This window comes from Mustelus asterias, unplaced genomic scaffold (genome assembly GCF_964213995.1).
Source record: "Mustelus asterias unplaced genomic scaffold, sMusAst1.hap1.1 HAP1_SCAFFOLD_1190, whole genome shotgun sequence".
NCBI lineage: Eukaryota > Metazoa > Chordata > Chondrichthyes > Carcharhiniformes > Triakidae > Mustelus > Mustelus asterias.
Genome location: NW_027591135.1, coordinates 1 through 70,000, shown reverse-complemented (window position 1 = coordinate 70,000; position 70,000 = coordinate 1). Strand labels below are relative to the sequence as shown.

Sequence of the window (70,000 nt, the reverse complement as noted above, 5' to 3'; positions counted from 1 at the left end):
TAGACCATTCTTTTGTATCCCTCCATTCCCACTCCGTTCATATGGCTGTCTAGGTAAGTCTTAAACGTTCCCAGTGTGTCCGCCTCCACCACCTTGCCTGGCAGCGCATTCCAGGCCCCCACCACCCTCTGTGTAAAATATGTCCGTCTGATATCTGTGTTAAACCTCCCCCCCTTCACCTTGAACCTATGACCCCTCGTGAATGTCACCACCGACCCGGGGAAAAGCTTCCCACCGTTCACCCTATCTATGCCTTTCATAATTTTATACACCTCTATTAAGTCTCCCCTCATCCTCCGTCTTTCCAGGGAGAACAACCCCAGTTTACCCAATCTCTCCTCATAACTAAGCCCCTCCATACCAGGTAACATCCTGGTAAACCTCCTCTGTACTCTCTCCAAAGCCTCCACGTCCTTCTGGTAGTGTGGCGACCAGAACTGGACGCAGTATTCCAGATGCGGCCGAACCAACGTTCTATACATCTGCAACATCAGACCCCAACTTTTATACTCTATACCCCGTCCTATAAAGGCAAGCATGCCATATGCCTTCTTCACCACCTTCTCCACCTGTGACGTCACTTTCAAGGATCTGTGGACTTGCACACCCAGGTCCCTCTGCGTATCTACACCCTTTATGGTTCTGCCATTTATCGTATAGCTCCTCCCTACATTATTTCTACCAAAATGCATCACTTCGCATTTATCAGGATTGAACTCCATCTGCCATTTCTTTGCCCAAATTTCCAGCCTATCTATATCCTTCTGTAGCTTCTGACAATGCTCCTCACTATCTGCAAGTCCTGCCAATTTTGTGTCGTCCGCAAACTTACTGATCACCCCAGTTACACCTTCTTCCAGATCATTTATATAAATCACAAACAGCAGAGGTCCCAATACAGAGCCCTGCGGAACACCACTAGTCACAGGCCTCCAGCTGGAAAAAGACCCTTCCACTACCACCCTCTGTCTTCTGGTTCTGGACCCCTGGTTCTGGACTCCCCCACCATCAGGAACATCCTCCCTGCATCTACTCTGTCTAAGTCCTTTTAGAATTTCACATGTTTCAATGAGATTCCCCCCTCATTCTTCTAAACTCCAGCAATCGCAATCCTGACCAACTCAATCTCTCCTCACAAGTTAGTCCCGCCATCCCATGGATCAGTGTAGAATCGAAATGGTCCCTTCGGGATGTTGAAAGGGGAGGGGAAGATGTGTCCAGTGGTGGCGTCGTGTCATTGAGCCATTGATCCATTGAACACAGGGGCTGGTGGGGTGGACGGTGAGGTCAAGGGGACCCTATCCTGGTTCTGGGAGAGAAGGAAAGGGATGAGCCCTGAAGTGCGGAAAATGGGACATTCACAATCGAGGATCCAGTCAGCCACAATGCAGGAAATTCCTGATTGAGGGAAAAGATATGGAAGGTGACATCATCAGAACAGATGCAATGGAGACAGAGACTGGGAGTCCTTACTGAAAGTGGGACGTGAGGAATTATAGTTGAGGGGATACAGTTCTGGGCGCCACACTATAGGAAGGATGTGAACGCATTGGAGAGAGAGCAGGGATGAGAAACTTCAGTTGTGAGGATAGATTGGAGAGGTTGGGACTGTTCTCCTTGGAGAGGAGAAAGTTAAGAGGAGATTTGATAGAGATGTTCAAAATCATGAGGGGGTCTGGACAGAGCAGACAGGGAGAAACTGTTCCCACTCAGAGATCGAGAACGAGAGGGACACGGATTTAAAGAGATTTGCAAAAGAAGCAAATGTGATGCGAGGAAAACCTTTCTCACACAGTGCGTAGTTGGGGTCTGGAATGCGCTGCCTGGGAGTGTGATGGAGGCAGCTTCAATCGAGGCATTCGAGAGGGCGTTAGCTGATTATTTGAACAGAAACAATGTGCAGTGGGTAACGGGAAGGAACGGCAGGGGAATGGCACTGGGAGAGCTGGAGCAGACACGATGGGCCAAATGGCCTCCGTCTGCACCATAACAATTCTGCAATTCTGTGATATGGTTAATAGCCAGTACACAGAAATGGAGAGGTTGAAGAAGCAAAGGGAAGAGTCAGATGTAAGGATAGGGTTAATGAACTAGCTACGAGTTCAGAGCAGTATTGTAATGCGGAGACTGAATGGGTGCAATACTTGCTAATTACATCGATACTCGATAATTGCTGGATTGAAGACAACAATAAACATTGAAATAGATCTGTTAATCACAGCAAACTGACCAAAGCCAGACAGGTAATCATAGTGGGACAGGAAGAAGTCCTTATATGGCTAAACCAATGGAAGACAGCTTGGCAAGATGCTAACCAAAGTTGATCATACACTCAATCAACCAATCCTCATCCAGAATAAGAATGTGCTTGAGCTGTAGCCCCTGGAAGTTGCAAACAGGAGTTTGACAGAAGGAAAACAGGAAATAGATATCTACAGGCAACGTTGCAGAAGGTTCACAAGGTACATGTGAAAGGATGTCATCCAAGCAGCAAGGCCTCGGTCAAAGGTCACTCCTAAATGACCCGCAGTGATCTCAGGTTGACTTGTGATTGTTTCAAATTCTCATTCAGAGCAAAACACTGCGGGAATCGGAAATAAAAACAGGAAACGCTGGAAAAACTCAGCAGGTCTGGCAGCATCTGTGGAGGGAGAAATGGGGCTAATGTTTCAAGTCCGTGTGAGTCTTCTTGAAGAAATGTTAACTCTGTGAAGTGGTCACGGCCCAGGGGGAGAGAAGAGGAGGTGTGGCAGGGTTGGCATTTTGCCAGAGGCTTTGACAAACAAACAACAGCATTTCCGCTCTGATGACATTAACACTGGGTTCACAAGTTCGGAGACAGGTTGGAGTGAGCAAGAGAGGCAGAGGCATTGAGATATCTCACTGACATTTCCCAATGATAAAATCTAGCAAGGAAGATGTAACGAGCATTCTGAAGATAAGATCATAGAATCATACAGCGCAGAAGAGGCCCTTCAGCCCATCGAGTCTGCACCGACACATTAGAAACACCTGAACTCCCATCTAATCCCATCTGCCAGCACTTGGCCCATAGCCCTGAATGTTATGACATGCCAAGTGCTCATCCAAGTACTTTTTAAAGGATGTGAGACACCCGCCTCCACCACCCTCCCAGGCAGCGCATTCCAGACCATCACCACCCTCTGGTTTTCCTCACATTCCCCCTAAACCTCCTGCCCCTCACCCTGAACCTATGTCCCCTCGTGACTGACCCTTCAACTAAGGTGAACAGCTGCTCCCTATCCACCCTGTCCATGCCCCTCATAATCTTGTACACCTCGATTAGGTCGCCCCTCAGTCTTCTCTGCTCCAGAGAAAACAACCCAAGCCTACCCAACCTCTCTCTTCACAACTTCAATGCTCCATCCCTGGCAGCATGCTGGTGAATCTCCTCTGCACCCCCTCCAGTGCAATCACATCCTTCCTATAATGTGGTGACCAGAACTGCACACAGTGCTCCAGCTGTGGCCTCACCAAGGTTCTATACAACTCCATCATGACTTCCCTGCTTTTGTAATCTATACCTCGATTGATAAAGGCAAGTGTCCCAGATGCCTTTTTCACCACCCGACTAACATGCCTTTCCGCTTTCAGAGATCTGTGGACAAACATGCCAAGGTTCCTTTGTTCCACAGAACTTCCTGGTGTCATATCGTTCATTGAACACTTCCCTGTCAAAGATGGAAGGCAGGAAACATTAAAAGACAAAAAGCGGATGGTCAGGGGCAGATAAAGAGACCGAGAAACGAGAAAAGGGGAAACAAAAGAGAACTCCGTTCTTTTGAAATCTTGACCTAGGATTGGCCTCAACTCTGCAGGGATCTCAGTGCAACATCCCAATGGAAGGACAGTACCTCTGACAGTGTGGCACATTGCTGAGGTGGCAGTCTGGGTATGTTCACATTCTTTGTGCAGGAACCTACAGGAAAGAGCAGGCACTCCCAATGCTGAGCTTTCCCAGTGGTAATGAGGGTGTGCGAGGGTGTTCTTCCTCAGCCTGGATGCCAAGGCCCAGGATGTCTATGAATGGAAACTGGCCTGTGCAGTACAGGCTCCGCCATTCGCGAGGTTTAATTTCTGTCTTGGTTTCATACGGTGAAATGGTGGTAGGTTACCCCCCATCAATAGGGGCAAGCAACATCCAATGTGCAGATAGGTGGCCACTGGAAACTGTCATCGAATCCCTACAGTGCAGGAGGAGGCCATTCAGCCCATCGAGGCTGCACCAACTCTCCAACAGAGTATTTTTCCAGTCCATCAGCCACCCTATCCCTGTGTCCCCATATATTTATCCCACTAATCCCCCTAACCTACACATCTTGGACACTGAGGGGCAATTTAGCATGGTCAATCCACCCAACCTGCACAGCTTTGAAGCGTGGGAGGAATCCGGAGCACCCGGAGGAAACCCATGCAGACAAGGGGAGAACAGGCAAACTCCACACAGTCAGTCACCCGAGGCTGGAATCGAACCCGTGTCCCTGGCGCTGTGAGGCAGCAGTGCTAACCACTGTGCCACCAGGAGTGAGATAACTGATTGATGTTCCCTTCCCTAGCCCGATGGCACACAGGTTAGAGGTCATGCCCCTCAGGCTGTGCTGGTCGTGTTAAGAAGCTCAGTTTGGGGGATATTGGATTAAACACCCTCCCCCACACACACCCCCCCCCACCCACACACCCCCACCTCCCCAACACAACCCCCCCCACCCCCAACTCCCCACCCTCCCATACAATCCCCCCCCACTCCCCCACACAACCCCCCACACCCATCTCCCCACCCCCCACACAACTCCCCCACCCCCATCTCCCCACCCCCCCACCCCCCCAATCCCTCCCACACACCCTTACCACCCCCCCCCCCCCCCCACACCACCCACACACCCTCCCTATCTGTGACTCGGGTCAGCGGACAGTGGGAGCAGATCCTCCATATTTACTCCATTCAGAATTTTGAATCCCACTATCACATTTCCACTAAAAAGTCCTTCATCTGAGGAGGATACTCCTAGATGGACAAGGGGCCAAAGATACATGGGAACACCACACCTGGAAGTTCATCTCCAAGTCTCTCACCATCCTGACTTGGAAACATATCAGCTGTTCCTTCACTGTCATTGGGTCAAAATCCTGGAAATCCTTCCTGCATTGTGCTGTGGGTTTACCTACACCACAGGGAATGCAATTTAAGTTTAAGTTTATTTATTACTGTCACAAGTACATTAACACCGCAATGAAGTTACTGTGAAAATCCCCTAGTTGCCACACTCCGGCGCCTGTTTGGGTACACTGAGGGGGAATTTAGCACAGCCAATGCACCTGACCAGACTGTGGGAGGAAACTGGAACACCCGGAGGAAACCCACACAGACACGGGGAGAATGTGCAAACTCCGCACAGACAGTGACCCAAATCGGGAATTGAATCCGGGTCCCTGGCGCTGTGAGGCAGCAATGCTAACCACTGTGCCACCGTGCCGCCCTGCACAGCTGTTTGAGAAGGTGGCTCACCACCACCTTCTCAGGGTGAGGGGGTGGGAGACCCCCATCTTTGGCCAGGTTCCAGTAAATCTCGTTGGCGCACACGCACTCGAAGGCTTTGACATCCTTCCTAACGTGTTGCACTCAGAACTAGAAGCACCGCTCCGGCCGAGAGTCAACCCGTGACTTATAACCTTCAATGCAGCCTCCTTCTCTGTACTCTGAGCTCCATTCCCCTAGTTACAAAGTCAAGGATCCTGAATGATCCTTTCAAAAAAAAAAGCTGCCTTCTCAAACTAGTGTGTCACCTTGAAAGGTTTTGGGGATGTAACCCCTCACACCCTCTCCTGCATCCGTTTCAAATTATCTCCTTTATTTTGTCTTTCCTTATTCTTTTGACCAAAATGCATCAGTTTGCTCTGGTCTGCATTTATTTCTGGGTTAGGTATCTGGCCTTTCACCTGTCCACGCCCTCGCGTGAACTCTCCGGCCAGGCTCCTCCCTGGGGCGAGGAATCTGGTCTCCGTACGCTGACCTCACCGTCCCCCGCGATCCCGCCCTGAATCATCGCGCTGCAAACAGAACTAAAGCTGCTCGGCCCCCGGCAACGACTTTGGGATTTCCGAGGATGTTTCAGACGAGCGTTTTGTGAATCAGCAGGCCGGGCAGAGGTGTTATTTTTAGAAAGGTTGGGAAGATTTGGAATTTACTTTCGGAATGATTGCTCCCTGCTGACCTCCTTTCAGCAACAACAATAACAAAAAAAAAACCTTAACATTCCCCTCACCTCTCCCCCAGTGACCTCCAGGAAGGTGAAAGGTCAAACAGAAGCACCTCTGCTGTTCACTGGGAAGTCACCCTTGGTCATGTGATCTCCGGGAGCATGCTCACTGAGGTGAAGGTCCGACTCTATTCTCTCCTGGATGACCCCTCGTACACGTCAAGTACAAAGCAAACACGTTTCCTTCCCTTGGTGGCTGCAACTCCCAGAGCAGGCTCAGAATTCGTAAGACTCTGCTGCCCTCTGAAAGCTATTGTTTGTATGGTCGAAAGCTTCAAGTTTTTTAGGTGTCCAGATCACCAACAACCTGTCCTGGTCCCCCCCAGGCCGACACTATAGTTAAGAAAGTCCAACAAATTTCTCAGAAGACTAAGGAAATTTGGCATGTCAGCTACGACTCACCAACTTTTACAGATGCATCATAGAAAGCATTCTTTCTGGTTGTATCACAGCTTGGTATGGCTCCTGTTCTGTCCAAGACCGCAAGGAACTACAAAAGGTTGTGAATGTAGCCCAGTCCATCCCACAAACCAGCCTCCCATCCATTGACTCCGTCTACACTTCCCGCTGCCTCGGAAAAGCAGCCAGCATAATCAAGGACCCCCCACACACACCCCGGACATTCTCTCTTCCACCTTCTTCTGTCAGGAAAATGATACAAAAGTCTGAGGTCACGTACCAACCGACTCAAGAACAGCTTCTTCCCTGCTGCTGTCAGACTTTGAATGGACTTACCTTGCACTAAGCTGATCTTTCTCTACACCCTAGCTATGACTGTAACACCACATTCTGCACCCTCTCCTTTCTTTCTCTATGAACAGTATGCTTTGTCTGTATAGCGTGCAAGAAACAATACTTTTCACTGTATGTTAATACATGTGACAATAATAAATCAAATCAAATCAACTATGATTTCTTCCTCCCTGGTTTTCTGGTGAACGTGTTGATTCCTGTGGCCCTCCCAGATTCTCCAATACGTGACTTAAAGCAGCCACTAGATTGATGGGATGGTGCACTTGGCAGTCAATGCAACTGTTTTTAGTCATTTATGGGATGCGGGCATCGCTGCCTAGGCCAGCATTTATTGCCCATCCATAATTGCCCCATGACAAGGTGGTGGTGCCTTCGTGAACCGCTGCAGTCGCTGGGTGGCGCGGTGGCACAGTGGTTAGCATTGCTGTCTCACAGCGCCAGGGACCCAGGTTTGATTCCGGCCTTGGGTGACTGAGGGGGTGGAGTTTGCACGTTCTTCGCATATCTGCGTGGGTTTTCTCCGGGTGCTCCAGTTTCCTCCCACACTCCAAAGATGTGCGGGTTAGGTGGATTGGCCATGCTAAATTGTCCTTAGTGTCAGGGGGACTAGCAGGGTAAGTACATTGGGTTACGGGGACAAAGCCCAGGTGGGATTGTTGCCAGTGCAGACCTGATGGGCCGAATGGCCTCTTTCCGCACAGAGGTGATTCTATGTGGTGTAGGTACACCCACAGTGATGTTAGGGAGGGAGTTCCAGGATTTGACCCAGCGACAGTGAAGGAATATAGTTCTGAAGCTGAAATTTTAAAAACTGACATTGATTTATCTTTAATAAAAGAAAAATAATCTGGATGCTGGAAAAGAAAAGCAGAAAATGCTGGAAATACTCAGCAAGTCTGGCAGCGTCTGCGGAGGGAGTTAATGTGAGTAAATTTTACCGTCCCAGCCGCCAGGAGAATCGGAGTGGGAGAGGGGCGGACCATAGAAAGATCCATTGACCTCGGGTGGGACTTTCTGGTTTCGGGGCGAGCGAGGCTGGAAAATCCCAACAGTGTTTTAAATCCAAAGACCCTTCTACAGACAGATACATTTTAATGACTGTGTCTAATGCAGGTAAATGGAGTTAAGACACAGGGTGATCAGGAGCTAACTGCAGGAAATGTGTGAGGGACTGAATGTCTTCCCCCTGTTCCTATGTTCCTCTCCTAGGCCTGAGCAGACGAACAGCACACACAAACTGATGATCAAACCTTCCAGTTGGTCACTGAGAAAATGCAAGACTGAACGCCTGGGATGACCCAGCCTTAATTAATGAAACTTCCAACACTGACATTGGTACCATCAACTTCTGGAATACAACAGCACCCCAAACCCAAACCTGGGGCGGCACGGTGGCACAGTGGTCAGCACTGCTGCCTCACAGTGCCAGGGACCCGGGTTCCGGCCTTTGGTCACGGTCTGTGTGGAGTCTGCATGTTCTCCCCCTTGTATACATGGGTTTCCTCCAGGTGCTCCGGTTTCCTCCCATGCTAAATTGCCCCTTAGTGATCAAAGATGTGTAGGTTAGGTGGATTGGCCATGCTAAATTGCCCTTTAGTGTCCAAAGATGTGTAGGTTAGGTGGATTGGCCATGCTAAATTGCCCTTTAGTGTCCAAAGATGTGTAGGTTAGGTGGATTGGCCATGCTAATTTGCCCCTTAGTGTCCAAAGATGTGTGGGTTAGTTGGATTGGCCATGCTAAATTGCCCTTTAGTGTCCAAAGATGTGCAGGTTAGATGGATTGGCCATGCTAAATTGCCCTTTAGTGTCCAAAGATGTGTGGGTTAGGTGGATTAGCCATGCTAAATTGCCCTTTAGTGTCCAAAGATGTGCTGGTTAGGTGGATTGGCCATGCTAAATTGCCCCTTAGTGTCCAAAGATGTGCAGGTTAGGTGGATTGGCCATGCTAAATTGTCCCTTAGTGTCCAAAGATGTGTGGGTTAGGTGGATTGGCCATGCTAAATTGCCCTTGGTGTCCAAAGGCAGCTTAGGGTGATTAATGGGGTAAATGCGTGAGGTTGCGTGGATAGGGTGGGGAGAATGGTGGGGGTGAGCCTGGATAAGATGCTCTGTCAGAGGTTTGTTGTGGACCTGATGGGCTGAATAACCTCCTTCTGCACTGTAGGGATACTATGAAAGCTTGATAAGTATGTGAGGGAGAAAAGAATAGAAGGGAATAGTGATGGGGTTTAGAAGGAGTGGTGTGGAGGAAGCTCACCTGGATATTGGCGCAGAACATCTGGTCCAAGAGGCCCATCTCTGTGAAATTTATGCAATGTGTGCCAATCACAGGCCGGGCCTGAGAAATGAGGTTGTCAGGGTTCTGTGCAAGGATGAAATACTGTCGGGATTTATATTTGAATCAGTTGAGATTTCCTCAGACAAAATGGGACACTTCCTTTTGCTTGGCACCGTCCCAATCGTGCGATGTTCCTTCTCCTGTAACAGATAGGAAACAGCCTGAGATAAATCATCAGAACCATTTATTCATGAGAGGGAATGTTTTCAGTTTAGTCGGCACTTTTCATGTAACATTCTGACGGAATTGTAGCTCTGATAATCTGTATAATTTTCCATTTCATTCTATTATTTTCCTATTCCATTAGGAACACTGCAAACACGAGGCACGGCTTATATAGGCAGCAGGAGAGATGTTAACTAGGGCCACATCTGCATGTCCAGGTAAACGTAAACAATTCCCATAAAGCAGTGAATTCACCCAAAAACTTCCTTCTCTCCCTCTACATATTTTATTTCTTTCCTCTTCCATAGAACCATAGAATCCCAACAGTGCAGAAAGAGACCATTCAGCCCATCGGGTCTTCACCAACACTCCGAAACAGCATCGCACCCAGACTCCCCCTCTGCCCTATCCCCATAGGCCCATGCATCCAGTATGGCCAAACCAGCACGTCTTTCGGACTGCGGGAAGTAAACCGGAGCACCCGGAGGAAACCCACGCAGACACGGGGAGATATGCATAGCTAATCCACCTAACCTGCACATCTGTGGACACTAAGGGACAATTTAGCATGGCCAATCCACCAAACCTGCACATCTTTGGACACTAAGGGACAATTTAGCATGGCCAATACACCAAACCTGCACATCTTTGGACACTAAGGGACAATTTAGCATGGCCAATACACCTAACCTCCTTTAAGATGCTCCTTAAAGCCAAACTCACTGGTCACACCCGGTACCCACCCAAAAGCTAACTTCCTTGCCACTTGTCTGTCTGCCACCCATGAGAGTTTCCTGTACAGAACTGTGCTGCTCCAATGTTGAAACTCTGTAATGGAGAGGATACACAGTTGTTAGCACTGCTGCCTCACAGCGCCTGGGACCCAGATTCGATTCTTGGCTTGGGTCACTGTCTGTGTGGAGTTTGCACATTCTTCCCGTGTCTGCGTGGGTTTCCTCCGGGTGCTCCAGTTTCCTCCCACAGTCCAAAGATGTGCGTGTTAGGTGGATTGTCCATGCTAAATTGCCCCTTAGTGTCAGGGGGACTAGCTAGGGTAAATGCATGGGGTTATGGGGAATGGGGCCTGGGTGGGATCGTGATTGGTGCAGCCTCGATGGGCTGAATGGCCTCCTTCTGCACTGTAAGATTCTATGGAAAGCCCAGCTGAGGTGTACAAGTCAGGGGGGATAGCAGAGAGCCCCTGTGGGAGACAGAACATAACAACACAGCATTCACTGTAAACATATAGAGGAGGAGGAAACAGGGACTCTTCAACTTCAACAGCCACATCTCTCCAAACAAAGCGTTACTGAAACAAAAGCCTCCTCTTAGTTCATATTTTGGATGGTTTGCCGGCAGTACATAGCTCACCTGCTGTGAGACGCATGCTGATTGCCTGCAGGATCTGCTGACAATAACAGGAAATGGCTGGCCTTGACCCAGAGCGGGAAAAGCTTTGATGTCTGGTAACAATCCAATTGTCAGGCTGGATGAGCATCTGACACTCCTGCCTGTCACACTCATTTACCTCAGCAGGCAGAGGCAGCCACTCACTTCCTGCCACTGTTTTCCACAAACCTCTCCCCCCCCCCCCCCCCCCATGGGCCTCGTGCATTCATGTCAAAGCCACTTGGAGCTTGTCCAATCTGCCTGTAGTCTCCACCGAAAAAAAACAAAATCGGAAGTGCTTGTGGTTATTTAGATTCGGGGTGGTGGGAGGCTGGCTCACTCCTGTCCTCTCATTCCCCTCTCACATGGAATCCAGACCTCAGCTGCTTGACAAAGGCCTAACACTAATCACAGGCCCCCTGCCCCATAACACCATCTCGCAAAGGCTCCTTTCTCTTTCTCGGCATTTTTATTTTGTCTCCTTTCTCCTCACTATCCCCCACATATAGATATGGTGGCACAGTGATTAGCACTGCTGCCTCACAGTGCCTCACAGTGCCAGGGACCCAGGTCCAATTCCGGCCTTGGGTCATTGTCTGTGTGGAATCTGCACGTTCTCCCCATGTCTGCGTGGGTTTCCTCCGGGTACTCCGGTTTCCTCCCACAGTCTGAAAGACATGCTGGTTAGGTGGATTGGCCATGCTAAATTGCCCCTTAGAATCCAAAAGATGTGCAGGTTAGATGGATTGGCCATGCTAAATTGCCACTTAGTGTCCAAAAGATGTGCAGGTTAGGTGGATTAGTCATGCTAAATTGCCCCTTAGTGCCAAGGGCAATGCACTCACCTATCAGTCCCATGCTTTTGAGTTCAAATCCTACTCCAGATTTGACAGAAACCTGTGATTACACTCCACTGAGGGAGTGCTGCACTGTCTGAGGTGCTGTCTTTCAGATGGGATGTTAGACCAAGGCCACACACCAACACAGTGCTGTGTTGGGATCTTGCAGGGTGTTTATGAGCTTTGATTTGATTTATTATGCAGGAATGTACCTACCCTGTGCCTGAAACATCTCCGCCTGTGAAGATCACCCATTGTTGTGCACCAGTTCTTACTGTCAGTCTTTAGTTTCATTTCACCCTGGCTAGATTCCTTCTTATCCCATTGAAACGAGCCTTCTGCCAACTTAGGAACATTCCTCACTCTTCTTCATTCTTGATTTGATTTGGTTTGATTGATAATTGTCGCATGTATTGGTATACAGTGAAAAGTATTGTTTCTTGCACGCTATACGGACAAAGCATACCGTTCATAGAGTACGCTAGGGGAGAAGGAAATGAGAGGGTGCAGAATACAGTGTTACAGTTGTAGCTAGGGTGGAGAAAAATGCGAGGTAGATCCATTCAAAAGCTGCCATGTTTCCTACATTTCAAAGTGATTGCACTTCAAGAAGTTTTTCATTGGCCGTAAAGCACTTTGAGAGGGTGCGGTGGTTGTGAAAGGCGCTATAGCAATGCAAATTTTTTTCTTTTCTTTTGCTGATTGAAAAATCAGTGAGGAGAGAATAGTCCCCCGACAGGAGCGGAGCGCCTCGGCGCTGATGATTCCCGGCTGGCGAGGAGGGGGTTAAAACCCTCTTCCAGCGAGCGGCACAGACGGTGCCCACTCCAGCTCGCAAAGGCTTTGTCTGCGTCGCTGCCGCTCACGTTGTGGGTCTCGCTCACCCATGATAACCAAAATAACTGGATCGTCCGGAGCTGCCAGCTCAACACCTGCCCACCCGGGGAGAATGTCTGGCCACTTTGACAGGCACCAACGCCCGCCCCCCCCCCCCCCCCCCCCCACACCGCCCCCACCCCCACCACCTCCCCCCCCTCCCCCCACCGACCCGTCCAGAAAGCTGGAGGTGATGTGGTCAGACACACAGTGAGAGACCCAGACAATCGTTAGGCTGCTCCCAGTGAGAAGTGACGTGCCGGGGGAGGAGGGAGGGGAGGTGGGGGGGGGGGGGGGGGGGGGGTGGCAGTGTGTATGTCTGTGTGTATGTGTGCATGTGTGTGGAGAGGGTGTGGGGGAGGGAGTTGGGCTGTGTGTGTGTATGTGTGTGTGTGTGTGTGTGTGTGTGTTTGGAGAGGGTTTGGGGGGGGGGGTTGGGGGGGAGGAGTTGGGCAGTGTGTGTGTGTGTTTGGGGGGGGCGGGGGTGTGGTGGTGTGGGGGGGCCCTGTCCATCATTCCTTGCTGCTTGGCTCCAGATCCAATTTCCTGCCCTATTGCTGGGAGCTCAGGACATTTTCTGCGACATTTTAACCTGGAGCCTCCTTCCTGCGGGAGAGCTGGATCCACCCAGTGTGGCTGCAATCCTGACTCTTTGAGGTGATTCAGGGAGAAAATTCTGTGCAACTTCCAATGCTGGTAATTAAACAGGAGCCTCACTGCCACTAAAAAGATGAAACGGGCATTCGGCCTCTGATATTCGGGTAAGCGTTCTCCAAGGCGGCCTTCGCGACACACGACAGCGCAGAGTCGCTGAGCAGAAACTGATAGCCAAGTTCCGCACACACAAGGACGGCCTCAACCGGGATATTAGGTTCATGTCACAATATTTGTAACTCCCACAGTTGCGTGGACCTGCAGAGTTTCACTGGCTGTCTTGTCTGGAGACAATACACATCTTTTTAGCCTGTCTTGATGCTCTCTCCACTCCCATTGTTTTGTTTCTTAAAGACTGGATTAGTTGTAAGTATTCGCATTCCAACCATTATTCATGTAAATTGAGTCTGTGTCTTTATAAATTCTGTTTGTGAACAGAATTCCCACTCACCTGAAGAAGGGGCTTAGAGCCTCGAAAGCTTGTGTGGCTTTTGCTACCAAATAAACCTGTTGGACTTTAACCTGGTGTTGTTAAACTTCTTACTGTAAAAAGAAATAACCAGGTGATCCGGTCATTATAACACATTGCTGTTTACGGGAGCTTGCCGTGAGCATGTATGAGGTGACATCGATTTGACTGGGGCAGCACGGTGGCACAGTGGTTAGCACTGCTGTCTCACAGCAACAGGGACCCGGGTTCGATTCCGGGTGACTGTCTGTGTAGAGTTTGAATGTTCTCCCCTAGTCTGTGTGGGCTTCCCCCGGTGATGGTCTATTTGGTCGAATAGACATTTGATGATCACTGGAATACATGCTTGGGAAGATGTAGTCAGTACTCAAAGAGCTGACGCCCAATGCATGGTGACATGAAGCCGGGCAAAGTATTAAAAAGGAAGAGGGTGGTACGACATTGCAACTGAGAGGGAGGTAACTGAACGGGACTGATTTATACCACACTGATAGAAAAAGCCTATTCTGATTTCCATTTTAAGTTGATTTATTATTGTCACAAGTAGGCTTACATTAACACTACAATGAAGTTACTGTGAAAATCCCCTAGTCGACACACTCTGGTTCCTGCTCAGGTACACAGAGGGAGAATTTCCCATGGCCAGTGCATCTAACCCGCACATCTTTGGACTGTGGAGGAAACCGGAGCACCCGGAGGAAACGCATGCAGACACGGGGAGAACGTGCAGACTCCGCACAGACAGTGTGGGAATCGAACCGGGTCCCTGGTGCTGTGAGGCAGCAGTGCTAACCACTGTGCCACCGTGCCACCCAACAAAACAAAGTTTCTCAATCTTTTGGCTAAGGTCAAGTGTCAGATCGATCCAAGATGGAGTGTAATAGTGCCTTATCCCGTCAGCTTGGATCTTGTTTGTCTCTCTTGTGGGGACCAGGAATTGGATTCAATTGGAATTTGGTTTTTGAAGCAAGCAAGGAGAGGGATTGGGGTTTGCCCGATCCACTCTGAGCATTGGCTTTGTAACTTCAAGAATGGAATAAAAAAATTAAAAGAGGAAATAAAGCACAATCAATTGACTGTAAGATTGTAACCCGGCGTGGAGTCTTCCTCTTGATAAGAGAGCCCATCAGAGTGCTACTCAGCACAGCTTCTGATCCTAACACACAAACCCATCATGCACAAACCCATTTTGTCTCATTCAGGGAATCAAACAGGTGGCTAACACTTCATAGCAGGTCAAAATGCCGTGTTAACAAAGGAGGGGCAGATTAACCAGAGCGTCTGCACTGGGGCATTATGCGAATTTCCCCGACCATACATTCTGTAAACTTTTAATCAGTGGCGTGAGGCGATCAATAAATGCACTCGGAGGCACTGAGGCAGAGGTGGATTCTGGGCTTGTACAAACCTTGGGTGTTTCAATTTGGAAAGTTTGTGGGGTAATAGAGAGAAAGGTTTCTCTTTATCTGAGGAGCGCTCTGTAGCTCTAATTTATATTTGAACTGCCGGCGAAAATGCCCAGAGTAGATCTTAAAAAGTGTTTTTTTTTTATCTCGCTATCTATCTCAACGTGCTGCACTGATTGCCTTTTGTGTGGTAGCAGCCTGCACCTGCTAACCAGCTGTCAGACACAGAGAGAGAGAGAGAGGACTCACTCTCCCCCCTTTCCACCCACAGACAATGGGGAAATTATTGGGAACTGGAAGTTAATCACGCCTTCACTGACACGGCAGGCTGGTGGAAAGAAGGGAGCAGGAATCAGCTCAAAATTATTTTGCTAATGAATCGTGAAGTTGTGCTTAATTCGGCTGAAAGGTCACATTCATGCATGTGTAGAAGGGGAACGTGTTTGTGTAGGTGATGGGGGTGTGTGTGTGTGGGGGCTGGTACAAAATAAGCAAGTTGTAATTATCAAGCAGGAACATTCAGGGAGGTTGCTGCTTGCTCCTTCCTGAAACTTTATTTATTTGTGTCACAAATAGGTTTACATTAACACTGCAATGAAATTACTGTGAAAATCCCCTAGTCGCCACACTCTGGCGCCTGTTCGGGTACACTGAGGGAGAATTTAGCACGGCCTATGCACCTAACCAGCATGTCTTTCGGACTGTGGGAGGAAACTCATGCAGATACGTCGAGAACGTTCAGACTCCGCACAGTGATCCAAGTCGGGAATCGAACCTAGGTCCCTGGCGTTGTGAGGCAGCAGTGCTAACCATGTGCCACCGTGCCACCCCCATTTGGCACTCATTTAAACTGAAAAGCCTCCCGCAGATTAGTGTGTTGGCGAGCTTCCCAAGCAGTGAAGTTGCAGCCTTTGCTCCTCGTTTTGTGTTCAGTTACACAATCTCAGTTAGGACAGGGGTGTGTGAATGGGTGCCTCAATGTGAGGCCACCCTGAATCCACTGCAACTATTCCTCTCTCTCTGAGTCACAAGTTCTGGGTCCCATAAGACACAGGAGCAGAAGGAGGCCATTCGGCCCTTCGAACCTGCTCCGCCAATTCAATGAGATCATGACTGATCTGATGTGATAATCCTCAACTCCACTTTCCCGCCTTATCCCCGTAACCCTCGATTCCCTTACTGATTAAAAATCTCCCTGTCTCAGTCTTGAACAGACTTAACAACCCAACCTCTACAGCTCTCAGAATTCCACAGATTCACTATTATGAAATCATAGAATCCCAGCAGTGCAGAAAGAGGCCATTCAGCCCATCGAGCCAGCAGCAACAACAATCCCACCCACGCCCTATCCCTGTAGCCCCACATATTTACACCTCTAATCCCCCTGACACAAAGGAACACTCCTGACTTGTGCCTTATGGGATAGCATAGTGGAACAGCAGTTAGCACTGCTGCCTCACAGCGCCAGGGACCTGGGTTCAATTCCAACCTTGGGTGACTGTGTGTGGAGTTTGCACGTTCTCCCCATGTCTGCGTGAGTTTCCTCCGGCTGCTCCGGTTTCCTCCCACACTCCGAAGATATGGATTAACCATGGTAAATTGTTCTTTAGTGTCTAAAGATGTGCAGGTTAGGTGGATTGGCCATGCTAAATTGCCCCTTAGTGTCCAATGATGTGCAGGTTAGGTGGATTGGCCATGCTAAATTCTCACTCAGTGTACCCAGTCAGATGCTGGAGTGTGGTGACTAGGGGATTTTCACAGTAACTTCATTGCAGTGTCAATGTAAGCCTACTTGTGACACTAATAAATAAACTTAAAACCTAACGGCGATGCTAAAATGTCAAGCCGTGAGGTTCCAGATTGTGATGAATACAGTTCTGCCAGTGCATCGTACCTTATAGATATTCGGGTTTGAGCTGTTGGATTTGTTCAGAATCTATTCAATTGGAAATTAGGGGTCAATTGTAAATTTCAGTACAATTACAATACAACTACAATTGATAGCTTTTCTTGTTAGCTATGGGCATAGCCAGCAGATCAAGCATGATCTCAAACCCAACAGTGGAACAGGTACAAAGGACTGAATGGCCTACTCCTGTTTCAATGTGGGCAATCGCCACAAGCAAGAGTCCAGAGGAGGTTCATGAGAATGATCCCAGGAATGAAAAGCTTGACGGATGAGCAGCTTTTGAGGACTCTGGGTCTGTACTCGATGGGAGTTTAGAAGGATGAGGGGGGGGGATCTCATTGAAACTTACAGAATAATAAAAGGCCTAGGTAGAGTGGACGTGGGGAAGAAGTTTCCATTAGTAGGAGAGACTCGGATCCGAGGGCACAGCCTCAGAGTAAAGGGACAACCCTTTAGAACCGAGATGAGGAAGAATTTCTTCAGCCAGAGAGTGGTGAATCTGTGGAATTCATTGCCACAGAAGGCTCTGGAGGCCAGGTCATTGAGTGCATTTAAGACAGAGATAGATAGGTTCTTGATTGGTAAAGGGTTCATGGGTTACGAAGGAGAATGGGGTTAAAAAATGTATCAATCATGATTGAATGGCGGAGCAGACTCGATGGGCCAAATGACCTAATTCTGCTCCTATATCTGATGGTCTTTTCAGAATGAGACTGTGGACATGGAAACATACCCCAGAAGGGATGAGGTCTTTGGGATAGGCAGAATCACAACGGATTTCTTAATCTATTGCCTGCACCGAGCTGTTTTACTGCACAACACTGCAGCATGTTTAATACAATTGTTCAAAAAAATAAGTTGGCAATGCAGTCTGTAACATAAGGATGACAAAATACTGGTTGATGCATATTGGAGCTCTGCTGCAAGGTTATAAAAACCACAGCCAGGTTGCCTAGACCACGGGTTCAAGAGGGGGAATAGTTTGAGGGTGAGGGGCAGGAGATTCAGAGGGGATTTGAGAATTTATTTTCACTCAGAGGGTGGTGGGAATCGGGAATGCGCTGCCTGGGAAGGTAGTGGAGGTCGGAAACCTAACAACCTTTAAAAAATATTTGGATGAACACTTGAAATATCGTAACGTTCAAAGATATGGGACAAGTGCTGGAATATGGATTAGTGTGAATTTAGTGGTAGTTACTGTCAGTACAGATTCCATGGGCTGAAGGGCCTTTTCTGTGCTGTCTGACTCTGGGACACGCCCTTTGGGGCAGTACAGTGGTCAGCACTGCTGCCTCACAGCACCAGGGACCCGGGTTCGATTCCAGCTTCAGGTGACTGTGTGGAGTCTGCACATTCTCCCTGTGTCTGCGTGGGTTTCCTCCGGGCACTCCAGTTTCCTCCCACAGTCCAAAGATGTGTGGGTTGGATGGATTGGCTGAGCTCTATTGTCGCTTAGTATTAGGGAGATTAGCAGGGTAAATGCATGGAGTTACAGGGATAGGACCTGGGTGGGATTGTGGTCGGTACAGACTCGATGGGATGAATGGCCTCTTTCTTCACTGTAGGGATTCTATGATTCCTCCATTCTGACAGAGTGGAGAATGCTACCAACTAAGCCAAATTGACAAGTTCTCGAATTAAGAGTCGAATAAAGTTAATCCTTTATCATTTCCCCACACTACCCCATCCCTAAAAGTATTGAGCCATAATGGGATATAACTACATTGACAGCCATAATTGCCAAGCCCCCAAAGTGTGCAATGGGTGGTAATAGTAATAGCTTACCCCAACCCAATGTCCTTACACACGCACATGTGCAGCTGCGGTTATAGGATATTAGCAAAAAACACTAAAGGAGCAGCAACCCAGGTTGATTTTACTCTGCTCAGAATTGCTTTTAAAGTTTAAGTTTATTTATTAGTGTCACAAGCTTACATTAACACTGCAATGAAGTTACTGTGAAAATCCCCTAGTCGCCACACTGCTCAGGTACACTGAGGGAGAATTTAGCACGGCCAATGCACCTAACCAGCACGTGGGAGAAAACCCATGCAGACACGGGGAGAACGTGCAGACTCCACACACAGTGACCCAAGCCGGGAATCGAACCCTGGCCCCTGGCGCTGTGAGGCAGCAGTGCTAACCCACTGTGCCACTGAGATCAGTTGGGTTCATTTTGCTCAGTGGAAATTGAATGCAGTCTCTGGCTCCACATCAAAGCGCTGACCGGTGTGTTGTAAAGGGAAGAAATCGAGTCACGGCATCAAAACTCCCAATCCTGGTGTCTGTTCCTCAGATACCTTCCAATGCTCAGAGAAGCTCAATCTCACCTTGGTGTTGTCTTTATAGAACCGGTTAGCACAGGTCAGCATGCTATGGGGGGGCATGATGGCAGAGTGGTAATGCCACAGGACTAGAAATCAGAAGCCCAGGCTCCTACACTGAGGCACGGGTTCAAATCCCACCATGGCAGCAACTGGTGGAATTAAAATTCAATGAATGTAATTTCGAGTTGCAATAATGGTGACCAGCAGACCATTGTCGATTGTCGGAAAAACCCATCTCGTTCACTAATGTCCTTTAAGGAAGGAAATCTGCCGTCCTTACCCGGTCTGGCCTACATGTGACTCCAGGGCCACAGCAATTGGTTGAATCAACTGTCCTCTGAAACCTCACAGCCACCGCCGCCCCCCAGGGGCATTTAGGGGTGAGTAACAAATGCTGGCCCCGTCAACACCACCCACATCTCGTGAAAGGATACAAACTCTGAGAGGTTAAGCGTAACAAGAGCCAACAATATGATGATAGAATCATAGAACCCCTACAGTGCAGAAGGAGGTCATTTGGCCCATCGATCCTGCACTGACAACAATCTCACCCAGGCCCTATCCCCGTTACCCCACTTTTTACCCTAATGAGGGAAAAAAATGGTAGAACAGGTCACTAAAGTTTATTTATTTATTAGTCACATTAACACAGCAATGAAGTTACTGTGAAAATCCCCTAGTTGCCACACTCCGGCGCCTGTTCGGGTACACTAAGGGAGATTTTAGCACAGCCAATGCACCCTAACCAGCACGTCTTTTGGGCTGTGGGACGAAACCAGAGCACCTGGAGGAAACCCACGCAGACACGGGGAGAACGTACAGACTCCAGACAGACAGTGGCCCAAGCCAGGAATTAAACCTGGGTCCCTGGTGCTGTGAGACAGCATTGCTAACCACTGTGAAATAGTGCCTTGGCTCAATGGTTACCTAACTTGGAATGATACCAAGGTATGTAACATCAGAATAGCTGAATCCCCAGTCTGTGCTGGGTTGTTGGTAACTGCACGGGTATTTCACATATAAGCAAAACAAGCCGGCAAAGAAACCTGGCCTTTAATGCTCTTTGATGGACATCATTGGAAAACACAGCAGTGTGGAAGGGATCAGGGTCAGATAAAGTGCCTTCTGACAGTCTAAGAGCATAACACTTACTGCTTTAGACTGCTAGAGTGTAGAGAAGTAGTGGATTGTACCACAGCTGGGAGATTTGCACACCAATGAGAGGAGAGACATCTACGAGAAAAGAATGGACCAGGAATTGAACTGGGCCTTCTGCATGACTTAATGCCACACCTCGTTACTGTTTACCTATTAAAAGATTGGGGGGCCAACACTGAACATTGAAGATAGGACACTCACTACCACATGGAGTGGCAGAGATGAATTGTCGAGATGCATTTAAATGGGAAGAGGCAGAAAGGAAATTGTTGGGTGGATTAGCCATGGTAAGTTGCCCCTTAGTGTCAGGGAAATTAGCAGGGTAAATATGTGGGGTTACAGGGATAGGGCCTGTTGTTGGTGCAGGTTCAATGGGCCAAATGGCCTCCTTCTGCACTGTAGGGATTCTAGGAACAGAAGTATGTAGTGATAAGGTGAGATTTAGAAGACTGTGGGGGATCTTATTCTTAACCGGGCTTGACAGGGTAGAGACAGGAAGGCTGTTTTTCCTGGGTAGGGTCTAGAACCAGGACACACAGTCTCAAGAGTAATGGGCAGGCTATTTCAGGCTGAGATGCAGAAGGTGGTGAATCTTTGGAATTCTCTGCGCCAGAGGGCTGTGGAGGCTCAAATGTTCCAGACTGAGATTACACCGTCACAGACCAGTTGGGACAATCAGCCTGTTTCCTTCCCTGCGAATTCTATATAAGAGTGGCGTGGCACATTAATGGCATTGCACTCATTTACATTGTTAGGCTCTAATGACGCACTTGCAATCTCAAACATCAGAGGAATGTGTGAAGGAAGGAAGAGTCACCCCAGACCATCTCCTGTACTCATTAATGAAGAGTAAGAAAGATCACCTGGCGCAGGTTACATTGGCATCAAAGACCAACTCAAGAGTTGCAGGAGCTATGTACAATTCCTAAAAACTGGAATGGGTTTTATTTTGCACCTCCCCGCCAATCATATGCTTTTCCTACACTCTCGAGTAGTATACACAGTGGCATAGTGGTTAGCACTGCTGCCTCACAGCACCACGGACCCAGGTTTGATTCCCGACTTGGGTCACTGTGTGGAGTCTGCACATTCTCCCCGTGTCTGCATGGGTTTCCTCTGGGTGCTACAGTTTCCTCCCACAGACCGAAAGACGTGCGGGTTCGGTGCATTGGCTCTGCTAAATTCTTCCTCCGTGTACCCAAACAGGCGCTGGAGCGTGGCGACTAGGGGATTTTCACAGTAACTTCATTGCAGTGTTAATGTAAGCTGACTTGTGACAATAATAAATAGACTTTAAAACTTTATAATTTTGACTTCTCTCTCCTTCAGCGGAAAGATAAATAATTTGGCCCTCAATTGCATCTCGAGTGAGGTTAAAGCAGAGATTTAATAAAACATTGTACACACATTATAAAGACCAGGCTCTTGGCTCTGCCACTCAGTCAGACCGTCACTGATTCGCACGCCAACTTCACAAACTTGTTACGATCCAGATCCTCCAACCAAACAAACAGCCTGCTGCGTGGAGAGCTCCAGATTGCTGCTACCAAACGTGTGAAAAGGGTTTCTTGATATCTCTCCTGAATGGAGCGGCTCCAATATTAAAATGATGCCCCCAGCCCACACCCCTCCTCCCCGTTCTGGATTCTCCCACCAGAGTAAACATTTTCTCAGTATTTAACAATTATAAATGGACAATTCTTCACTTAAGCCCACTTCTTTCCTCCTATTCACACCAAAACACTTTGTTTAAATCTCCAAATAAGCCTCTTTTACCAGTGGATATTTTTTTTATTCATTCGTGGGACATGGGCATTGTTGGCTAGGCCAGCGTTTATTGCCCATCTCTATTTGTCCTTGGAGGGCAGTTGAGAGTCAACCACATTGCTGTGGCTCTGGAGTCACATGTAGGCCAGACCGGGCAAGGACGGCAGATTTCCTTCCCTAAAGGACATCAGTGAACCAGATGGGTTTTTACGACAATGGTTTCATGGTCATCAGTAAATTTGTAATTCCAGACATTTTTTACTGATTCAAGTGCCACCATCTGCCGTGGTGGGATTCGAACCCGCCTCCAATATACCTGGGCTCATAATACATTAATGATTTAGATGAAGAAATTGAATGCAATATCGCCACGTTTGCAGATGACACTGAATTGGGTGGCAGTGTGTGCTGTGAGGAGGATGCTAAGAGGCTGCAGAGTGACTTAGACAGGCTGGCTGAGTGGGCAAATACTTGGTAAATGCAACATAATGTGGATAAATGTGAGGTTATCCACTTTGGAGGCAAAAACAGGAAGAAAGATTACTATCTGAATGGTAACGTGACCTGGGTGTCATGGTGGAACAGTCGCAGAAGGTTGGCGTGCAGGTACAGCAGGCGGTGAGGAAAGCTAATGGCATGCTGGCCCTCATAGCAAGAGGATTTGAATATAGGAACAGGGATGTCTTGCTGTAGTTATACTGGGCCTTGGTGAGGCCACACTTTGAGAATTGTGCGCAGTTTTGGTCTCCTAATCTGAGGAAGGACATTCTTGCTATTGTGGGAGTCCAGCAAAGGTTCACCAGACTAATTCCTGGAATGGCAGGACTGACATATGAAGAGACAGAATCAACTGGGCTTGTACACACTGGAATTTAGAAGAATGAGAGGGGATCTCATAGAAACATATAAAATCCTGATGGGACTGGACAGGCTAGATTAGATGAGGGAAGAATGTTCCTGATGTTGGGGAAGTCCAGAACTAGGGGCCACAGTCTAAGAATAAGGGGTAAGCCATTCAGGACTGAGATGAGGAAGAACTTCTTCACTCAGAGAGTTGTGAACCTGTGGAATTCTCTACCACAGAAAGCTGTTGGGGCCAGTTGGTTAGATGTGTTCAAGAGGGAGCTGGACGTGGCCCTTGCAGCTAAAGAGATCAAGGGCTATAGAGAGAAAGTAGGGAGTGGGATACTGAAAGCGCATGATCAGCCATGATCATATTGTATGATGAGCAGGCTCTAAGGGCCGAATGGCCTCCTCCTGCACCTATTTTCTATGTCTCTATGTCTATGTCCCCAAACATTAGCTGAGTTTCTGGATTAATAGTCTAGCGATAATACCTCCAAAGCCATCACCTCCCCATGTGGACAATGCCTTCAGAAACATAAGGGACACTTGTCTGATCGCCTCACCGGGCATTAGAATGTATAATACTGGCAAACCGGAATAGGGGAGGAGGAAAGGATTTAAATAATAAGCAGATTTGCAAGGGATCCCAAGAAATTAGGACACCTCTTAAGTTTATGTCTTTGAAAATTCATGAATAAGTTTGAATAGCCCATGCACCGTATGCAAAGCGTATGGACCCATGGCTCAGTGTCAATAAGTGTAGGCACCGCGATAACAATGTTAAACACAGCATGACTGGGACAGTTACAAACAAGGCACAAGTTCCACAAGACAGTGCTGATTTTCACAAGGTTCATGTGGCATTTCCAGCTTCTTGCTGTACGCCTTCATAATTTTATTCAACACCTCACTGAACTACATTCTGTTTCGTATGCACATCATTTACAGAATGTTACCGGTGTGAAGTTGTACTGATCGTACAAGGAAAACCACATTTTGGTGGACACCAACTCCGCAGGCACTCTCTCAGAATCTGTGTGCAGATTTAATAGTTGGTACATTTAGTACTGTTGACAGTCACAATGATAAGACAATTGGATCCCCTCCCTACCCCAGTGTAGCCACAATTTAACTGCCGGTTGTAGAAAAAAAGGGAGTTTAAAAAAAAGCTATTCCTCCAATTAACTAGAACATATGACAAGCTAATGACGGCGGATCAAACGTGACTTTCCTTGGCATTCAAGTCATGTCAGTACACCTAAAATGGCAGCCAATATCAGGACTTGCAATGGGATATAATGACCGGTACTCCATTTTGGTGTTGTCTTCCAAATCTAACCCTGCCAGCCAAAAGGATAACATAGTACGGAATTTAACTGGACTCTGTCCGGTGGCTGCTTTCACTGTATGCACAACCTCAGGGTGAAGACGCCAATGTTCGCTCCAGCCCGGGGCGATGGGCCAGACTTCTTTAGGTCGCTCTATAACAGCGCAGGAGGGTGGGACTGGAAGTCATTCTTGTGTTACTGCGGTTTGGACCGCTGCCATAGTTTGCTCGTCAGGGATCCGAGGGAGAGGCCAGAGGATTTCTGCTGTGATCGGTCAGTTATTCGCTGCTGTTCTTCCTGGGGTTGGGAAAGGGAAACCAGAAGTAGAGGTTAGTACCGTCTTTTGAAGCGATATAACTCGACTAACTCTGCTCAAAACGTTTCAGACAGACTTTTATGAGAAAAAGCAGGCCGAGAGATACCTTGTACTTCTATATGGTGCTTTCAAGAAAGCAATATGTCCTGAAGCACTTCACAAGAGCACTGAACAAAATTTAAATCTTCAGCAATGTAAAGAGGTTTCAACACAGGTGACAATTGTGTGGCCAAAAAGTTAGGTTTTGAGTATATTAAAGCGGGGAGCCAGGGGGAGCAAGAGGCGGGGGCCTGAGGGCATGATATTGACCAGGACAGAGAGAAAGAAGTCTCCCGCTCTTCCTCCAATCATGCAATAGCATCTTTTATGTCCACCAGAGAGAACAGACAAGGTCTTGGTTTAAAATACCATGGACAGCATCTTTTGACAGAGCAGCACTCCTTCATTCGAGTGCCAGCCTGGATTATGTGCTCATAGAATCCCTACTATAGAATAATAGAATCCCTACAATGCAGGAGGAGGCCATTCAGCCCATCAAGTCTGCACTGACACTCTGACAGAGGATCTTACCCAGGCCCCTTTTCCCATAACCCCACGTATTTGCAGCACTAAACCCTTTCCCTACACATCTAAGGGGCAATTTAGCGTGGCCAATCCACCTAACCTGCACATCTTTGGAGTGTGGGAGGAAGCTGGAGCACCTGGAGGAAACCCACGCAGACACGGGGAGAACGTGCAGACTCCGCACACAGTGACCCAAGACCGGAATTGAACCCGGGTCCCTGGCGGTGAGTGAGCAGCACTAACCACTGTGCCGCCTGCTCTTTAGATTACTGACTCAAAAGGGAGTGTTTAATGCACTGAGCCATGGTTGACACCCATCCAAGGAGCAGAATGAATATGTGTGTGTGTTTTAGTTGAAAAAGAGAGCTGCCAACCACACCAAAGTTGGAATCAGTCATGTGTAAATTTTGTAATGGTTAATTTAGTGGTTTTGACAAGGCATCCAGGCAACACATTATTGCAACAAATAAAAGCATATGTTTACAATGATCAAAATGAATTTAAGGCACTCATTTACGTATTATTTGCAGAATGCAAGTGTAGCAGATTACACATGAACAAACTATTGACAAGAACCTATTGAATAGCCAAACTACTGCATCATTTCAAATAAAGGCATCTACTCAAACTGTACTATTTGCAAATGTGTTAAGATACTTTACAAAATATTAGTGGTTATTTTACATATAATTTACAGTAATTAAAGCCAATTAAAAGTTAAATATTTGATTAAAATGTAAAAATTTATGTGGTATTAGTAGTTTGGCTATTTCATAGCAACTTGGAAACTATTTTTTTTGTGCATTGGTAACCTTTGACACTTTTGGGGTGGCACAGTGGTTAGCACTGCTGCCTCACAGCGCCAGGGACCTGGGTTTGATTCCTGGCTTGGGTCACTGTCTGTGTGGAGTTTGCACGTTCTCCCCGTGTCTGCGTGGGTTTCCTCCGGGTGCTCCGGTTTCCTCCCACAGTCCGAAAGACGTGCTGGTTAGGGTGCATTGGCCGTGCTAAATTCTCCCTCGGTGTACCCGAACAGGCGCCGGAGTGTGGCGACGAGGGGATTTTCACAGTAACTTCATTGCAGTGTTAATGTAGTGACATTAATAAATAAACTTAAACTTACATGGGGCAAAGGATAGGAAGTTCATTTTGAGTTAATGTCTGCTGTCGGAAATGCGTGCCAAATGCAAAGGTTTTTAAAAGATAACATGTAGAAGCTGACACTGGTACAACCCAAAACCTTTTTCTTAAAGCTCATTTTCTCAAAAAAACTGACTTTTGCCGCTATTAAACAGTACCTTCAAAACTGTTGTCTGGCTTAAATAGTGTGGATGCTTGCTTCCAAGATTAGAATGAATACTTTAAGAGGTAAAGTCTATCTTAGGAATCAGGCATTTAAAAGCCAAAGAATGGTTGAATGATTTCTTCCAGCGATAGCGGAGTGACAAGGGAGGCCCCAGTTTCAGTCTCTGCTCATTGTTAAATCAGTTAATCTCAGTTGGGTGGACGCAGGGACGATACAAATGACTTCACTATCCCGAGGTAAGAAAGGGGTATGCGGTTACAGCTTCTGATCACTATCCAACAGCCTTTGATTGTAGTTGGCGTGTGTGTGTGTGCGCGCATGCGGGTGGGTGTGGGAAAATTGGCTCGAGTTTGACTGTGATACTTCCGTGGTCAATCAGCTGAGCTCAAATACAGATTACCTCCATGAGGATAATGAGCCTCTATGAACTTCCAGTGGGGATGAATGGGTGGCACGGTGGTTAGCACAGCTGCCTCACAGCGCCAGGGACCCGGGTTCAATTCCGGCCTCGGGTGACTGTCTGTGCGGAGTCTGCATGGGTTTCCTCCGGTTTCCTCCCACACTCCAAAGATGTGTAGGTTAGGTTGGCTGGCCATGCTGAATTGCCCCCAAGTGTCAGGGGGATTAGCAGAGTAAATATATGGGGTTACGGGGATAGGGGCTGAGTGGGATTGTAGTCGGTGCAGGCTTGATGGGCTGAATGGCCTCTTTCTGCAATGTAGGGATTCAGTAATTCCATGAAGAAAATCTGTTCAAAGCAACCCTGTGGTACATCACAATGCCACCAATAGGCACAGCGGGGGACACCCAGGTAATGATAAGGGTAACCGCAGAGGCATCGGAGAGAAATTGAACACTGATCCAATGCGTGGAGAGGAAAATCAACATCCAAGTCCACGAGGGGCACTCCTCTGTATCTCTCGACAATTGAGAGCAACACTGATAGCTGTATAACCTCTCAACCGGGGAGAATTCTCACGGGGCCACAAAGAGATGACTAAACAGATGATGTGTTTGGAGTGACAGATGATTAACAACAAAGGTGAGTGAGCACCATCGATTGCCCAGGTAGCAAACTGACAATATTACAGAGAAGAACTTGCTCACTATTGCAGTGGAACAGCACTGAGATCGCTTCACATGCTGACATCAACTTTCGAATTCTTACCTGTGCTAACAGCTCCTGTCTCTTTTTAAACGCTTCAATTGGATCATCTTCGAGAGCATAGTTCTCCAGTACAGACCGGATATCATCAACCCCACTCATCGCAATTGCTGCAATGCAAAGCACAAAGGAAAGTGAGGCAGGGCTGACACAATCACTCAAACTTCACAGAAATGTCACACTAGCTGTAGAATGCCAGCTTGAAATCCACTATGGAACTAAACAGGATTGGGAAAACTGGCTCCAAGACATTATCTGTTGGTTTTATGGGTAAATACACACAGTTTGGATGGCATATCTCAGAGTCTATCAAAGTCCCAGTTTGACCTGTGTTCATACAGTCAGTCTGATCAGAGGGGAACCACAATTGGTCGCAGTGAGGTGGAAAACAATAGCCAGATCAGGCCTCCCAATCCAATGGACCCTGTTATATGAATGTCGGATGCGGTTAAATCAGATTGGGTGCAATAATCTCCCAGATCAGGTTAATTCAGATCATGTGTGGTTAGAACAAAGAACAAAGTGCAGCACAGGAACGGGCCCTTCGGCCCTCCAAGCCTGTGCTGATCATGATGCTCAAACTAAACTGCTCTTACTTGGTGTCCGTATCCCTCTACTCCCTCCCTATTCAGGTACCCATCCAGGTGCCTCTTAAATGTTGCTAAAGTGCCTGCTTCTACCAACTTCTTTACACTCTCTCCAAAGCTTCCATGTCGTTTTGGTAATGTGGTGACCAGAACTGCACGCAATGCTCCAAATGCAGCCTAACCAAGCTGCAGCATGGTTTGCCAACTCTTGTACTCAATGGTTCTAATGTGAAGGATGCTGACTTGAGCATGTTGTAAAAGACTGGTTATGGATCCATACCCCAGCGTGTGTGTCAGTGCCTGGAGGATCATTATTGGAAGGGGATGAGGAGAAAATGGGTTCAGTTTGTGTTTGCTACGAAGGTGCTGAATGAGCTTATTGCAGATAATGGAGAAAGTGGAGTGGTTCCTTGGAACAACACCTGGAATCTCTCTCCTTGTCATGAACGTTGGGACAACTGCTCTCGAGGACATTGGTCAACTTACAGCCAGTTTCAATTCTGTATTCATCAAACTGAGAGAACAGGCTTACCCAGCTAGAAAGACAGCTGGGGAATAATGTGGGAGAAAAGAAATGTAAGAACAAATTTGCATTTGTATAGCACCCTTGTGGCCAATACATCCTAAAGTACTATATGACTATAGTCACTACTGTTGTGCAGGCAGACAAAGCACTCAATTTGCACACAGCAAGATCCCACATACTACAATGACCAGATAATCTGGGTTTTTAAAAAATTCATTCACGGGACATGGGCGCTGCTGGCATTATTGCCCATCCCCAGTTGCCCGAGGGCACTTAAGAGTCAACCACACTGCTGTGACTGTGGAGTCACATGTAGGCCAGACCGGGTAAGGATGGCACATTTCCTTCCCTAAAGGGACATTAGTGAATCAGACGGGTTTTTTCCGTCAATCGACAATGGTTTCATGGTCATCAGTAGATTCTTAATTCCAGATATTTTTTTACTGAATTCAAATTGCACCATCTGCCGTGGCGGGATTCGAACCCAGGACCCCAGAATGTTAGCTGAGTTTCTGGATTAGTAGTTTAGCAATAATACCACAGGGCCATCGCCATTCCATTGAAGGTGGAATGTTGCTGGAGCCCTGCTCTATCTTGGGATCTCCACAAACAACCGGATGCCACCTGTGCCGAACACTTCGGAAAACAGGTTAAATGTGCATTTTCAGAAAAATGATAAATGAAACTTCAGAGTTACGACACCTTCCGGACCTGCACCGGATGCCCTTTTATTTCAGTCATGAAGAAAGAACCAAGGTTACAACCAGTATATAATCATCTGCAACAATGCTTAGAAGCCCTGCCCAAGACATTAACTCTCTTTACATAACAGCCTTGCAGTCTAAATTCTTGCTTCATTTCCAGCGACTCTCACTTTGGGCAGGGATGGCCTCAGATTCTCAGCTCTACTTACCAGCATTAGGGCAGTCACAAGGTTAAAAGAAAATGTTATGTTTTGGCATGTTGAAACCACCAAAGACAAGTTAAAGTTTATCTATTCGTCACAAGTAGGCTTACATTAACACTGCAATGAAGTTACTGTGAAAATCCCCTCGTCGCCACACTCCGGCGCCTGTTCGGGTACACTGAGGGAGAATTTAGCATGGCCAATGCACCTAACCAGCACGCCTTTCGGACTGAGAGGAAACCGGAGCACCCAGAGGAAACCCACGCAGACCTGGGGAGAACGTGCAGACTCCGCACAGACAGTGATCCAAACCGGGAATCAAACCCAGGCCCTTGGCACTGTGAGGCAGTGGTGTTTGGGGACCTCCCTCTCCCACTGTCCAGCATTCAGTCACGGAGATAGGGCAATTTCTCTGTTGCGATGAATTCTGGGTAAAGCGGTCTCCATTCCACAGAAGCCATTTCTTGCACAAAACCTGCAGCCGCCTTGTGCTCAACCCAGGTGTCTTGTTGCAAAAAGACTTGGCACACTGAAGGCAGACTGCAGTCCATCAGAATTTGTCACGTCTGTGATTTCAGAATACCTCAAAAGGTATGTTGCATCATGCATCTTGTTTGAGTCTCTCGCTAAGGGCCTGGTTTTTTTTGGGGGGGGGGGGGGAGTGTTACTGTTCCCATTCAGTTTTGTGGAAATTTGCCCTGTTGATTACTTTAAACAAGTATTTTTTTTAAATCCACTTCTTTAAATTGGACATCAGATACAAACTTAATCCATCTGAGAGCGGAATCCACCATCAATAATGTATATTTCCTGCATGAAACTTTAAAGAAAAGCATCATCTATCCAATGCCAATTAAAGTTGCAAATGAAGATGTGTTTTTATTTCACCTGGTACACGGTCTCGGGGTGTAAAGGCTCCACAGGTGCTGACCAGCTAAGCAGCCTTCCTTCCAGCTTAAGCCAAGACATTAACAGGCTACTTCAGGAGGGCGGCTCAGTCCAATCCTGTGTCAACACTGGCACACGACATGGGAGTCATGATGTGGAGATGCCGGCGTTGGACTGGGGTAAACACAGTAAGGAGTCTCACAGCACCAGGTTAAAGTCCAACAGGTTTATTTGGTAGCAAAGAAGATAAAATAAGAGAAGATCTCCAAGAAGACGAAAGCTAGTGGCTTTCCTGTTGGACTTTAACCTGGTGTGAGACTTCTTACTGTGTTTACACTACATGGGAGGCAGAGATAGTTAACCCATTTTGTTTTCTGCTTCCCATTCTCGTGGCATTCAGACCAATTGTAAGATCCCGGTAACAGCATAGAAACTAAAAGCAGGAGGAGGCCATTCGGCCCTTCAAGCCTGCTCCGCCAGTCATTTTGATCATAGAACATAGAACATTACAGCGCAGTACAGGCCCTTCGGCGCTCGATGTTGCGCCGACCTGTGAAACCAATCTAAAGCCCATCTAACCTACACTATTCCAATATCATCCATATGTTTATCCAATGACCATTTAAATGCCCTTAATGTTGACGAGTCCACTACCGCTGCAGGCAGGGCATTCCACGCCCTTACTACTCTCTGAGTAAAGAACCTACCTCTGACATCTGTCCTATATCTATCACCCCTCAATTTAAAGCTATGTCCCCTCGTGCTAGCTATCACCATCCGAGGAAAATGGCTCTCACTGTCCACCCTGTCTAATCCTCTGATCATCTTGTATGCCTCTATTAAGTCACCTCTTAACCTTCTTCTCTCTAACGAAAACAGCCTCAAGTCCCTCAGCCTTTCCTCATAAGACCTTCCCACCATACCAGGCAACATCCTGGTAAATCTCCTCTGCACCCTTTCCAATGCTTCCACATCCTTCCTATAATGCGGCAACCAGAACTGTACACAATACTCCAAGTGCAGCCGCACCAGAGTTTTGTACAGCTGCAACATGACCTCATGGCTCCGAAACTCAATCCTTCTCCCAATAAAAGCTAACACACCGTATGCCTTCTTAACAACCCTATCAATCTGGGTGCTAACTTTCAGGGATCTATGCACATGGACACCGAGATCTCTCTGTTCATCCACACTACATGGGAGTCATGATGTGGAGAATCCCAAGGCATTTTATTCATACGTTAGGAACAAAAGGGTTGTCAGGGAAAAAATCGGACCTCTCAGGGACAAAAGTGGGGAATTATGCTTGGAGCCCAAAGAAGTAGGGGAGATCCTAAATGAATACTTTGCGTCGGTATTCACAAAGGAGAGGGATGTGTTGACTGGGAGTGCCTCGGAGGGGAGTGTTGAACCGTTGGAGAAAATCTCCATTACAAAGGAGGAAGTGTTAGGTTTGTTAGAGAATTTAAAGACTGACAAATCCCCAGGGCCTGATGGAATCTATCCAAGGCTGCTCAGGGAGACGAGAGGTGAAATCGTTGGGCCTCTGACGCAAATCTTTGTCTCGTCACTGGACGCAGGTGAGGTCCCAGAGGATTGGAGGATAGCTAATGTGGTCCCGTTATTTAAGAAGGGTAGGAAGGATAACCCGGGTAATTATAGGCCGGTGAGCTTGACGTCCGTGGTGGGGAAGTTGTTGGAGAAGATTCTTAGAGATAGGATGTATGCGCATTTAGAAAGGAATAAACTCATTAACGATAGTCAGCATGGTTTTGTGAGAAGGAGGTCATGCGTCACTAACCTGGTGGAGGTTTTTGAAGAAGTGACCAAAATGGTTGACGAGGGAAGGGCCGTGGATGTCGTCTATATGGACTTTAGTAAAGTGTTTGACAAAATCCCTCATGGTAGGCTGGTGAAAAAGGTTGGATCTCATGGGATAAAGGGGGAGGTGGCTAGATGGGTGGAGAACTGGCTTGGTCACAGAAGACAGAGGGTGGTAGTGGAAGGGTCTTTTTCCGGCTGGAGGCCTGTGACTAGTGGTGTTCCGCAGGGCTCTGTATTGGGACCTCTGCTGTTTGTGATTTATATAAATGATCTGGAAGAAGGTGTAACTGGGGTGATCAGTAAGTTTGCGGACGACACAAAATTGGCAGGACTTGCAGATAGTGAGGAGCATTGTCAGAAGCTACAGAAGGATATAGATAGGCTGGAAATTTGGGCAAAGAAATGGCAGATGGAGTTCAATCCTGATAAATGCGAAGTGATGCATTTTGGTAGAAATAATGTAGGGAGGAGCTATACGATAAATGGCAGAACCATAAAGGGTGTAGATACGCAGAGGGACCTGGGTGTGCAAGTCCACAGATCCTTGAAAGTGACGTCACAGGTGGAGAAGGTGGTGAAGAAGGCATATGGCATGCTTGCCTTTATAGGACGGGGCATAGAGTATAAAAGTTGGGGTCTGATGTTGCAGATGTATAGAACATTGGTTCGGCCGCATTTGGAATACTGCGTCCAGTTCTGGTCGCCACACTACCAGGACGTGGAGGCTTTGGAGAGAGTACAGAGGAGGTTTACCAGGATGTTACCTGGTATGGAGGGGCTTAGTTATGAGGAGAGATTGGGTAAACTGGGGTTGTTCTCCCTGGAAAGACGGAGGATGAGGGGAGACTTAATAGAGGTGTATAAAATTATGAAAGGCATAGATAGGGTGAACGGTGGGAAGCTTTTCCCCAGGTCGGTGGTGACGTTCACGAGGGGTCATAGGTTCAAGGTGAAGGTTTAACACAGATATCAGACGGACATATTTTACACAGAGGGTGGTGGGGGCCTGGAATGCGCTGCCAGGCAAGGTGGTGGAGGCGGACACACTGGGAACGTTTAAGACTTATCTAGACAGCCATATGAACGGAGTGGGAATGGAGGGATACAAAAGAATGGTCTAGTTTGGACCAGGGAGCGGCGTGGGCTTGGAGGGCCGAAGGGCCTGTTCCTGTGCTGTATTGTTCTTTGTTCTTGTTGTACCAAGTATCTTACCATTAGCCCAGTACTCTGTATTCCTGTTACTCCTTCCAAAGTGAATCACCTCACACTTTTCCGCATTAAACTCCATTTGCCACCTCTCAGCCCAGCTCTGCAGCTTATCTATGTCCCTCTGTAACCTGCAACATCCTTCTGTACTGTCCACAACTCCACCGACTTTAGTATCATCCGCAAATTTACTAACCCATCCTCTATGCCCTCATCCAGGTCATCTATAAAAATGACAAACAGCAGTGGCCCCAAAACACATCCTTGCGGTACACCACTCGTAACTGAACTCCAGGATGATCATTTCCCATCAACCACCACCCTCTGTCTTCTTACAGCGAGCCAATTTCTGATCCAAACCGCAAAAACTCCCTCAATCCCATGCCTCCGTATTTTCTGCAATAGCCTACCGTGGGGAACCTTATCAAACGCTTTACTGAAATCTATATACACCACATCAACTGCTTTACCCTCATCCACCTCTGTGGTCATAGAAATCATAGAATCATAGAAACCCTACAGTGCAGAAGGAGGCCATTCGGCCCATCGAGTCTGCACCGACCACAATCCCACCCAGGCCCTACCCCCACATATTTTTACCCACTAATCCCTCTAACCTACGCATCTCAGGACTCTAAGGGGCAATTTTTAACCTGGCCAATCAACCTAACCTGCACATCTTTGGACTGTGGGAGGAAACCGGAGCACCCGGAGGAAACCCACGCAGACACGAGGAGAATGTGCAAACTCCACACAGACAGTGACCCGAGCCGGGAATCGAACCCAGGACCCTGGAGCTGTGAAGCAGCAGTGCTAACCACTGTGCTACCGTGCCGCCTTATTACACCTGATCAAAGAACTCAATAAAAGGTTTGTGAGGCACGACCTACCTTTCATGGCTGATCATCAAATTCAGTATCCTGATCCTGCCTTCCCCCAGTATCGCTTGATCTCTTTAGCCATAGGAACAACAGCACAGGTGGGGAAAGTGAACCCAGAATCCTCTGACCCACCTAGCTCAGTGTTACATTTCACACCTTAGTTTAACCTCCAACTCACAACCTCTCGGAATCAGATATCAAATTCAAACCACAATCCTGTGCTGCAGCAGAAAATCTGGTTGCAACTTCAGTGCAGTACTGAGGGAGTGCGGCATTATCCTCCAGTACTGAGGGAGTGCGGCATTATCTTCCAGTACTGAGGGAGTGCGGCATTATCTTCCAGTACTGAGGGAGTGCGGCATTATCTTCCAGTACTGAGGGAGTGCAGCATTATCCTCCAGTACTGAGGGAGTGCGGCATTATCTTCCAGTACTGAGGGAGTGCGGCATTATCTTCCAGTACTGACGGAGTGCGGCATTATCTTCCCGTACTGAGGGAGTGTGGCATTATCTTCCAGTACTGAGGGAGTGCGGCATTATCTTCCAGTACTGACGGAGTGCGGCATTATCTTCCAGTACTGAGGGAGTGCAGCATTATCTTCCAGTACTGAGGGAGTGCAGCATTATCTTCCAGTACTGAGGGAGTGCGGCATTATCTTCCAGTACTGAGGGAGTGCAGCATTATCTTCCAGTACTGAGGGAGTGCGGCATTATCTTCCAGTACTGACGGGGTGCGGCATTATCTTCCAGTACTGAGGAAGTGTAGCATTATTTTCCAGTACTGAGGGAGTGTAGCATTATCTTCCAGTACTGAGGGAGTGTAGCATTATCTTCCAGTACTGAGGGAGTGTAGCATTATCTTCCAGTACTGAGGGAGTGTAGCATTATTTTCCAGTACTGAGGGAGTGTAGCATTATCCTCCAGTACTGAGGGGGTGCGGCATTATCTTCCAGTACTGAGGGGGTGCGGCATTATCTTCCAGTACTGAGGGGGTGCAGCATTATCTTCCAGTACTGAGGGAGTGCGGCATTATCTTCCAGTACTGACGGGGTGCGGCATTATCTTCCAGTACTGAGGAAGTGTAGCATTATTTTCCAGTACTGAGGGAGTGTAGCATTATCTTCCAGTACTGAGGGAGTGTAGCATTATCTTCCAGTACTGAGGGAGTGTAGCATTATCTTCCAGTACTGAGGGAGTGTAGCATTATCTTCCAGTACTGAGGGAGTGCAGCATTATCTTCCAGTACTGAGGGAGTGCGGCATTATCTTCCAGTACTGACGGGGTGCGGCATTATCTTCCAGTACTGAGGAAGTGTAGCATTATTTTCCAGTACTGAGGGAGTGTAGCATTATCTTCCAGTACTGAGGGAGTGTAGCATTATCTTCCAGTACTGAGGGAGTGTAGCATTATCTTCCAGTACTGAGGGAGTGTAGCATTATTTTCCAGTACTGAGGGAGTGTAGCATTATCTTCCAGTACTGAGGGGGTGCGGCATTATCTTCCAGTACTGAGGGGGTGCGGCATTATCTTCCAGTACTGAGGATTATCATCTTCCAGACGCCTTCTTAAATTGAGGCACATTCTGCCTGCTGCTCAGAAGGTTGTAAAAGATTCCAAGGCTTGAAGGGGGAAGAGTTTTCCCACCATCTTGGCCAACATTTATCCCTCAACCAAGACCATCTGAAACAGATGAACCTGTCACTTACCCCTGGAATGTTACTGTGGCCAATATTCACTGGCACACTTGTCTGTACAGTAACAGCAAGACACCTTACTGTCTGGAAGCTGCATCAAGATCACACCCATCGACCGACAAGTTTGCCATCCAAGTAACATGGTCGAGATCGCTGACAGTGTCAGAGTGAAATTTTAAATGACTCTCCCAGTAATTAAATAAGATTGAAGCGACACTTACACCTCCGTTACTTCAGGAAAGTATTCCAGTGGGAACTCAGTCCACCCGAGGTGCTAAGCAGCACAGAGTAGAGAGGTTCTAGCTTTGAGGCTTTCTTCCAGATCTCAGTCAATATGCTATTGATTTGAAGGCCAAGAGGCAATGTGAGAGCGGCTAGCCAATTTGCTCTGCCGTACGACACTAGCTTACAGGCTGAGGTTTGGAGAACGGCAGAGTGGGTAACAAAATCCGCACTTGTCCCACTCTTGGCCCTCTGATTCTGGGTTCCAAACATCCTGCATCACCAGAACTAACGATCAAGCAGATGCAGCATGGATTCATGAAGGGAAAGTCGTGTTTGACGAATTTACTGGATTTTTATGAATATGTAACGAGTGCAGTTGAGAGAGGGGAACCGGTGGATGTGGTGTTTTTGGATTTCCAGAAGGCGTTCGATAAGGTGCCTCACAAAAGGTTGCTGCAGAAGATTAGGGTACACTGAGTTGGGGGTAAAGTGTTAGCGTGGATTGAGGATTGGCTATCTAACAGGAAGCAGAGAGTTGGAATAAATGGGTGCTTTTCTGGTTGGCAGTTGGTGACTAGTGGCGTGCCACAGGGGTCGGTGCTGGGGCCTCAACTGTTTACCATATACATAGACGATCTGGAGGAGGGGACCGAGTGTAGGGTAACAAAGTTTGCGGATGATACAAAGATGAGTGGGAAAGCGAATTACGTGGAGGATGCGGAAAGTCTGCAGAGAGATTTGGACAGGCTAAGTGAGTGGGCGAGGATCTGGCAGATGGAGTATAACGTTGACAAGTGTGAGATTATACACTTTGGAAGGAATAATAGTAAAATGGACTATTATTTAAATGGTGAAAAATTACAACATGCTACTGTGCAGAGGGACCTGGGGGTCCTTGTGCATGAATCGCAAAAACTCAGTCTGCAGGTGCAGCAGGTGATCAAGGCGGCAAATGGAATGTTGGCCTTTATCACGAAGGGGATAGAGTATAAAAGCAGGGAGGTCTTGCTGCAATTGTACAAGGTACCGGTGAGGTCGCAACTGGAGTACTGTGTACAATTTTGGTCCCTTATTTGCGGAAGGATGTATTGGCCTTGGAGGGAGTACAGAGAAGGTTCACCAGGTTGATTCCGGAGATGAGGGGGTTAGCTTATGAGGAGAGATGGAGTAGATTGGGCCTGTACTCGTTGGAGTTTAGAAGGCTGAGGGGAGATCTTATAGAGACATATAAGATAATGAAGGGGCTAGACAGGGTAGAGGCAGAGAGATTCTTTCCACTTAGAAAGGAAACAAGAACGAGAGGACACAGCCTCAAAATAAGGGGGAGTCAGTTTAGGACAGAGTTGAGGAGGAACTTCTTCTCTCAAAGGGTAGTGAATCTCTGGAATTCTCTGCCCATTGAAGCAGTGGAGGCTACCTCGTTAAATATGTTTAAGTCACAGGTAGATAGATTTCTGATCGATAAGGGAATTAAGGGTTATGGGGAGCGGGCGGGTAAGTGGAACTAAACCACTATCAGATCAGCCATGATCTTATTGAATGGCGGGGCAGGCTCGAGGGGCTAGATGGCCTACTCCTGCTCCTATTTCTTATGTTCTTATGTAACTGCAATTCATTTCCATCCTTGCTGCCACATTCTTTTCAAATTTTACCTGAACACAGGCACGATCAGTAATGAAGCTACTCAGGGTGGGGGTGGTGAGTGTTTGTGTGTGCAACAGCGTGGGTGCAAGAGTGTGTGCGTGAGAGAGGGAGAGAGCGAACGCGTGCGTGCGCGCGAGAGTGCGTGCGTGCGCGCGAGAGTGCGTGCGTGCACGCAAGAGAGCGAGCGAGCGGCGCGCGTGGATGGCGCGCACGGGAGAGCGAGCGTGCGCGCGCGAGACAGCGAGTGTCAGATCGCGCAAGACAGCGAGCGTCTGTGTGGGAGAGAAGGCATGTTCGTGCCTGAGCCTGTGCCCGCGAGCCTGTGAGGGCGAGCCTGTGAGGGCGAGCCTGTGCCCGCGAGGGCGAGCTTGTGCCCGCGGGCCTGTGAGGGCGAGCCTGTGCCCGCGGGCCTGTGAGGGCGAGCCTGTGAGGGCGAGCCTGTGAGGGCGGGCCTGTGAGGGCGGGCCTGTGAGGGCGGGCCTGTGAGGGCGAGCCTCTGTGTGCGAGCCTGTGAGGGCGAGCCTGTGAGGGCGAGCCTGAGAGGGCGAGCCTGAGAGGGCGAGCCTGTGAGGGCGAGCCTGTGCCTGCGAGCCTGTGAGGGCGGGCCTGTGAGGGCGAGCCTGTGAGGGCGAGCCTGTGAGGGCGGGCCTGTGAGGGCGAGCCTGTGAGGGCGAGCCTGTGAGGGCGAGCCTGTGAGGGCGAGCCTGTGAGGGCGAGCCTGTGAGGGCGAGCCTGTGAGCGCGAGCCTGTGAGCGCGAGCCTGTGAGCGCGAGCCTGTGAGCGCGGGCCTGTGAGCGCGAGCCTGTGAGCGCGGGCCTGTGAGCGCGGGCCTGTGACCGCGGGCCTGTGAGGGCGAGCCTGTGAGGGCGACCCTGTGAGGGCGAGCCTGTGCCCGTGAGCCTGTGAGCGCGAGCCTGTGCCCGCGGGCCTGTGAGCGCGAGCCTGTGAGGGCGAGCCTGTGAGGGCGAGCCTGTGAGCGCAAGCCTGTGAGCGCGGGCCTGTGAGGGCAGGCCTGTGCCCGCGAGCCTGTGAGGGCGAGCCTGTGAGCGCGAGCCTGTGCCCGTGAGCGCGAGCCTGTGCCCGCGGGCGCGAGCCCGTGAGGGCGAGCCTGTGAGGGCGGGCCTGTGCCCGCGGGCCTGTGAGGGCGAGCCTGTGCCCGCAGGCCTGTGAGGGCGAGCCTGTGAGGGCGAGCCTGTGAGGGCGAGCCTGTGAGGGCGAGCCTGTGAGGGCGAGCCTGTGAGGGCGAGCCTGTGAGGGCGAGCCTGTGAGGGCGAGCCTGTGAGGGCGAGCCTGTGAGGGCGAGCCTGTGAGGGCGAGCCTGTGAGGGCGAGCCTGTGAGGGCGAGCCTGTGAGGGCGAGCCTGTGAGGGCGAGCCTGTGAGGGCGAGCCTGTGTGCGTGAGCCTGTGCCCGCGGGCCTGTGAGGGCGAACCTGTGAGGGCGAGCCTGTGAGGGCGTGCCTGTGCCCGTGAGCCTGTGAGCGCGAGCGCAAGTGCTCTAAGTTAATGAAGCAAGAATCAGATCTCTTCCAATTTACTAACACGTGAGACTGAGCGTATCTGCTTAGTTGCTGGGAGCCTCATTAAGTGATGTGGGTTTTGCATTCTGTAAATCCATCGATCTCCCCGTCAGAAAGTGATTAATTTTGGTTTCTACTCAGTTTCTCAATCCAAATAAAGGCACTACATTTTCAAGCCAGCCCTTGTACGCGCAAACTCATCTTGTCACTGCTGAAGACAGTACATGGCTTCGCCTCCACAGCCTCTCCTGTCCCATTAACTTTTCCCCTAGACAGAACGTCTCATTCACATTGTAGCAATCAGGCCCTCTCCCCATCACAAAGCAGACTCAGCAACAAGAGGGAAAGGGGCATTGCACACACATGGTGAGCACAATCTCAAAGCAATGATGTGCTTTACCCGTCAGGCTGGGGGCCTGCTGATGTCAAATATTTCAATGACTGGGAAAGCACACTGCGGCCCAAATCACTCATCGGAGAGGTTCGTCTGCCCACAGGCATCCTCCAGCCGCCCCATAGGTCTGCACAGCAGAGAAGCACTAGTGCCTATTTGGTTCTGACCCTTCCAGTGAGAAGCACCTTCTGAAAGGCTGCTTGTGCTGGGTTTTTCCACACACAAAGACCACCGGCTAATTCGCATTATGGGGTTGTTTCTCCGATGGTCCTCTTCCCACCGAAGGCGATATTTTGATAGGGAGAGGCACACGGGTCTCTCGCTCTGGCTCCCTGATGTTAAATTTAATGCGAATACAGACCCACATAATTTAGCCCAGCACAATGCAAACTTAAACACACACCGGATCCTCTTCAAACCTTCAGTGTCACAGCTTCTCTTTAGCCTCCGTGACCTTCTTACTCTGGCCCATTCAAAGGAACAACAAATATTTAACTCGTTCATCACTAAAGGAGCCATTTGGCATTGTTCCCACTGTGGACCCTGGTCCAAGAGAGATGCCAGATGGCACCACTGCAGCTGCCTGCAGAGACATGATCTATAGTGAGTGGCATTACAATGGCAGTGCGAGGTGAATGAGTTAATCTACATCAATAGTGAAAAGGGGAGGAAAAAAATACATTAATATAACACAAAGGCCAAAGAACCAGATTGTCATAATTGACCCAAAGGTCCTGGGCACATATGCCTCCTTGCAGCTTTCCGATGATTAACTGTTAAGGTACCAGTTGCAGTATTTGTTATGCAAACTTGAAGAGGTTGTGTTTATTCAACTAGAGAAATTTGGGAGGGGGAGGGTGAAAGGAAGGGGAGATGGAGCGCGCGGTTTAAGTTCAGGCTCCAAAATGAGAAAATGACCCAACCCCATCCAGCCAACGTGACCGAGTGCCCCAGCAACCTTCGAGGGAAGCTCGCTGGTGAGAATCTGTGGAACAAAACACATTGCCCGCCTACCTACCAGCTGGCAAACGGGAACTTACTTTTCAGGAATGCCGCAAGTTCATACAGGGTTCGGTCATCAGAATTTCCATCCCATTTCTTTAGTGCAATACCATTGAAGGGCTGGAGGCTGAAAGCTTCCTTTTTACAGTCCACGATGATAACTTTGGAAGGATCCCTGTTCAGACACGACACATCCTACAAGTGCAGAAAGAAAGAAGTTAGGAAAATAAAACCAGAAGGTACAGGAGCAGAATTAGACAGTCTGCACCACCATTCAATCATGGCTGATATCGCAACCCCATTCGCCAGCCCTTTGCCCGTAACCTTTGATCCCCATACCAATCAAGAACCTATCTATCTCTGTCTTTAAAGATACTCAATGACCCCTGGCCTCCACAGCCTTCGGTGGCAAAGAGTTCCACAGATTCACCACTCTCTGGCTGAAGAAATTCCTCCTCATCTCGGTTCTAAAGGGTCATTCCTTTACTCTGCCCTCCGATCCTAGTCTCTCCCACTAATGGAAACATCGTCCCCACGTCCACTCTATTCGGGCCTTTCAGTGTTCTGTAAGTTTCAATGAGAATTCAACACAATTTGTATTCAAGTGGCCCCCCTTGGTGGTTCAGCTAAGACAGTGGCCACACCAGGCAAGGAAAGCCCACATTTGACTCTCAGTCCAAGCTTTCAGACAATGCGAATGTAGACGTGAGGACGAGGTCAGACTCGGCCGCCATGTTCCACTGATTTGGCGGCGGGGGGGGGGGGGGGGGGGGGGGGGGCATGTTCTACTAATTGGGGGGGGGGGGGGGGAATGTATTGGGGGAGGAATACGATTAGTAACTGTGGAAAAGTACTGTGGAATAAGTCAACCTCTTCAGGAAGAGAATTTGGGACAATTCCTTTGCTGAGTTAATTGATCTCAGCAGTTGAGCACCAGTACACTGTGAGGTATAACCCCGCCGTCCCTTTCTCAATTCCTGGGTAGGGAAGAGGAGAAGAAAAATTAGCCCGTGTTAGGGCTCCTCACTGCTCCCCAGAGATTCCTCTTAACATAAATTGGACTTGGTTGTAAATAATTTGCCATGCACGGGGGGGAGGGGGGGAGGGGGGGGGGGGGTGCCATGCGTGAGGGGGGGTGCCATGAGCGAGGGGGGGTGCCATGCGCGAGGGGGGGTGCCATGCGCGAGGAGGGGAGGTGCCATGCGACTGGGGGGTGCCATGCGCGAGGGGGGGTGCCATGCGCGAGGGGGGGTGCCATGCGCGGGGGGGGGTGCCATGCGCGGGGGGGGTGCCATGCGCGAGGGGGGGTGCCATGCGCGAGGGGGGGTGCCATGCGCGAGGGGGGGTGCCATGCGCGAGGGGGGGTGCCATGCGCGCGGGGGGGGTGCCATGCGCGCGGGGGGGGTGCCATGCGCGCGGGGGGGGGTGCCATGCGCGCGGGGGGGTGCCATGCGCGAGGGGGGGTGCCATGCGCGAGGGGGGGTGCCATGCGCGAGGGGGGGTGCCATGCGCGAGGGGGGGTGCCATGCGCGCGGGGGGGGTGCCATGCGCGAGGGGGGGTGCCATGCGCGAGGGGGGGTGCCATGCGCGAGGGGGGGTGCCATGCGCGAGGGGGGGTGCCATGCGCGAGGGGGGGGTGCCATGCGCGAGGGGGGGGTGCCATGCGCGAGGGGGGGTGCCATGCGCGAGGGGGGGTGCCATGCGCGAGGGGGGGTGCCATGCGCGAGGGGGGGTGCCATGCGCGAGGGGGGGGGTGCCATGCGCGCGGGGGGGTGCCATGCGCGCGGGGGGTGCCATGCGCGCGGGGGGGTGCCATGCGCGCGGGGGGGTGCCATGCGCGCGGGGGGGTGCCATGCGCGCGGGGGGGTGCCATGCGCGCGGGGGGGTGCCATGCGCGCGGGGGGGTGCCATGCGCGCGGGGGGGTGCCATGCGCGCGGGGGGGTGCCATGCGCGAGGGGGGGTGCCATGCGCGAGGGGGGGTGCCATGCGCGAGGGGGGGTGCCATGCGCGAGGGGGGGTGCCATGCGCAAGGGGGGGTGCCATGCGCAAGGGGGGGTGCCATGCGCAAGGGGGGGTGCCATGCGCAAGGGGGGGTGCCATGCGCAAGGGGGGGTGCCATGCGCAAGGGGGGGTGCCATGCGCAAGGGGGGGTGCCATGCGCAAGGGGGGGTGCCATGCGCAAGGGGGGGTGCCATGCGCAAGGGGGGGTGCCATGCGCAAGGGGGGGTGCCATGCGCAAGGGGGGGTGCCATGCGCAAGGGGGGGTGCCATGCGCAAGGGGGGGTGCCATGCGCAAGGGGGGGTGCCATGCGCAAGGGGGGGTGCCATGCGCAAGGGGGGGTGCCATGCGCAAGGGGGGGTGCCATGCGCAAGGGGGGGTGCCATGCGCAAGGGGGGGTGCCATGCGCAAGGGGGGTGCCATGCGCAAGGGGGGTGCCATGCGCAAGGGGGGGTGCCATGCGCAAGGGGGGGTGCCATGGGCAAGGGGGGGTGCCATGCGCAAGGGGGGGTGCCATGCGCAAGGGTGGGTGCCATGCGCAAGGGGGGGTGCCATGCGCAAGGGGGGGTGCCATGCGCAAGGGGGGGTGCCATGCGCAAGGGGGGGTGCCATGCGCAAGGGGGGGTGCCATGCGCAAGGGGGGTGCCATGCGCAAGGGGGGGTGCCATGCGCAAGGGGGGGTGCCATGCGCAAGGGGGGGTGCCATGCGCAAGGGGGGGTGCCATGCGCAAGGGGGGGTGCCATGCGCAAGGGGGGTGCCATGCGCAAGGGGGGGTGCCATGCGCAAGGGGGGGTGCCATGCGCAAGGGGGGGTGCCATGCGCAAGGGGGGGTGCCATGCGCAAGGGGGGGTGCCATGCGCAAGGGGGGTGCCATGCGCAAGGGGGGGTGCCATGCGCAAGGGGGGGTGCCATGCACAAGGGGGGGTGCCATGCGCGAGGTGGGGGTGCCATGCGCGAGGGGGGGTGCCATGCACGGGGGGTGCCATGCACGGGGGGGGTGCCATGCACGCGGGGGGGTGCCATGCACGCGGGGGGGTGCCATGCACGGGGGGGGGGGTGCCATGTGCGCGGGGTAGGGGGGGGTGCCATGCGCGGGTGGGTGCCATGTGCATCCAAAACCTGAAACAGAATCAGGAAAAGAGGGGATAGATGATGAGAGAAAGTAGTAATGAGAGACAGGTGAAAGTTGGTAAGATTTGAAAAGAAAACCTAAAACATAGTCTGTGTGAATATCATATTAATAAAAAAACATTAATATTAAATAGACTGCTGTTGCCATCTGCAGATATAGAGTTGCTAGATTCTTTAATCTAATTATCGCAAACCCATCTGGTCTCACACAAAGCACATCAGTCATTGTTTGACCAGAAACAAATACTAATAAAGCTGTTACATGTCATCCCTTCATAGGTGGAACCTCCTAATTAATTACAATTAAATCGACAGTCACTCCATATAAACGTGTAGTTTATTAACGGAGCCGTTTGGCATTTTGCAGAGAAACCTGTCAAAGGTTAGCATGTTTCCACTCTGCAGACATCTGATATCAAACCAGAACATTACCAAGTTGAATAAAGGCGAAACTTCAAAGGGTGTGAAAATAATGCCAGATTTCTATAGTAGCATTTCAATGGCTATAAGAAACAACAAACAGGCTTACAGCTGCTGTCATTTTGTGAATATATTAAAAGCTCTCCAGGTTACCTGTTGATATATAATCTTGAAAATAAGAAGTGTGTACATCTGAGCTTTATATAGCATGAAGATTTGATCCCAGGTCAATGCTAAGTAAGCTAATCTAAGCCAGGGGCTGAATGCATCATTGCACCCCAACCGCACACTCGACTCACTCTCTCTCAATCCCTCCAACCGGTTTCTGTCTCACCCACAGCAGAGCCTGCCCTGGTCCAGACTACTAATGATACTCTGCCTGCAACTCCACCATTTCTCATCATCTTTCTTAACCTCTTTGTGGCTCTTTAAGAACATAAGGAGCAGGCCAAATCGCTCCTTGATCCTCCAACATGTAATAAACTCTTGTCTACTCTTCAACCTCAACTTCACTTTCCTGGCAAATCCCTCAGAGTCCATTGTTCTCAGCTTTCACCATGGGGTGAAGAGAGTTCCAAAGAAGCCTAACCCTCTGAGTGGAGACATTTCTGATTTCAGTCCTAAATGGCCAACTCTTCCTGAGACGATGTCTCCTAGTTTCCTATTCTTTAACCAGGGAAGACAGCCTCAGCATCTACCCTGTCAAACCAGCTCAGAATGGGACGTCTTTCAATGAGGTCACCACTCATTCTTTTAAACTCCAGAGTGTATGGGCCCATTCTACTCAATTCCTTCTGCTAGGACAATCACCTTACCGCAAAATCAACCCAGTCATCTTTTGTCACACCCTCTCTTGTGAGTGTGTGTGCGTATATGTGTGCATGCATGTATAACCTACTTTACAGAAGGAGACCAAAACTGTACAGTACTCCAGGTGCATTCTCACCAGAGCACTGTAATAATTGCAGGAAGACTTCCTAAAGTTCAACGCGATATTTGCCTTCCAAATTTCTTGCTGCACCTGCATGTTGTACACGGATACCCAAGTCCTTCAGAATAACAACATTTAATTGTTCCTCATTTTGATTTTCTATTCTCAGGGCGAATAACCTCCCGTTTCTCTGTTATGCTTCACCCACCACCTTACTGCCCACTCACTTTGCTCTGTCTATATCCCTTGCAGACCCTTCTGTATTTATCTCACAGCTTGCTTTTCTATCTGGCTTTGTGTTGTCGCCAAACCTGGGTAAATTTCACTTAGTCACTTCACCAAAGTCACTTATATTGATTGCAAATAACACATCCTTGCAGCATCATGACCTGCCAAAATGAAAATGACCCATTTACTTCTATTCGGTTTTCTGTCCTTCAAACAATCCTCTAGCCATGCTCGCATATCCCACATCCCCAACCCCACGAGCCTTTGCTTTATGCAACAACTATTCCATGTCTTCTGCATGGTTCACCAAAGTGGCATTGTTCTCTCATGGTACCATTGCTCGCTCTCCCCAAATACTGAGCACATTTCCTGCTAACATCTCAACCATGCCTAACATGGCCACCTCCAGTCTGCCCCAAGATTCTGCCCTTAGCCCTCCTCTGATTCTTCGTGCCTCAAGAAGAAATTATCCAGGAGCAACCATATATGGTCTTGGACTCTGAGTCACAACTGCTAAAAGGAATCTGAAATACTGTCTAACACAACCGTTGATGTCTATTGGTGTTATGGAGAATTGGCTTCCTTATCTTCATCCACTCTGTTCATTGTCTGATGCTGAGGATTGAAAATTCAATCCTAACTGCGCTTGCCCATAAAGTGAATCATCCTCATTTTGGCTTTGACCATATCCAATCTGCTTATAGCCACTGTCAAGCAACATGCCACTGAGTAATTGGGAACAAATGCATCAAGGCCTTAAGAGGGGTGCAGACACGATTCATCGGCGATAAGGGACTTCTGTTATGTTGAGGGATGGGTTGCTGCCCTTAGAGTGAGTGGAGGGCCGAAGGGCCTGTTCCTGTGCTGTATAAATGGAGGTTTCATCACATGACTTGCCCCCATGCTCCAGTCACATTGACCACATTTATCCTTGTGGCATAATGACTGCCTATGCCAATTGGAATGCAAAAAGACTCATTATCCAAGTGGATGATCTTGGCTGGCAGCCAAACAGACCGTTGCCCCTCATTTTCAATATTTCCACATCTGGTAAAAGAGAAATGCTCAAAGAAAATGAAGGCAAAATAACGTTTCTCAATGCCCTAATGATTTTTCTCCTGCGTTGCAGTGTCTTGGAGATTGATCTCCAATTCCTGGCCTATAGTGGAGCTCTGGCAACCCTAACTAATTCAGAACACAGTATAGAAAAGAACTGCGTGTGCTGCAACAACTTTCACAATACATCACCCCCTTGGCTACACTGCTGAACATAGAACATAGAACAGTACAGCACAGAACAGGCCCTTCGGCCCATGATGTTGTGCCGACCTTCATCTGAAACCAAGATCAAGCTATCCTGGGCCTTGTGATTGGGGACTCCACAATTAAGGGGACAGATAGGAGGGTCGGAACTAAAGGTAGGGACTCAGGGTTGGTGTGTTGCCTACCAGGGGCTGGGGTCCGGGATGTGTCTGACAGGGTATTCAGGACTCTTAGGGGGGAGGGAGATAAACCACAAGTTATTGTACATGTGGGGACACACGACATAGGGAGGATAGGGGAAGGGGATATTAGGCAGGGATTTATGGAGTTGGGGTGGAAACTAAAGGCCAAGACTGACAGAGTGGTTATCTCTGGACTCTTGCCTGTACCACGGGATAGTTTAGAGAGGAATAGGGAGAGGGAAGGTTTGAATTCATGGCTGAGGGGATGGTGCAGGAGGGAGGGGTTCAGGTACTTAAGCAATTGGGGCTCGTACTGGGGAAGGTGTGACCTCTATGAGAAGGATGGTCTACACCTTAATCAGAAGGGGACCAACATCCTGGGGGGTAAATTTGCTAAGGCCATGCAGGGAGGTTTAAACTGATTCGGGGGGGGGGGAGGGATCCTGAGTAGTGGGGCTGAAAGTGAGGGATGCATGGATGGGGACTGCAATGCACGGCATTGCAGAGGTGGGGTGGAGCAGGGTTTGAAATGTGTATACTTCAATGCCAGGAGTATTCGCAATAAAGTGGGTGAACTTGCAGCGTGGATCAGTACCTGGGACTTCGATGTTGTGGCTATTTCAGAGACATGGATAGAGCAGGGGCAGGAATGGATGCTGCAGGTCCCGGGGTTCAAATGTTTTAGTCGAAGTAGGGAAGGAGGTAGAAGAGGGGGAGGGGTAGCATTATTGGTCAGAGATTGTATCACAGTGTCAGAGAGGAGGTTTGATGAGGACTTATCTGTTGAGGTAGTATGGGCGGAGATTAGAAATAGGAGAGGAGAGGTCACCCTGTTGGGAGTCTTTTATAGACCTCCTAAAAGTTCTAAAGAGGTTGAGGAAAGGATTGCGGAGTCAATCCTGCTTAGGAGTGAAAGTAATAGGGCAATTGTTATGGGGGATTTTAACTTGACTAATATTGACTGGAATTGTTATAGCTCTAGCTCGTTAGAGGGGTCAGTTTTTGTTCAAAGCGTGCAGGAAGGTTTTTTGACTCAGTATGTAGACAGGCCAACTAGAGGTGAGGGGGGATGTCAGGGGTAAGTTTTTCACTCAGAGGGTGGTGGGTGAGTGGAATCGGCTGACGTCGGTGGTGGTGGAGGCAAACTCGTTGGGGTCTTTTAAGAGACTTCTGGATGAGTACATGGGATTTAATGGGATTGAGGGCTATAGATAGGCCTAGAGGTGGGGATGTGATCGGCGCAACTTGTGGGCCGAAGGGCCTGTTTGTGCTGTGGCTTTCTATGTTCTATGTTCTATATATTGGATCTGGTGCTGGGAAATGAGCCAGACCAGGTGCTAGACTTGGAAGTTGGTGTGCATTTTGGTGATAGTGACCACAATTCGGTTACGTTCACCTTAGTGATGGAAAGGGATAGGCATGAACCTCGGGCCAGTGGTTTTAGCTGGGGGAAGGGTAATTATGAGGCTATTAGGAGAGAATTAGGAAACATAGGTTGGACTAGGAGATTACAGGGACTGGGAACGTCCGACATGTGGAGTTTTTTCAAGGAGCAGCTACTGCGAGTCTGTGATAGGTATGTCCCTGTCAGGCAAGGAGGAATTGGTAGGGCTAGGGAACCGTGGTGCACCAAAAAAGTTTCTTTGTTGGTTAAAAAGAAAAAGGAGGCTTATGTTCGGATGAGACGTGAGCACTCGGGTAGTGCACTAGAAAGCTTTAGATTGGCTAAGAGGGAGTTGAAGAGCGAGCTTAGAAGGGCTAAAAGGGGACATGAGAAGACTTTGGCGGATAGGGTTAAAGAGAATCCTAAGGCGTTCTATAGGTATGTCAAGAACAGAAGGTTGGTTAGGGCAAGTTTAGGGCCAGTTATAGATGGCAGAGGGAAGTTATGTGTGGAACCGGAGGAGATTGGTGAAGCATTGAACCAATATTTCTCTTCGGTGTTCACGCAAGGGGACATGAATATAGCTGAGGAGGACACTGGGTTGCAGGGGAGTAGAATAGACAGTATTACAGTTGATAAGGAGGATGTGCAGGATATTCTGGAGGGTCTGAAAATAGATAAATCCCCTGGTCCGGATGGGATTTATCCAAGGATTCTCTGGGAGGCAAGAGAAGTGATTGCAGAGCCTCTGGCTCTGATCTTCAGGTCGTCGTTGGCCTCTGGTATAGTACCAGAAGATTGGAGGTTAGCGAATGTTGTCCCATTGTTTAAGAAGGGGAACAGAGACTTCCCCGGGAATTATAGACCGGTGAGTCTCACTTCTGTTGTCGGCAAGATGTTGGAAAAAATTATAAGGGATAGGATTTATAGTTATTTGGAGAGTAATGAATTGATAGGTGATAGTCAGCATGGTTTTGTGGCAGGTAGGTCGTGCCTTACTAACCTTATTGAGTTTTTTGAGAAAGTGACCAAGGAGGTGGATGGGGGCAAGGCAGTGGACGTGGTATATATGGATTTTAGTAAGGCGTTTGATAAGGTTCACCATGGTAGGCTTCTGCAGAAAATGCAGATGTATGGGATTGGGGGTGATCTAGGAAATTGGATCAGGAATTGGCTAGCGGATAGGAAACAGAGGGTGGTGGTTGATAGTAAATATTCATCATGGAGTGCGGTTACAAGTGGTGTACCTCAGGGATCTGTTTTGGGGCCACTGCTGTTTGTAATATTTATTAATGATCTGGATGAGGGTATAGTTGGGTGGATTAGCAAATTTGCTGATGACACCAAAGTCGGTGGTGTGGTAGACAGTGAGGAAGGGTGTCGTAGTTTGCAGGAAGACTTAGACAGGTTGCAAAGTTGGGCCGAGAGGTGGCGGATGGAGTTTAATGCGGAGAAGTGTGAGGTAATTCACTTTGGTAGGAATAACAGATGTGTTGAGTATAGGGCTAACGGGAGGACTTTGAATAGTGTGGAGGAGCAGAGGGATCTAGGTGTATGTGTGCATAGATCCCTGAAAGTTGGGAATCAAGTAGATAAGGTTGTTAAGAAGGCATATGGTGTCTTGGCGTTTATTGGTAGGGGGATTGAATTTAGGAGTCATAGCGTTATGTTGCAACTGTACACAACTCTGGTGCGGCCGCACTTGGAGTACTGTGTGCAGTTCTGGTCCCCACATTACAGGAAGGATGTGGAGGCTTTGGAGAGGGTGCAGAGGAGGTTTACCAGGATGTTGCCTGGTATGGAGGGGAGATCCTATGAGGAGAGGCTGAGGGATTTGGGATTGTTTTCGCTGGAAAGGCGGCGGCTAAGAGGGGATCTTATTGAAACATATAAGATGATTAGAGGTTTAGATAGGGTGGATAGTGATAGCCTTTTTCCTCTGATGGAGAAATCCAGCACGAGGGGGCATGGCTTTAAATTGAGGGGGGGTAGTTATAGAACCGATGTCAGGGGTAGGTTCTTTACCCAGAGGGTGGTGAGGGATTGGAATGCCCTGCCAGCATCAGTTGTAAATGCGCCTAGTTTGGGGGCGTTTAAGAGATCCGTAGATAGGTTCATGGACGAAAAGAAATTGGTTTAGGTTGGAGGGTCACAGTTTTTTTTTTAACTGGTCGGTGCAACATCGTGGGCCGAAGGGCCTGTTCTGCGCTGTAATGTTCTATGTTCTATGTTCTATCCCACTCCCTACCATCCTGGTGTGCTCCATGTGCCTATCCAATAACCGCTTAAATGTTCCTAAAGTGTCTGACTCCACTATCACTGCAGGCAGTCCATTCCACACCCCAACCACTCTCTGCGTGAAGAACCTACCTCTGATATCCTTCCTATATCTCCCACCATGAACCCTATAGTTATGCCCCCTTGTAATAGCTCCATCCACCCGAGGAAATAGTCTTTGAACGTTCACTCGATCTATCCCCTTCATCATTTTATAAACCTCTATTAAGTCTCCCCTCAATCTCCTCCGCTCCAGAGAGAACAGCCCCAGCTCCCTCAACCTTTCCTCATAAGACCGACACTCCAAACCAGGCAGCATCCTGGTAAATCTCCTCTGCACTCTCTCCAGCGCTTCCACATCCTTCTTATAGTGAGGTGACCAGAACTGCACGCAATATTCCAAATGCGGTCTCACCAAGGTCCTGTACAGTTGCAGCATAACCCCACGGCTCTTAAACTCCAACCCCCTGTTAATAAAAGCTAACACACTATATGCCTTCTTCACAGCTCTATCCACTTGAGTGGCAACCTTTAGAGATCTGTGGATATGGACCCCAAGATCTCTCTGTTCCTCCACAGTCTTCAGAACCCTACCTTTGACCCTGTAATCCACATTTAAATTTGTCCTACCAAAATGAATCACCTCACATTTATCAGGGTTAAACTCCATTTGCCATTTTTCAGCCCAGCTTTGCATCCTATCTATGTCTCTTTGCAGCCTACAACACCCCTCCACCTCATCCACTACTCCACCAATCTTGGTGTCATCAGCAAATTTACTGATCCACCCTTCAGCCCCCTCCTCTAAGTCATTAATAAAAATCACAAAGAGCAGAGGACCAAGCACCGATCCCTGCGGCACTCCGCTAGCAACCTGCCTCCAATCCGAAAATTTTCCATCCACCACCACCCTCTATCTTCGATCAGACAGCCAGTTACCTATCCAATCGGCCAACTTTCCCTCTATCCCACACCTCCTCACTTTCATCATAAGCCGACCATGGGGGACCTTATCAAACGCCTTACTAAAATCCATGTATATGACATCAACCGCCCTACCTTCATCAACACACCTAGTTACCTCCTCAAAAAATTCTATCAAATTTGTGAGGCACGATTTGCCCTTCACAAATCCGTGCTGACTATCCCGGATTAATCCGCATCTTTCTAAATGGTCGTAAATCCCATCCCTAAGGACCTTTTCCATCAATTTACCAACCACCGAAGTCAGACTAACCGGTCTATAATTACCAGGGTAATTTCTATTCCCTTTCTTAAACAGAGGAACAACATTTGCCACTCTCCAGTCCTCTGGCACCATCCCCGTGAAGAGCTTGGGGAAATAGACAGCTAGCACCCCAGCCATTTGGGAGATCCAGAGTGCGTCTCAAGGACTCTCCATCTCTCCTGCGACTCTATCACAGTCCTGTTCTCTGCAATTCTTCCCCATGCTCCCGCTCCACAAATTGCCTCCACAGAACCTACTACTCGACAATGACTTTGGCTACCTCTCCTAACTCTTCCTCACAGCTGTCTATTTTGTTTTGATCCCAGATGCTGTTAATACTGGACAACTTAGACCCCAGAGTGAAACCTGGTTTGATAGATCCTAACCATGGAGGGAAGTTACTGAACAAATTCACAGGAGTCTGCTGATCAACTCTTAACACAGAATAAAATATTAAGACAAGAACAATGAATTATACAATGCCAAGCAAAAGGTTGGAAAGATCTCGACAAACACGAGAAGACGGTTGAAATTCTCAGTATTTCTTTACCGTAGCAATATCTTTACAAACACACAAACCAGTGAAGAGTTACCACTAGCTTGAATTAAAGGCTCCTTGCTTGGGATTGGCACATTGCAAATGATTTTCTTCCGGTGAGTTCTTGAGTATTCGCTTGATGCTTTTCACACCTCTCGTATCTCTCTCGGAGACACCCAAAAACTGTACACTAAACTCACTATTTCATCATTCCTGCAATGAGTTCCCTAAATCCAGTCTTCCAGTAGAACCTGTGCTAAGCTGACCACTTTTACTGTGTCCTATAACTGATTATTTAGTTAACAACTGTCCCACAAGCCTTGCCATTTTTTTTCTCAGAGAGCTTAAAGTTCCTGTTTTCTCTTTCCGACACACACTCCGAACACCCTTTCAGCTCCTGTCTTTTCTGCGTCAGTCCGACTGGATCACCGTAGCTAGGCAATGGTAAAGCTTTTCTACTTTGCGGTTTGTTTTTAGAATCACTGAACTCCTTTGAACCCATCTCTGTAACTTCAGAGGTCGTAAGACCTCATTAAAAATGTATGGTGACAAAAAAGCCCAAAAGACTGGAAACCTTTTCGGGACAAGTTTATCCATACACCCAGGCACCAAGGTTCACGAACAAAATCCAAATGAAACGGAAACCATTTTTAACACTCATTCAACTTAAAAATTATATATTGTCCATAATGTGTCCGAGCCAGCACTTCACCTAGCGAGCATTTTCATACTTAATCCTAAATACAGAGTGTTGGGGGGCTATTTAACCAGAGCGAAGATCAAAATTCTATTCAGTCCTTATCCGAAGATTACACTCAAGTCCTTGCTACTAGGAGTTCCCTCAGTGATGAAGAGTGGAAACTTTGGCTGGTTGCTTCTCTCACCTTCACATGGAGGTGAGAACAGCTTCTTCCCTGTTGCCATCAGACTTTTGAATGGACCTACCATATGACAAAGAACAGTACAGCACAGGAAACAGGCCCTTCGGCCCTCCAAGCCTGTGCCGCTCCTTGGTCCAACTAGACCAATCGTTTGTATCCCTCCATTCCCAGGCTGCTCATGTGACTATCCAGGTAAGTCTTAAACGATGTCAGCGTGCCTGCCTCCACCACCCTACTTGGCAGCGCATTCCAGGCCCCCACCACCCTGTGTAAAAAACGTCCCTCTGATATCTGAGTTATACTTCGCCCCTCTCAGCTTGAGCCCGTGACCCCTCGTGATCGTCACCTCCGACCTGGGAAAAAGCTTCCCACTGTTCACCCTATCTATACCCTTCATAATCTTGTACACCTCTATTAGATCTCCCCTCATTCTCCGTCTTTCCAAGGAGAACAACCCCAGTCTACCCAATCTCTCCTCATAGCTAAGACCCTCCATACCAGGCAACATCCTGGTAAACCTTCTCTAATGCCTCCATGTCCTTCTGGTAGTGCGGCGACCAGAACTGGACGCAGTACTCCAAATGTGGCCTAACCAGCGTTCTATACAGCTGCATCATCAGACTCCAGCTTTTATACTCTATACCTATATATTAAGCTGATCTTTCTCTTCACCCTACCTGTGACTGTAACACTATATTCTACACCCTCTCCTTTCCTTCTCCCCTCTGTACTTTATGAGCGGTATGTTTTGCCTGTACAGGGCGCAAGAAACAATACTTTTCACTGCATCCCAGAGGTGACAATAATAAATCAAATCAAATATATGCCACCTGGATCAATAATCAAACCTGAAGCTTACTGGTCAGTGTGTGTAAAGCTTAATAACAACTAGAACATTCAAACTGCACCGACCCACACGTTATACCCCAGATTGTGGCTGCATGAAACCAAAAGAGAAAATGCTGGAAAATCTCAGCAGGTCTGGCAGCACCTGTAAGGAGAGAAAAGAGCTGACGTTTCGAGTCTGGAGGAGTCTTTATCAAAGTTTTGACAAAGGGTCATCTGGACTCGAAACTTCAGCTCTTTTCTCTCCTTACAGATGCTGCCAGACCTGCTGAGATTTTCCAGCATTTTCTCTTCTGGTTTCAGATTCCAGCATCCGCAGTCATTTGCTTTTATTTTGTAGCTGCATAAATCTGGAAAATTTGACTTCACAGAAAAGCTAGTTAATTCAATGGGGAAAAAAACCCTTAAAAACCAAGTGAAATTAGCCAGTACAATGGAATAGGTGCAGCTGATTGGTGGATCAGGAAGCAGCAGGGTAAGAATCCCAACATGTGGTAGGTTTGCATTTTGTCCAGCAGTCAGCCAAAGTGCCAAGCACGCATGAAGGGAAGAGAGAAAGTTCCTGCAATCCAATTCCAACTGGTAACTGGAGGTTAGGTACCTGGGCTGTCTGCAGTTTAAAAAAATATTCATTCATGGGACATGGGCATCACTGGATACAGCGGAATTTATCGCCCCTTTCCTAATTTGCCCTCCGTCTTCACTTCCCGCTGCCTCGGAAAAGCAGCCAGCATAATCAAGGACCCCTTGCACCCCGGACATTCTCTCTTCCACCTTCTTCCATCGGGAATAATAAGTCTGAGGACGCGTACCAACCAATTCAAGAACAGCTTGTTCCCTGCTGCTCTCAGACTTTTGAATGGACCTACTTTATCTTAAGTTGGTCTTTCTCTGCACCCGAGCTACAGCTGTAACACTACATTCTGCACACTCTCCTTTCCTTCTCTATGAATGGTATGCTTTGTCCGTATAGCGCGCAAGAAACAATGCTTTTCAATGAATACTAATACATGTGATAATAATAAATCAAATCAAAGAAACTGGTGGTGAACTACATCCTTAAACTATTGCAGTCCTCGTGTTGTAGGAACACCCACAGCGCTGTTAGGGACCCAGGGTCCCAGACTCCCGTTCTGCAAAAGGCACAGAGAAGGGGAGATATGCTTCCAAAGCTGTGCGACGTCCCCTGTGCAATGCCTATCAGGAAAGAGCTTGTGGAGCCATTTGTAGAAGTTATTCCCCCACCAAATCATTCTCATTTGCCTCATGATACTGAACAGGCTGTACAAGTGGAAGAGGTTAATAAGGATAGGTGTTAAAGAAAGAGCCTGTCACTTTACATTACACAGTTTATAAAGAAACATTAGATTAAATTATCCTAATTTCAGATTACATTAAGAATTCATTAGAGACGATTGAATTATTCTAGTTAGGGGTGCCCAGAAGTGATACGGTGTAGCTCTTTACTGGATAACACATTGCTGTATGAATACACCTGTGGTTATATTGTCAGCTAACACGCATGAAAAACATAAGATTTGTGAAAAGGAAAGGTATTAACAGAAAACAAAGGCTAACTGGAGGCAAAACAAAATCTTTATCAGAATGTAAATTGCTGTGCACATCCCTGGAACCTGTCATTTCCTGACCCATGTTGTATCGGCGCACAATAGTTGCGTACATAGTCTGTTAGATTGGGTTTCAATGCCGGAGCTCCTTGTTCCATCTTTCTATCGGTGCAGGTTGACTTCTGACAGTGTCAAAAAAAAACCAAGGTGACAGATTGCCTGTGGCCAGATGCTTCACAGCGAAGGCACAGAGCAGCATTTTGTCAGGCGGCAGATGGGCAATGGGCTGCTTTGGAAGACACCGGCGCCTTGTCCTGGGTCTAATGAGGGGCTTCTGCTGAGTTAAGTTAACCGCTGTGATTCATGAATATCAGCAGCTTTGCTGGAATTATGCAGTGCAAGGCTATCGTACAGGGCACATTCTGTGACTGGACAAGGATTATAAGTATACATACTCTTATCTGAAGAGCAAGGTGACGACTTCTTTCAACTAATTGGATGTCAACGTTTGAACTCACAAATGCTCTCCAATGACAAACAGATACACTGCAGACTCGTACAGAGGTACAGTTCCAGGTGTTACTACCCTCCAATAGGCCACTGTACAGAGGTACAGTTCCAGGTGTTATTATCCTCAAGTAGGCCACCGTACAGAGGTACAGTTCCAGGTGTTACTACCCTCCAATAAGTCATCCAGGTGTGCATTTTCATTTTCAGGCCCAAAGATGAAACTTTAACAGGCCAGTCACGTGTTGGAGCCATTACAGCTAAACTGGATCCTCAATTCATCTGACACAAACACACATCTGGAGTATTGTGTCCAGTTTTGGTCTCCTTATTTGAGGAAGGATGTGGTGGCATTGGGAGGCAGTTCAGAGGAGATTCACCAGATTGATATATGAGGAGAGATTAAACAGTTTGGGTTTGTACTCACTGGAGTTTAGAAGGATGAGAGAGGATCCGATCGAGGTATGTAACATTTTAAAAGGGATTGATAAAGTAAATGTAGACCAAATGTTTCCTCTTGTGGGGCAATCGAGAACAAGAGGTCACAGGTATAAGTTGAGAGGCGGTAGATTTAAAACTGAGATGAGGAGAAACTACTTCTCGCAGAGAGTGGTGAATTTGTGGAACTCGCTGCCCCATAGCGCGGTGGAGTCGGAATCGTTGAATGAGTCCAAGAAGGAGACAGATATATTTCTGATTTTTTAAAAAGGGATAAGGGGATATGGGGAACAGGTGGGGAGGTGGATTTGAGACCAGGGAGAGATCAGCCATGATCTAATTGAATGGCAGAGCAAGCTCGAAGGGCTGGATTTGCCAACTTCTGTTCTTAATTCCTATGCATGCACTTCCCAATATAGCTCATTGGATATTGGACGCAAGCAAAAACCCTGCAGTCTGAAGGCACAAGTCCAACTTTAGCCCCTACTAATAAAGCCTAGGATGTTGAATGCTTTATTAACAGTTCTCTCAACCCACCCTGCCACCTGCAATGACTTACAAATTCCCCATCCCTCAGCTCCTGCACATCCCTTTAGAATTATACCCCTTATTTTATATTGTCTCTCCTTGCTCTTCCTACCAAATTGAATTATTTCCCATTTCACCTGCCACGCGACCAGCCATTCCACCTGCCCGTCAATGCCCTCTTGAAGTCTATCACTATCCTCCTCCCAGTTCACAATACTTCCAAGTTTGAGTCATGCACAAATTTTGAAATTGTACACCCAAATCGAGATGATTATTATACATCAGGAAGAGCAAGGGTCCGAACACTGACCCCTGGGGAACACGGTATGCACCTTCCTCCGAATGGCTGTCCGAAAAACAACCATTCACTGCTACTGTTTCCTGGTACTCAGCCAATTTTGTATCCAAACTGCTAATATCCCTTTTAACATGAAGACAAGTCTGCCATGTGGTACTTTAACAAATGTCTTTTCAAAGTCCCTGTAGACCACATCAGAGGCATTACCCTCATCAACCCTCGCCATTAGCTCATCCACAACACTCAAGGTATTTACACAGCTTCCTCTTAACAAACCCTCATTGGCTTTCCTTAATTAAGATGTGGAGATGCCGGCGTTGGACTGGGGTAAACACAGTAGAAAAACCGCACCGACCTCCTCAGTGTACCTCCCGGTGGCCGGGGAGGAATTAAAAATTTGGGTCAGAGCCCCTGCAATTTCCTCCCTCGCCTCCCACAACAGCCTGGGATACAATTCATCCGGACCTGGGGATTTGTCCACACTTCAGGCCAACCAATCACTCTCTGATTCTCTCTAGAGCTTCACAGTCTCTCTCCCCGAGCTCCATAAAAACCTCCTCATTCTCGTGGGTAAAGACAGATGTGAAATATTTGTTTAACACCCTCACAAAATCCTCCACCCACAGAGTTCCCCCTTGGTCCCTAATGGGCCCGACTCTTTCCCCGGTTATCCTCTTCCCATTGATGTACTTATAGAATATCTTAGGATTTTCCCTACTTTTGCCAGCCAGAGCTTTCTCATATCCCCTCTTTTACTCCTAATTGATTTCTTAAGCTCCATCCTGCACTTTCTACACTCCACTAATGTCTCTGCAGACTTACTCCCCCTTACACTTCTTATAAGCCTCTTTTCTTTTCCTTCTCATTATATCCTGAATGTCTCTGGTCATCATGGTTCTCTGGGTTTGTTACACCTTCCTATTACCCTAGAGGGAACATGTTGGGCCTGTATGCTCCCCATTTCATCTTTGAACACTCCCCCACTGCTCTTCTGTAGGTTTTCCTACAAGTAACTTGTTCCAGTCTACCTTTAAGTTTTATTACATTCCCTATTACTCTGGAAAAAAAAATAAACCAGCCACCTCAGTGTTTTATACATATATACCCCCAGGTCCCGCTTCACCCCCTTTAGAATTGGACCTTTTACTTCATATTGTCTTATCGCATGTTCTGCCATTACACCAAAGTTTTTTAAAAAGTTTATTTATTCGTGTCACAAGTAGGCTTACATTAACACTGCAATGAAGTTACTGTGAAAATCCCCTAGTTGTCACATTCCGGCGCCTGTTCGGGTACACTGAGGGAGAATTTAACATGGCCAATGCACCTAACCAGCGCATCCTTCGGACTGTGGGAAGAAACCGGAGGAAACCCACACAGACATGGGGAGAACATACAGATTCCGCACACACACCCAAAGCCGGGAATCGAACCTGGGCTCCTGGCGCTGTGAGGCAGCACTGCTAACCACGTCACTATGCCATAATGCCACCCTTGGTGGTAGTATTGATTAAGGAGGACACTGAAGTGCTGGAGAGAGGGTGTGTTTCAGAGGAGTTAAGCACAGAATCTATTTGACTCGAGCTAAGGAACTAGGACCTATAGAACTAGGAGTTTCTAAATTGTATTCAGGGGAATTTTCTACAGTATGTTGCCAGTCTAATGAAAAAAGGAGGCATGGCTGGATCTAGTCTGGGAAATTAGGTGGGTGAAGTGAATCGATTCTTGGTAGGGGAACATTTAGGGGAAATTGGCCATAGATCCATGAGGTTTTGGTTAGCTATTGAAAAGGGCATGGGGCAATCCAGAGTAAAAATATTTAACTGGTGGTAGGCCAACTTCAGTGGGGTGAGAAAGGATCTGGCCCAGGTAAATTGGAGTCAAAGATTGGCAGGCAAAATTGTAACAGAATAATGAGCTGCCTATAGAGAGAGAGAGAGTTCGGTTACAGTCAAGGTACGTTCCTGCAAGGAAAGATGGGAAACAAATCCAGAGCTGTCTGGATGACGAAAGAGATGGAAAGTAAAATGAAGCAGAAAAGGGGTGCATGTGATAGATGTCGGGTTGATAATACAAGCAAGAACGAGGCAGAATATAGAAGGTTCAAAAGGGAAATGAAAAAAAAACAAATAAGAAGCAAAGAGAGCGTATGAGAAGAGACTGGCAGATAACATAAAAGAGACTCCAAAAAGTCTTTTATGGCCATGTAAATACTAACTGGAGTAGTAAAGGAGTTGGGCAGATTAGCAACCCAAAAGTAGACTTGTGCGTGGAGGCAGGGTAATGGTTGAGATATTAAAAGAGTACTTTGCTTCTCTCTTACCAGGAAGATTCATCAGAGTGAAAGAGGAAGCAGTTGAGAGGCTGCATGGGCTAAAAATTGATGAAGAGGAGGCATTAGATAGGCTGGCCATGCATAAAGTTGACAATGCACCAGAGCCAGATAATACGGGAAAGTTATGTGGAAATTACAGAAGCACTGGCTGCAATCTTCCAATCCTCCTTGGGTGCAGGGGTGGTGCCAGAGGACTGGAGAACTACAAATGTTACAGCAGCAACTATCGGTCAGTCAGTTAAACTGCAGTGGTGGGAAAGCTTTGGGAAACAATTTGGAGCAATGTGAAGTCACTTAGACAAATATGGATTAATTAAGGTAAACGCAGTAAGAGGTCTCACAACACTAGGTTAAAGTCCAACAGGTTTATTTGGTAGCGCAAGCCACAAGCTTTCGGAGCGCTGCCCCTTCATCAGGTGAGTGGGAATTCTGTTCACAAACAGGGCATATAAAGACACAAACTCAATTTACAAAATAATGGTTGGAATGCGAGTCTTTACAGGTAATCAAGTCTTAAAGGTACAGACAATGTGAGTGGAGAGAGCGTTAAGCACAGGTTAAAGAGATGTGTATTGTCTCCAGACAGGACAGTTAGTGAGATTTTGCAAGCCCAGGCAAGTCGTGGGGTTACAGATAGTGTGACATGAACCCAAGATCCCGGTTGAGGCCATCCTCATGTGTGCGGAACTTGGCTATCAGTCTCTGCTCAGCGACTCTGCGTTGTCGTGAAGGTCGACTTGGAGAGCACTTACCCGAAGATCAGAGGCTGAATGCCAGTGACCGCTGAAATGCTCCCCAACAGGAAGAGAACACTCTTGCCTGGTGATTGTCGAGCGGTGTTCATTCATCCGTTGTCGTAGCGTCTGCATGGTTTCCCCAATGTACCATGCCTCGGGACATCCTTTTCTGCAGAGTATCAGGTAGACAACGTTGGCCGAGTTGCAAGTGTATGTACCGTGTACCTGGTGGATGGTGTTCTCACATGAGATGATGGCATCCGTGTCGATGATCCGGCACGTCTTGCAGAGGTTGCTGTGGCAGAGTTGTGTGGTGTCGTGGTCACTGTTCTCCTGAAGGCTGGGTAGTTTGCTGCGGACAATGGTCTGTTTGAGGTTGTGCGGTTGTTTGAAGGCAAGAAGTGGGGTGTGGGGATGGCCTTGGCGAGATGTTCGTCTTCATCAATGACATGTTGAAGGCTTCGGAGAAGATGTCGTAGCTTCTCTGCTCCGGGGAAGTACTGGATGACGAAGGGTATTCTGTCCGCCGTGTCCGTCTTCTGAGGAGGTCGGTGCAGTTCTCCACTTCTCCAGCTTCCACCCTAAACCTGTTAAAGAAGCCATCCCTATGGACAAGCCCTCCGTCTACACAGGATCTGCTCAGATGAGGAAGATCGCAACAGACACCCTCCAGATGCTGAAAGACGCCCTCATAAGAACAGGATATGGCGCTCGACGACTCGATCGACAGTTCCGACGTGCCACAGCGAAAAACCGCACCGACCTCCTCAGAGTACCATCGGGTACACCGAGGGAGGATTTAACATGGTCAATGCACCTAACCTGCACATTTTTGGACTGTAGGAGGAAACCGGAACACCCGGAGGAAACCCATGCAGACACGGGGAGAATGTGCAAACTCTACACAGACAGTGACCCAAGCTGGGAATCGAACCCAGGTCCCAGGCACCGTGACGCAACTGTGCTAACCAGTGATAAATGTGAGGTGGCTTGTTTGTCCATACATCTCTGAAGGCGGAAAGGCAGGTTAAGAGGGTGGTGAAAAAGGCATATGGCACACTCGCCTTTATCAATCGGGGTATAGATTACAAAAGCAGAGGGGTCATGATGGAGTTGTATAGAACCTTGGTGAGGCCACAGCTGGAGTACTGTGATCAGTTCTGGTCGCCACATTATAGGAAGGACGTGAACGCACTGGAGGGGGTGGAGAGGAGATTCACCAGGATGCTGCCTGGGATGGAACTTTAAGTTATGAAGAGAGGTTGGATAGGCTTGGGCTGTTTTCATTGGAGCAGAGAAGACCGAGGGGCGACCTGATCGAGGTGTACAAGATTATGAGGGGCATGGACAGGCTGGAGAGGGAGCAGCTGTTCCCCTTAGTTAAAGAGTCAGTTACGAGGGGACACAAGTTAAAAGCGAGGGGTGGGAGGTTTAGGGGGGATTTGAGGAAAAACACTTTTACCCAGGGGGTGGTGAGGGTCTGGAATGCGCTGTCTGGGAGGGTGGTGGAGGCGGGATGCCTCACATCCTTTAAAAAGTAGCTGGATGAGCACTTGACACGCCGTAACATTCAAGGCTATGGGCCAAGTGCTGGCAAGTGGGATTAGGTGGGCAGGTCAGGACCTTTCATACATCCGTGCAGACTCAATGGGCCGAAGGGCCTCTCTTGCACTGTAATATTCTGTGATTCTGTGGCACGGCAGGTTGAGAAAGCAACTAAAAGCGTGCTGGACCCATGGTCCGAACAGTGGTCCGAACCGTAGGAGTGGTTAACTTGAGGCACGGGCATGTGCACGCACGAGGAACAAGAGAGGCGACTAAGTGAGGAGGAAGAGGCAGAGGGTGCTGCGGTTTTACAGTTTTTGCAAAAGGCGAGCAGCTTTGTAACTTGACCCAGGGCCAGTGACAGCGAGGGACTGAAAGCCACCACAAGATGAGGTTAGCCGCCAAGCGAGGGGAGCAGGCAAGGCGCGTAGGTTTGCAACAGCGAGGCATGAGGACCCGAATGAGCCACAAGAACACGACGAATGAGGCAGGGGGCCGCCCCGAAGACCCCATGCGAGTGAGATTGTGAGAATGGAAGCGTGTGGGGGATGGGGGCACAGAAATAAAGGTGAGCTTGGAGCCCCACGAATTGTAAATCCACCTCGGCTCCATAAATAGCAGTACGCAGCATAAATAAAGCTGTATAAACACTGGTTCAGCCTCAACTGGAATAATGTGTCCAGTTCTGGACACCACACTTTAGAAAGGTATTAGAGAGGGCGTGGAAAAGACGAATGAGAATGGGTCCAGGGATGAGGAACTTGAGTCACTGGATAGATTGGAGAAACTGCTGCTCTACTCCTTGGGGAAGAGAAGGTTAAGAGGAGGCTTGTTAGAGGTGTTCAAAATCATGAGGGGCCTGGACAGAGTAGATAAGGAGGAAACCATTCCGACTGGCAGCGGGAGTGGAGCTGGGCTGGTTGCACTTGCGGGAAGCTGCCACAGACGCAACGGGCCAAAAGGCCTCCTTCTGGAACCATTCTGATTCTCCATGAATGAGTTGACCTCACTTGGGACAATCCAATTGACCAGAGTTCCTGCTCCCGACTGTTATTCGGTGACCCTGATGCAAACGCACGTAATGCTGACATGTCGGACGAGGAAAAACAGGCTCAGTTGTGGTAATTCTTACAGAAGCCAATGTTCACTGATCACGCCGCATGTTTTTTTAGAGAAAGCTCCGTAGTGTGATAGCAAAGTATGCCGGGAGGCACATCAACATCGCAGGAGGAAGAAATCCTGTTTATCTCCCCAATTCCATACCAATTTCCCACTCGTTCTAATACCTGCAATTGACCCTGATCATTGAATTTACAATTAGATGAACAGCCTCACTCTCCCCTGGAGTATTGTCATTAAAGTTAGATTTTAAACAAACATTGTAACCCAGAAGATGGAGGAGGAGTAAAGGCAAATAATTAACCCATGCGACAGTTAAAGTTTCGCAACCGTACGAGAGAATACCTGTACTAACGAGCAGAAAAACCCGGGACAAAGAAAGAAAGTGGAGTTAGGATGGCAGAAACTAAACGCAGAGTATGAAGAGCATCAGCAAGGACAGAGTAAAAACAGAGGGAGAGAGACGGACAAGAAACTTGGGCCAATTCTTCATTGTTTGCTAAAATGCCACGAACGATTGAACTGAGGAGATATTGATCTGCAATTAAGTACTCGTGGCTGTAACTATCCCTGTCTTTCATCTGAAAATGAAAAGGTCCTTTGGGGAATCAGTCTCTAAACACTTGGCTTATTGCACCGACAGTCTTTAAACTATCGTAATCTTAACTGCACAGCAGGTTTGTCATTGCTGCTGCTCTGGGCAGACCCCGGTCTTTTCCAGGAGGCCCGAGGGGATGGTGCGCGCTCAGAAAGACTCCCTGGGTGCCACAGGACAACAGATGGGAGGTGGGAGGCGAGGCGAGGCAGAAGGCTTGCAGTAATGCAGAGGCCACACATACTATTGTAGGCATGGTCATTTCAGAGGAGCTCGGATTACAGAGCATGGGGCAATGCAGGATCCTCCCTGTGCCTGCCTACCACCCCCCACTCCACCAAACACACCCCCCGATAAACCTCTGCTTTGTAAATATTATGCTGCAGGTGTTGTGGAATTGAAGGCAGTGACATCAGACAGATGGGACCCAGAGCTTTAACCCTTTACAGTCTGCCAGACGTTTGCAGCATAAACTAATACAAGATTTTGCTTCCTGGTTTTCTCCCATCTTTTCCTGACTCTTGCGGCTCTTGCCCGTCTGGGTGAGGAACTGAAGGCTCAGTCCACGTCCGCAGCTAAATCGCGGTTTACCCTCCACTCACGAAATACAGCTCTGCAAACCTGCTGTTTGGTGAAAAGCTTCTGACTCTGCACAGCGAAGAGAGGGAGCTGGGCAGCCCCCAGACTCTCGGGTACCTGGGTTCCTGCAATATACAGAGCTCCAAATGCCAACAGAGAATGGCGCACAATGCCCAAAGTAAACGGGGAAGAGAATCAGAGAGGTCACTCGGCAGAGCGACAGGAAAACTAAAGCACTTTTAGTGAAATGGCTTCCTGAGAATCTCAAAGCAGTATGTATCGCAGTCCTGTAACAATTAACCAAGGTCCACAGTTTGAAAATCAGCAATGCAATACCAGCATCAAGTTCTGTTCACTCAACTGTTCAGTGTGTTTGATAATTATCTTGGATATTAAGTACATGTGCAATTTTCATTGTGGTTAATTAGTGGGTTGCAAAGTCTGGAAATAGTCAGAAGGTCTGGCAGCGTCTGTGGAGAAACAGGAGTCAATGTTTCAGTTCTGATGAAAGGGCCACAACTTGAAAAGTCAACTCCGTTTCTCTCTCCACAGATGCTGTCAGACCTGCTGAGTATTTCCAGCATTTTGCATTTCCTTAGTTCGGATTTCCAGTATCTGTAGTATTATGTTTTTGCATCAAATAATTTAAAGTTTATTTATTAGTGTCACAAGTAGGTTTACGTTAACACTGCAATGAAGTTACTGTGAAAATCCCCGAGTCGCCACACTGCTGCTTGGGTACACTGAGGGGGAATTTAGCATGGTCAACGCACCTAACCAGCACGTCTTTTGCACTGTGGGTGGAAACCAGAGCACCCGGAAGAAACCCACGCAGACATGGGGAGAATGTGCAAACTCCGCACAGACAGTGACCCAAATCGGGAATCGAATCCGGGTCCCTGGCGCTGTAAGGCAGCTGTGCTTAACCACTGTGCCACCCCACATGCTGAAATAGTCCCATAGAACCATAGAAAATTACAGCTCAGAAACAGGCCTTTTGGCCCTTCTTGTCTGTGCCGAACCATTTTTTGCCTAGTCCCACTGACCTGCACTTGGACCATATCCCTCCACACCCCTCTCATCCATGAACCCGTCCAAGTTTTTCTTAAATGTTAAAAGCATTTACCACTTTATCCGGCAGCTCATTCCACACTCCCACCACTCTCTGCGTGAAGAAGCCCCCCCTAATATTCCCTTTAAACTTTTCTCCTTTCACCCTTAACCCATGCCCTCTGGGTTTTTTTTCTCCCCTAGCCTCAGTGGAAAAAGCCTGCTTGCATTCACTCTATCTATACCCATCAAAGTCTTATACACCTCTATCAAATCTCCCCTCAATCTTCTACGCTCCAGGGAATAAAGTCCCAACCTATTCAATCTCTCTCTGTAACTCAGCTTCTCAAGTCCCGGCAACATCCTTGTGAACCTTCTCTGCACTCTTTCAACCTTATTTACATCCTTCCTATAACTAGGTGACCAAAACTGTACACAATACTCCAAATTCGGCCTCACCAATGCCTTATATAACCTTACCATAACACTTCAACTTTTATACTCGATACTCAGATTTATAAAGGCCAATGTACCAAAGGCACTCTTTACGACCCTATCCACCTTTTAGGGAATTCTGTACCTGTATTCCCAGATCCCTCTGTTCAACTGCACTCTTCAGAGTCCTACCATTTACCCTGTACGTTCTACTTTGGTTTGTCCTTCCAAAGTGCAATATCTCACCCTTGTCTGCGTTAAATTCCATTTGCCATTTTTCAGCCCATTTTTCTATTTGGTCCAAATCCCTCTGCAAGCTTTGAAAACCTTCCTCACTGTCCACTACATCTCCAATCTTTGTATCATCAGCAAACTTGCTGATCCAATTTACCACATTATCATCCAGATCATTGATATAGATGACAAACAACAATGGACCCAACACCGATCCCTGCGGCACACCACTAGTCACAGGCCTCCACTCAGAGAAGCATTCCTCCACAACCACTCTCTGGCTTCTTCCATTGATGTGGAGATGCCGGCGTTGGACTGGGGTAAGCACAGTAAGAAGTCTTAGAACACCAGGTTAAAGTCCAACAGGTTTATTTGGTAGCAAATACCATAAGCTTTTGGAGCAATGCTCCTTCGTCAGATGGAGTGGATATCTGTTCTCAAACAGGGCACAGACACAGAAATCAAATTACAGAATACTGATTAGAATGCAAATCTCTACAGCCAGCCAGGTCTTAAATGTACAGACAATGTGGCTGGAAGGAGCATTCAACACAGGTTAAAGAGATGTGTATTGTCTCCAGACAGTACAGCTTGTGAAATTGTGCAAGTCCAGGAGGCAAGCTGTGGGGGTTACTGATAATGTGACATAAATCCAATATCCCGGTTTAGACCGTCCTCCGGATTGGACTCCTCCGGAAGGCCGCTGCCCTCGACTTGACATGTATGCCCAAGCCACCAGGAGGTGCGTCAACACCAAATTCATCAGCTGCACTCACACGACAGCACCGAACATCACCCAAGCACAACGCAACGCCATCCACGCTCTCAAGACCAACCGCAACATTGTCATCAAACCAGCAGACAAAGGAGGGGCCATCGTCATACTGAACAGAACGGATTACTGCAAAGAAGTGTACCGACAACTGAACAACGAGGAACACTACAGACAGTTACCCACAGATCTGACCAAAGAACACACCCGTCAACTCAACACTCTGATCAAAACCTTTGATCCGGACCTTCAGAGCACCCTCCGTGCTCTCATCCCACGTACTCCACGCGTTGGAGATCTCTACTGCCTCCCAAAAATACACAAGGCAAACACACCCGGCCATCCCATCGTTTCAGGAAACGGAACCCTGTGCGAGAACCTCTCCGGCTATGTCGAGGGCATCTTGAAACCCATTGTACAAAGAACCCCCAGCTTTTGTCGCGACACTACGGACTTCCTACAGAAACTCAACACACATGGAGCAGTTGAACCAGGAGCACTCCTCGTCACAATGGATGTCTCGGCACTCTACACCAGCATCCCCCACGATGATGGCATTGCTGCAACGGCCTCAGTACTCAATGCCGTCAACTGCCAGTTTCCAGATGCAATTTTACAACGCATCCGCTTCATCCTGGATCACAATATCTTCACCTTCAACAACCAGTTCTTCATCCAGACACACGGAACAGCCATGGGGACAAAATTCGCACCTCAATATGCCAACATCTTCATGCACAGGTTCGAACAAGACTTCTTCACCGCACAGGACCTTCAACCGATGCTATACACTAGATACATCGATGACATTTTCTTCCTTTGGAGTCATGGTGAGCAATCACTGAAACAACTATATGATGACATCAACAAGTTCCATCCCACCATCAGACTCACCATGGACTACTCTCCGGAATCGGTTGCATTCTTGGACACACGCATCTCCATTAAGGACGGTCACCTCAGCACCTCACTGTACCGCAAGCCCACGGATAACCTCATGATGCTCCACTTCTCCAGCTTCCACCCTAAACACGTTAAAGAAGCCATCCACTACGGACAAGCCCTCCGAATACACAGGATCTGCTCGGATGAGGAGGATCGCAACAGACACCTCCAGACGCTGAAAGATGCCCTCATAAGAACAGGATATGGCGCTCGACTCATCGATCAACAGTTCCGACGCGCCACAGCGAAAAACCGCACCGACCTCCTCAGAAGACAAACACGGGACACGGTGGACAGAGTACCCTTCGTCGTCCAGTACTTCCCCGGAGCGGAGAAGCTACGGCATCTCCTCCGGAGCCTTCAAAATGTCATTGATGAAGACGAACATCTCGCCAAGGCCATCCCCACACCCCCACTTCTTGCCTTCAAACAACCACGCAACCTCAAACAGACCATTGTCCGCAGCAAACTACCCAGCCTTCAGGAGAACAGTGACCACGACATCACACAACCCTGCCACGGCAACCTCTGCAAGACGTGCCGGATCATCAACACGGATGCCATCATCTCACGTGAGAACACCATCTACCAGGTACACGGTACCTACTCTTGCAACTCGGCCAACATTGTCTACCTGATACGCTGCAAGAAAGGATGTCCCGAGGCATGGTACATTGGGGAAACCATGCAGACGCTACGACAACGGATGAATGAACACCGCTCGACAATCACCAGGCAAGACTGTTCTCTTCCTGTGGGGGAGCACTTCAGCAGTCACGGGCATTCAGCCTTGGATCTTCAGGTAAGCGTTCTCCAAGGCGGCCTTCACGACACACGACAGCGCAGAGTCGCTGAGCAGAAACTGATAGCCAAGTTCCGCACACATGAGGACGGTCTAAACCGGGATGTTGGATTTATGTCACATTATCAGTAACCCCCACAGCTTGCCTCCTGGACTTGCACAATTTCACAAGCTGTACTGTCTGGAGACAATACACATCTCTTTAACCTGTGTTGAATGCTCCCTCCACCCACATTGTCTGTACATTTAAGACCTGGCTGGCTGTAGAGATTTGCATTCTAATCAGTATTCTGTAATTTGATTTCTGTGTCTGTGCCCTGTTTGAGAACAGATATCCACTCCATCTGACGAAGGAGCATTGCTCCAAAAGCTTATGGTATTTGCTACCAAATAAACCTGTTGGACTTTAACCTGGTGTTCTGAGACTTCTTACTGTTCTTCCATTGAGCCAGTGTCTAATCCAATTTACTACCTCCCCATGTATACCTAGCGACTGAACCTTCCTAACTAACCTCCCATGAGGGACCTTGTCAAAGGCCTTGCTGAAATCCAGGTAGACAACATCCACCGCCTTCCCTTCATCCACTTTCCTGGTAACCTCCTCGAAAAACTCTAATAGATTGGTCAAACATGACCTACCACGCACAAAGCCATGTTGACTCTCCCTAATAAGTCCCTGTCTATCCAAATATTTGTAGATCCTATCCCTTATCACACCTTCCAATAACTTGCCCACCACCGACGTCAAACTTGCTGGCCGATAATTTCCCGGATTTCTTTTGGAACCTTTTTTAAACAACAGAACAAGATGAGCCACCCTCCAATCATCCGGCACCTCCCCCGTGAATACTGACATTTTAAATATGTCTGCCAGGGCCCCTGCAAGTTCAACACTAGCTTCCCTCAAGGTCCGTGGGAATACCCTGTCCGGTCCTGGGGATTTATCCACTCTGATTTGCCTCAAGACAGCGAGCACCTCCTCCCCTTTAATCTGTAAAGGTTCCATGACCTCCCTACCTGTTTGCCCTATTTCCGTAGACTCCATGCCCGTTTCCTC

General features: G+C 48.5%; 1 protein-coding gene across 1 annotated transcript; it reads right to left on the bottom strand.

Moving 5' to 3' along the window:
• Positions 1-24,012: 24,012 nt before the first annotated feature.
• LOC144488001 (mitochondrial import inner membrane translocase subunit TIM50-like) lies at positions 24,013-41,341 on the bottom strand (the record flags this gene model as incomplete). Its single annotated transcript, XM_078206019.1, has 3 exons — positions 24,013-24,799; positions 27,857-27,963; positions 41,185-41,341. Coding segments are annotated over 3 exons (366 nt in total), but the record flags the coding sequence as incomplete, so codon positions are not given.
• Positions 41,342-70,000: the final 28,659 nt, after the last annotated feature.